The sequence below is a fragment of the Erigeron canadensis genome, unplaced genomic scaffold, assembly GCF_010389155.1.
Source record: "Erigeron canadensis isolate Cc75 unplaced genomic scaffold, C_canadensis_v1 Conyza_canadensis_unscaffolded:224, whole genome shotgun sequence".
NCBI lineage: Eukaryota > Viridiplantae > Streptophyta > Magnoliopsida > Asterales > Asteraceae > Erigeron > Erigeron canadensis.
The window spans coordinates 1-67,270 of NW_025215630.1; the positions used below are offsets into that span (position 1 = coordinate 1).

Below are 67,270 nucleotides of genomic sequence, written 5' to 3' on the forward strand. Positions count from 1 at the left end.
TACGTACCGGTACGGTAATTTAATTTTGTATTTTATTTATATAGAAATCCTATAAACCTTGTTAAATTTAACGAAAATAGTCAATACATACAATTCACTCAAAAATAATATCAAATAACAAATATAAGTTTTAAAGTTTACAAATAAAAAACATAACATCAAAGTATCAAAAAAAAAATTTTAGTTCAAAAAAAGAAATTCAAAATGTCGGTATTCCATTTTCTGGTAATACCGGTCGGTATTGAATAGTAAAAAATATCGGACAAAATACCGGGATTTGTACCGGAATACCACCTGGTATCCGGTATTCAAGTAATACCGGCCGCTACATACCAGTATTTAAAACACTGGTTGAAACAAGAGAGAGGGAAATAAGAGAGAGAGAATGTGTTGTACAACGAGAGAATATTTTTGATAAATATGATTTAAGAGGGTTAAAACTGTAATAAATCCAATAAAACATGATAAAACGATTACTTAAGAGTTTTTTGAAAAGTTGAAATGAGTTAAATGATTTTTATATTTTATTATTGATAAGTTGAAACATGGATAAAATCTAATTTACCACTCTAGTCCCTGATCGATGTCGTTGGACCGATCAAAATATAAACTAAATACCACTAATAGTTAGGGTAAGTCGAATATCGTTCCACAGGGAATCACGGGAAAGTGTTAAACAAGTTTACAAAATTAATTAATCTAGACATAAACTTAAAATCGATTGATTGATTGATTTAGTTAAAACTAAAAATGATTATTGACTTAACACAATAATTCAATTAAACAAAATAGACCATTCTCATGCTCCCAATTATGTTTTCAAATATGTAATCTAACTTATACTCATTGGAAATCACATAGACATGATTTGTTATAACGTTTGGATTGAATGAATTCAAGAACTAGATTAGTTGGTTATGATGATTCACGATAGGAAACCGGGGAATTGACACAACTAGACTTCTAATTCATTGAAGTAAAACTACAAGTTCATGAGAGATTCTTTCAATAATCCATGATAAACAATAATTTGAAATCAAAAGATAGATGAATTTCATTCAAAGTCATAACAAGTAATCATTCAAACAATCCAAAGAACATTAGATGTAAAAGACTAATAAGAATTAACATCTAATCCAATATGAATATGAGAAAGATTGAACATAAATGGCTTACATAATTGTTCACATGATGATCAAAGAAAACCTAGCCTATCATCTTCATCATTGAATCTTCAATTTGAATTGTCATCTTCATGAATTGGTGATTTGATGATGATTTTGGGGTCTTCTCTATGTTAGGAACTGATATTGTGAGTGAATATTATGAATGGTAACTTCCCAAGTCGTCAATTGAATTGTATATAACTGAAAGTTAATTAAAACCATAAAAATCGGGTTTCTGATCTGCAACTGGCGTAACCTACTACCCCCTGGGCGTAAGTTACGCCCCTGGATTTTCAACTGGCGTAACCTACTGCCAAGTCTGGCGTAAGTTACGCCCTTTGTAATTTCAGAATTCCAGATTTTTGCTTCTTGGTTCCTTGACTCGTTTCTTGATTCAATTAGCTCCATTTCATCACCTAGTGCCTGAAACACTTAACAAACATAAGAGTACCCCTAATCGTCTATTAAGCTTCACAAAACAACTTGATTTTACATCTTAAATTATGCATTCTAGGCGTTTATCACATTCCCCAACTTAACTCTTTTCGTCCCGAAAAGACATTCATCATGTGTCAAAGCTAATTTACAATCCTATAATACTTCCTATCATCAAAGAAACACCATATAAGAATTATATCAACTATACATACTTGTAAAACTCAATTTTCAAGCAACCTTCAAAGTACACTTGGCAAAACTAAGCAATGCAAACCAAACTACATAACACAACCAACTCATGAGACTTACAACTATCAAAAGATTTACAACTAGTAAATAAAATATATAAATGTACAATTAAACCTAATAAACCTCAAATTCGTCACAATACATGCATCACACTCTCACAATGTGCACTCCCCTCGGTTCATATTTGAGTGAATTAGCAAAAGATGTGCCAATATATATATGAATATGAAGCTCTCAACTCATTATTGCACACTAAATCATAGGCTAGTACACAGATCGAATCAAGACCTCATAACTCAAACTATTACTTCGGTATTCATACAAGATTGATGGAATGAAACACAGTAATGATTCTCAATTGGCGATTTACTAGAATGATTTTGGAACAATTCACTTTTGGTTCTTTGGATCAACTTACATGGATAATTGACTTGAATTTGACTTTTAACCATATACTTTGATTTTTCAACCGATATTTCAATTTGACTTCAATTTGTTCTTTCTTCGATTCATTATCATAAACAACACAACTTTGAACTATTAACAGATTTTATGACGAGGTGAAGTGAACTATGGAGTGATTTGTATGATTGTTTTATGATTTTAAGCACATAATTCAAGCTAGAGGTCTCGACACGGTAAGTATACTAGTTCTAACCTAATGTACAATAATGATTCACACAATATGATGATCACGAAAAATAATGCTACGCTAACAATCTAAATCAATCGTCGACAAGGCGTTTTTCTCTCATGAAATTGAAGGATATAACGGATAAATAAGTATGATGCATGCATTATACTCACAATTGGCATATTACCTTCAATTGTACATTTCTATGTTTTTACTTGCTAGCAACTCTATCAAGCGGCTTATAAATCAATCATGTCATGCAATCTAGCCTATACTACCTAGCTCCACTTACATATACTCATCTAATTACAAGAAAATCTCATTTTACAAATATGTATAACTAATATAACTCGAACATTTTGTCTCTTTGATTCAATTCCATAATACAAGAAAGTAAATTAACAATAAATTAACAAGAAATTTGAAATCTACCTATGAATTGAAAATGCAAAAACACAAAAACAATAAATAAATAATCACATAATCACACAAGAAATAACAAAAGTAAAAATGAAAAGAAGGTACCGATCACTGTCGTGGACCTCGTGATCCAAAAATCGATTCCATCAAACCCCGATAGAGAGATTGGGCTTCAAATGGATCCGAAGCTGCTGGTGATGCATCCGAAGTATCCTCGACCCGACCGACACAAGAATGTCGGGAAACCATTCAGAATCATAACTTTGAGGATATGCTGGATGAGCTGCAGGATTAAACGGCTGTGTATAATCGTATGGTGGGGGAGTTTCTACATAATCAAGACCTGCAATGTGGTCCTGATGATGGCGGACCTGCTCATAATAATCGAACTGTTGTCTTCTATGTTGTTCATGAGCATACGCCATAGCTAATTCATAACTCCGCCTCTGTACACCACTCTGAGCAGTAATATCCCACATACTCCTCTCATAGGAGGTCCACTGATCATACTCCTGAGGCCTATCATAACCAAAACTCGGCCCTGTACCTCCTACCCCAGCTCCCAGCAAACCATCTCTTCTTCCTTGAACACCTTCTTGAGGCCTACTTGATTCACCCCTTTGACTAGCACCCATTGATTCCACCAGTGCTATTGCCTCTTCCCGAGTAACCCCCTGCTTAGGGGCTACCAAGTACCCACCCACCTTCAAATCCTTAAGGAGTCTAAACTGTGGATGATCTTGAAACTCCCATTCATTCCCTTTCAACAATCTCTTCCTTGTATAAGGAGTACCATCCAAAAACTGTAAATTAGTATCCTTTGGGACTACCTTATTGATTTGAAGTAGGCGAGAAATAAGTTTTGGGTGAGGGATGACAAGCTTGTTCCTCTTGTTCCTTGCCTCCCAAATATTAAACATCATAATCTGTCTAAGTGATAAGGCTAGTTCCCCGTTACACCAACAACATATAAACAATAACATCCTGATGCCTAACCATACTTTTATCACTGGTTCTGGGGCAAACATTCCAAAGTAACATTGACATTATCAACCGGGGCAGTGGTTTCAACAAAGAACGCTCCAACCTAAATGTTGTGCTCAAACTGTCTCTTCTAACATCAAAAATCTCAGAAAGCATATCAATCCATTAGGTGGTGTTTCCGCCCCTGCCAAATATTTCTCATCTACATAATCACAAGCCCTTCCCGACGTAGCACCCGTGTCAAATTTTGCTATTTTATCTAAAGTAGCAAAAGACATTATCACCTTCTTTCCATTTACCGTGCCTACTAACTTAGAAGACACAGGGTTACTACCATGAATTAATTCTAAGGTACTTAACCATCCATAATACCATTTAAGTACACCTCAGAATTATCATTATTAGTCCAAACCAAGGCTTGTTTCCACCCCATTTGCTCAAAGGCCTCAATCATCCCAAATCCCCGAAATTCTGACAAATCAAGTGGCCTTTCCCCCAACAATTGATCCTCAAGATGTCTAGCCTCCCCCATTTTTTCTTAAACAAAATTGGTTGCCATTCAAGAGGTAATGTAAATAAGGGGATACCTTGACGCCATTCCGGTTTATCCACTTCAACTTCCATTTCATCACTTCTCTGCTGTGAGTTTTCTTCTTCTGATGATGATGATGATGATTCTTGAATAACCACTTGCCTTCTCTTCTTCTTTGTTGACTAGAAGAAGTGTCACCTTTCTTGCTTAAATTCTTGACCATCTTTCCTGCCTTTTTTAGAGCATCCATGTCAACAACTAACACAAAGTAACAACTTTAGCAAAGGTTAGTGAATTAAACAAAAATTAAGAAGAAATTTCAAAAAATTCGAAATTAAACTCACATGAATCTTGAAAATTAGGCTGAAATTAAACAAATAAAGATAGGGTTTTGTAGCCCTCGAAAAGTTATGCAATTTAGCCTAAAGAATTGTTAGAATTGATGAAGAATTGAAGAAGTAATTAGAGATTGAAGGTTAGGGTTTTGTGGAAAATAATTGGGAAGAAAGAATTGAGAGATAAAGATATGTTCAGATATATGTGTGTGAAAAGAAAAAGAATTCTGGTTGTGATTGTAATTAAAAGTTTTAAAATTTTCTGGATTTAAAAAAAAAAAATTCGACCTTCTGTTACCGTAATTTACGCCAGGCAGGGCGTAACCTACGCCGGTTGTCTTTCTGTTGCCGTAACCTACGCTGGGAAGGGCCGTAATTACGCCAGTAGTATTCAGACATAAGTCTCAGTTATACTTACCGTACCCTACGCCCTATGTAGGCGTAACCTACGCCTGATCAAAACACTTACCGTAACTTACGCCAGAAAGGGGCGTAACTTACGCCTATCTGGAAATAGTCATTTTGGCGTCTTCGGAGGCGTAAACAGAGGATTTTTGGCGTAAACTAAAATAGCCACTTCCAGGCACCGTAACCTACGCCAAGTCTGGCGTAGCTACGCTAAATTGAAATTTTGCAAATCCTTTGTACCGTAAGTTACGCCAGTTAGGCCGTAGCTTACGCCCTTATGAATATCTTTTTTTTTTTTTTTTTTTTTTTTTTTTTAACTACAGCCACATTGATTGCAATTGGTTATAAAAATAGAATCCCTTCCTTAACTTAAAGGCACATTGTCCTCAATGCACGCCCGAAATTAAAGATGAGTTACTCAACTACGTAACTTGCAAAACGTTTTCCTTTTTCACCCAAACTGACCTTCCCCAACTTAATTCTCAAACATAAGTGCTGGGAATTAAGTTTTCATGTGTGATTATGCTACAAAACACTCAAACAAATAAATAAAATGCAAACAAGCTAACTTACCGAAAATGAGGCTAGAAAACAAACAAACAACGGGTTGCCTCCCGTTTAGCGCTAAGTTTATTGTCCTCAGCCCGACATTACCTCAATTTGATTCATGCAAGATCATAAGATGGTGGACTTGAGATGAAGTTCACCATTTCCTTTGTAGAGCCATTAATGTCACTTGCATCCAAATAAGGCTTCAAACGGTGCCCATTGACTATTTGCTTCACTCCATCCTTTGGATCCTCAATTTCAATTTCACCAAACTTTCCGACTCTTGTAATAACATATGGACCCATCCACTTGCTCTTGAGTTTTCCCGGAAAGAATTTGAGCCTTGAATTGTAAAGCCACACCTTTTGGCCAACTTCGAACACTTTTTCTTTAATTTGGCATCATGAACCGCTTTCATCTTGTCTTTGTATGTTGATGCGCATTCATATGCTTCATTTCTCAGTTCTTCCAATTCGCACAATTGCAACTTTCTTTCCTTACCTGCACTCTCAAAATCCATGTTAACGGCCTTAACGGCCCAAAAAGCCCTATGTGCAAGCTCAAGTGGAAGATGACAACCCTTCCCATAAACCAACCGATATGGTGTAGTGCCAATAGGTGTTTTAAAAGCGGTTCGATAAGCCCATAAAGCATCATTCAATTTTGTTGACCAATCCTTTCTATCGGGCCTAACCGTCTTTTGCAAAATTTCTTTAATTTGCCTATTGGAAACCTCAACTTGACCACTCGTTTGTGGGTGGTAAGGAGTAGCAATTCGGTGGTTCACGCCATACCGTTTGAGAAGTTTGCCAAACTGAAAATTTTTAAAATGAGATCCCCCATCACTTATGATCACACGAGGAATTCCAAATCTTGAGAAAATGTTACTTTGAACAAACTTGCAAACAACGGTATGGTCATTGGTTTTAGTGGCAATGGCTTCCACCCATTTTGAAACATAATCTACGGCTACTAAAATGTAGTAATTACCAAAGGAATTAGGGAATGGACCCATGAAATCAATGCCCCAAACATCAAAAATATTAACAACTAAAATAGGTTGCATGGGCATTTCGTTTCTTTTGGTAATACTACCTAGTTGTTGACACCTAACACACTTTTTAACAAATTCAGCGGCATCTTTAAAGATACTAGGCCAAAACAAACCACACATAAGAACCTTATGACCTGTCTTTTGGCCGCTGAAGTGACCTCCACATGCAAATGAGTGTGCATGAGTCAAAACCTCTTGAATTTCTTCTTCCGGAACACATCTTCTCACCAATTGATCCGGGCCCACTTTAAACAAATCCGGCTCATCCCAAATGTATTGCTTTGCTTGTGCCAAGAATTGTTGTTTCTTTCTCTTAGGCCAATGTTCTGGTATCTTACCTGCAGACAAGAAATTCACAAAATTTGCATACCAAGGAACAATAGAAATGGTTAGTAAATGTTCATCCGGAAACGTTTCATTGATCTCCTTGGTTGATCCATCATCCATTGATTGAATCCTTGACAAGTGGTCCGCTACCACGTTCTCACTTCCTTTCTTGTCTCGAATCTCCAAATCAAACTCTTGTAGTAGCAACACCCACCGAATTAGCCTTGGTTTTGCATCCTTTTTCTCCATCAAATGCTTCACCGCGCTATGATCTGTGTACACTATCACTTTGCTACCACAAATGTAAGAACGAAACTTGTCAAGTGCATAAACAACAGCAAGCAATTCTTTTTCGGTGGTTGTATAATTCAATTGGGCATCCGATAAAGTTTTGCTTGCATAATAAATCACAACGGGTTTCTTGTCTACCCGTTGCCCCAAAACAGCCCCGATTGCAAAATCACTTGCATCACACATAATTTCAAATGGCATGGACCAATTTGGTGATTGCAAAATGGGGGCTTCAACCAATTTCTCTTTCAAGGTTTCGAAAGCTTTTAAACACTCTTCATCAAAAACAAAAGGTACATCTTTTAGTAACAAATTACACAAAGGTTTTGTTATGACACTAAATCCTTTGATGAACCTTCTATAAAACCCGGCGTGTCCAAGAAAAGAACGGACACCCTTAACATTGGTTGGAGGGGGTAAAGTAGAAATCACTTTGATTTTGGCCCGGTCAACTTCCATGCCTTTATTTGAAATTACATGACCCAAAACCGTCCCCTCTTGAACCATGAAGTGGCTCTTTTCCCAACTTAAAACCAAATTTGTCTCAACACATCTTTTCAAAACTTTGGTAAGCTCATCAAGACAATTATCAAAGGTTTGACCAAAAATTGAAAAATCATCCATAAAGATTTCTAGTGATTCACCGACCATATCTGAAAAGATACTCATCATACACCTTTGAAAGGTGGCTGGAGCATTACACAAACCGAATGGCATTCGCCTAAAGGCAAAAGTCCCATAGGGGCATGTGAATGTGGTCTTGTGTTGGTCATCGGGATGGATAGCAATTTGATTATAACCTGAATAACCATCTAGAAAACAATAAAACTTCTGACCTGCAAGTTTTTCAATGATTTGATCAATGAATGGTAATGGGAAATGATCTTTTGAAGTAGCGGTATTCAATTTCCTGTAATCAATGCACACCCTCCACCCGGTGATGGGTCGGGTAGCAATTTGCTCACCACTATCTCCTTTCACCACTTGAATTCCGGCTTTCTTAGGTACCGTTTGTGTTGGACTCACCCATGTACTATCCGAAATTGGGTAAACAATTCCAGCATCCAACCATTTTAGCACCTCCTTCTTCACAACTTCACGCATATGAGGATTCAACCTTCTTTGAGCATCACGTGAAGGTTTTGCTTCAGAATCGGTGATTATCTTATGCATCACAATTGATGGACTAATACCTTTTAAGTCGGCAATTGTCCACCCAATGGCCGCCTTGTTTTCCTTGAGCACTTTTAGCAATGCCTTTTCTTGCACTTCTTCCAAATTGATGCAATAATCACCGGTAAAGTTTGTTCTTCTCCCAAAAATGCATACTTCAAATGAGATGGGAGCTCTTTCAACTCAACTTGTGGTGGACTTTCAATGGAAGGCTTGAGATGAGTATCAATATGATCCGGTAGACTTTCCACCAAGTGAGTCCATGGTGGTCTACCTTCTTGAATTGCCATGATCTCCCAATCTTTCTCTTCCTTCTTCAATGTTTCACTATGCTCCACAATTAACCTGTCAACTAAAGCACAAGACTCCCGTGTGTCCTCCTCATTTTCATGAGAAATACACTCATCAATGACGTCCGCCATAAAGCATTCGTCACTAACTACGGGGTTAGGAACACTAGCAAAAACATTCAATCTAATCTTACGGTTGCCAAAGGTCATTTCAACCGTACCCCTTCTACAATCAATTAATGCATTAGCGGTGGCCAAAAAGGGTCTACCCAAAATAACGGTGGGTTGCCTAACATTACCGCTTGGTGCAAAATCAAGTACCAAAAAGTCTACGGGTAGTAAAAATCCTCCACTTTAACTATGACATCTTGGACAATTCCCCTAGGGAGTTTGAGTGACAAATCAGCCATCACCAAGGTGGTGTCGACTTTTTCCAATGGTCCAAAGTCATATTGGTCATACAAAATACCCGGTAGGATACTCACACCCGCCCCAATATCCAAAGTGACCTTTTCATCTTAAAATCACCAACTTGAATTGTAATCAAAGGTGCTCCTGGATCTTGGAGTTTGGGTGGGAGTATGCCCATCACAACGGCACTAACTTCCTCATTTAAAACAATTTTCTTTGGAAGCTTATGCTGCCGTTTTTGGGTACACAAGTCCTTGAGGTATTTAGCATAAGCCGGAACTTGTTTGATTATGTCAATAAGAGGTATATTGATTTTCACTTGTTTAAAAATTTCCCACATTTCTTCCTCATGGGGACCTCTTTTCTTAAGTGTAGGCCTAAGTTTTGGATCAATCAAAGCCAAAGGGAAAGGAATGGTATTACCCTCCATATCCTTACCTTGTTTTTCAGAAAATTTTTCACTAGACCTATTGTTTTTTACCTCTTTAAAAGACACTTTTTACTTGGTTTAGGCAAAACAAATTCCGGTTCATGCTCACTATCTTGGTCATCATCAACTTCCTCCACCACACCATCTACCAGTGATGATGAAGGTTCAACTTTATTATCATAAATCCTACCACTACGAAGAGTACTTACATTATTTATCTCCACATTCTTGATATTCTTTGAGCCGCTACTTTGGTGTTGTGGATTGATCTTTGTGTCACTTGGTAGCTTCCCCGGATCCTTTCTCAACGCAGCCACATCTTCCGCCAATTGACCAACTTGCTTTTGCAAACTTTCAACCGTTTTGTCCCGAATCTCATTTTTTCGATCCATTTCCTTCAAGTACTCCATAATCTCCCCGGTTGATACCTCATTACCTCCCGAATTCCCACCTTGGTTATTACCTTGTTGATAGTTCCTTGGATAGCCTCTATTGAACCCTTGATTTTGGCCACCTTGATAATTTCCTTGGTTGTAATTTCGGTTTTGGAACGGTTGAGATGGTGCTCCACTGGTTTGGTTGTTTCCTTGAAAGTTCGGGTTGAGTTGGTTTGATGAATTCCCATATCTAAGATTGGGATGGTTTCTCATTCCCGGATGATAAATGTTGGAGTTCATGTCAAATGGCCTCTTTTCTCCAAACACTTGATTCACCTCTTCAACTTCTTCCGGGAGTAATGGACATTGCAAAGCCGTATGCCCAAGCTCATCACAACTCTCACAAATCGGGTATTCTTGAGAAACTTGAGCAACACCCCTATTTTCAGCTTTCCCCAACTTAGCAAACTTTCGCTCCAATGCCTCAATTCGATCTTTTGTTGCTTGATCACTTGTTGATGATAATGAAGCAATTGGATGCCTTGCCCTCCTATTTGATTGAGCTTGTCTCTTTGAATTCACACTCATCTTCTCCAAGAATTCCCAATCAACATCTTCGGGATTTGTCAAGAAAGTACCATTGCTAATAGAATTCACATCTCTTTTCTCTTCCGGTAACAAACCATCATAGAAAGCCGTGATCAACTCCCATTTAGCAATCCCATGGTGTGGACAAGTTCTCAACAACTCATTAAACCTCTTAAATGACTCATGAAATGTTTCACCCGATTGTTGTTGAAAGGTTCTAATGGAGGTTCTTGCGTCACTAGTCTTTTGCATTGTATAATACTCATCCAAGAATTGTTGTTGCATTTCAGCCCATGTAAAGATACTACCCGACGGCAAAGCTAAGAACCATTGCTTCGCTTTATCCTTCAAAGTGAACTGAAACAAAACTAGTTTAATCTCATCCGGTGAGAATCCTTGACCTCCAATGGTACCACAAATAGCCTCAAACTCTGACAAATGCAAATAAGGCTCCTCCGTTGCTTTTCCATAGAAACTCGGTAATATACTCAAACATTGAGGTCTTACCTCAAACGCTCTACCCCTCAACACCGGTGGTACTATAGGTGAAGCATTAACGGTGATGGTGGGTCGAAAATGACTATCAACTCCTTGTGGTGGAGGTTGATAGTTCATGTTTGGAGCAGCTCGATTACGTGGTGGGTAAATTGGGTAGTTTCCATGACGGTTGTGGTTTGGTGGTCCTTGAGGAAATCTTTGGTTAATTGGAGGTTGGTTAAATTGCGGGTATTGGCGGTTTGGTGGTTGAACATAATCCTCCCCATCATTCCATTCATACCCATCCGAATGATCATCAAACCTCCTATCATCCCAATTAGCAACTCGATCATACACATCCTCCGTATACCGTGATCTATCTCCAACATAGGTTGGTGTTCCAAATCGGTGAGGAGTTGTAAAACCACTCCTCTCGGATCGGGGTGGTTGTTGATATTGGTCTTGATGTTGGTAGTTTGGTTCAAAGTTGGGTTCATGTTGAATTCCGGCGGGTTGGGTCTTTGGTGGAATGTTTCTTTGTGAATTACCGGGGTCACTCATAGTTGCACGGTGAAGTATTCGGTTTCTCCTAGCTGTTTTCTCAATTTCCGGATCAAACAACAATGGTGACTTCTTCTTTGAATACCTCGTATGCATATACAAAAAAACCTGTAGCCTACATACAATGAACACACCTAGCGTAAAACTGAAATACAAGAATAAAAAGGAAATAAACAAACTAACAACTAAAACTAGACTACTTCTTTTTGGATTTTTTTTTTTTTTTTTTTTTTTTTTTTTTTAACAAATTACAAACAAACTTTAACACTTTGCACACCGATTCCCCGGCAGCGGCGCCAAAATTTGATCGATGTCGTTGGACCGATCAAAAATATAAACTAAATACCACTAATTAGTTAGGGTAAGTCGAATATCGTTCCACAGGGAATCACGGGAAAGTGTTAAACAAGTTTACAAAATTAATTAATCTAGACATAAACTTAAAATCGATTGATTGACTGATTTAGTTAAAACTAAAAATGATTATTGACTTAACACAATAATTCAATTAAACAAAATAGACCATTCTCATGCTCCCAATTATGTTTTCAAATATGTAATCTAACTTATACTCATTGGAAATCACATAGACATGATTTGTTATAACGTTTGGATTGAATGAATTCAAGAACTAGATTAGTTGGTTATGATGATTCACGATAATGGAAACCGGGAATTGACACAACTAGACTTCTAATTCATTGAAGTAAAACTACAAGTTCATGAGAGATTCTTTCAATAATCCATGATAAACAATAATTTGAAATCAAAAGATAGATGAATTTCATTCAAAGTCATAAACAAGTAATCATTCAAACAATCCAAAGAACATTAGATGTAAAAGACTAATAAGAATTAAACATCTAATCCAATATGAATATGAGAAAGATTGAACATAAATGGCTTACATAATTGTTCACATGAGAATGATCAAAAGAAAACCTAGCCTATCATCTTCATCATTGAATCTTCAATTTGAATTGTCATCTTCATGAATTGGTGATTTGATGATGATTTTGGGGTCTTCTCTATGTTAGGAACTGATATTGTGAGTGAATATTATGAATGGTAACTTCCCAAGTCGTCAATTGAATTGTATATAACTGAAAGTTAATTAAAACCATAAAAATCGGGTTTCTGATCTGCAACTGGCGTAACCTACTACCCCCTGGGCGTAAGTTACGCCCCTTGGATTTTCAACTGGCGTAACCTACTGCCAAGTCTGGCGTAAGTTACGCCCTTTGTAATTTCAGAATTCCAGATTTTTGCTTCTTGGTTCCTTGACTCGTTTCTTGATTTAATTAGCTCAATTTCATCACCTAGTGCCTGAAACACTTAACAAACATAAGAGTACCCCTAATCGTCTATTAAGCTTCACAAAACAACTTGATTTTACATCTTAAAATTATGCATTCTAGGCGTTTATCAGTCCCCTTACTTTTATAAAAAAAATATATATATATATATATATATATGGAAAGTAATTAATCATGTTAAAGATTATTTTAAAAATTCTCCTAAAATCTTTTCCATTAATTTTTTTTTTGGATAAGTATCCTGGAATGTAACAAACTTTAGACGAATGTATATAGTAGAAAATAACTAAAGTTTTGTGTATTGTATGTAAACAACTTTAAAAAATGTTTATTGTATGTAAGAAAACATACGTGTCAACCATATAGAGGTGCCACTTGTCTGATTTTAATTGGTTGAATACATTTTCTTACATACAATAAACATTATTTTTGAGTTATTTACATACAATACACATAACTTTAGTTATTTCCTACTATAGACATCTGTTCAAAGTTTGTTATATTACAAGATACTTAACCTTTTTTTTAATATCTTAAATTTTTTAAAAAGTTTAATTAGGAAGATTTCATTTTTCAAAAATTAAATTATAGTCCGCTTATTCTGCACCCAAATAGTACAACAGAAAAAGCTTAACAATGACTACGCGCTCTGGAAATCATTTCAAGTCACGCTCTACAAATGTCTAATACTCGTAGAAACCTCTAACAAAAAGAATTACTTAACCAACCACGTGCATCCACGCGCAATGTAACTAGCCTTAACAGAATCTCCGAAAATCACGTCCCCACAGGCCACAACTATATATACGTACAATTTGCACCTGGATGGATATATCACGCTTTCTCTCACTCTCACACTCATAGAAATCTCTCTCTTCGTTCTTTCTCTATATCTATATCCAATCTCTATAATTCAACTCCGGCGAAGATGTACAGAGTAGCAAGAGCATCGGAATATCTGGTGATCACCGGATTCGGAATCGAGGATATCAAAATCGCTAAGAAGGCATGGATATTCCCCGGCCAAACGTACTCTGTTTTCGATATCTCTCCGGTGAACTACACCTTCGAAGTACAAGCAATGAGCGCTGAGAAGCTTCCGTTCGTTCTTCCGGCGGTTTTCACAATCGGACCTCGTGCTGAAGACGACGAGAGTCTCCAGAAGTACGCGAAGCTGATATCGCCTCACGATAAACTGTCGGATCATGTGAATGAGTTAGTGAAGGGAATCATTGAAGGAGAGACTCGTGTACTTGCTGCTTCCATGACTATGGAAGATATTTTCAAAGGAACAAAGGATTTTAAGCAGGAAGTGTTTGAGAAGGTTCAATTGGAGCTGAATCAGTTTGGATTGTGGATCTACAATGCGAATGTTAAGCAGTTGGTTGATGTTCCTGGACATGAGTACTTTTCGTATCTAGGTCAGAAAACGCAGATGGAAGCGGCTAATCAGGCGAAAATCGATGTTGCTGAAGCTAAGATGAAGGTATAAATTTAATCATCATTCTGTTTTTTATTTAATTTTTGGATTATATTTTGATTTAATAATTTAGTCTGTGTTTAGTTTTGAGCTGTTGCTTTAGAAATAATATGATAAATGTTATTGTGATTTACTGAATAAACCTCAAGTTATATTGATGTGTGATATTGTAATTTATTGATTTAGTATAGGTTTTATCTTTACCAGTTGCTTAAGTTTTGAATTGTGGCTATATAAACAGTTAGGGATGAAGGATTTTGTGATTTTACTGATATAGTCCGAGTTTAGTTCCATGTTGTTGCTACAAATATAATGTGACAAACGATATTGTGATTTACGGATATAACCTAGGTTATACTTGAGATGTTGCTTAAATTGAATTGTAGCTGCATCAAACAGAGTTAAAAATGACTTTGTGATCTATTTTAACTGAATTTAGGTTAGACTTTGAGATGTAGATTTTGTGATCAATTGAATTAATATTGAAGGATTATGTGTATTGTTATGCTGCTGCTCAGGTTTTAAACAATGTGATAGATTATATCGTGATTCATTACCGCCAAGTTCCATTTTGAGTTGCTGTTTACCTTATGAATAGTGGCTACATAAACAATGTATTGAAATATATAGTGATTTATTGCTTCGAGAATATGAGTTAAATTTTGTGATTAATGATATCATGATTTATTGCTTCGGTATGGGTTTTACTTTGTGATGAATGGTATTGTAATTTACTAAATCGATATGAATTTAGTTGTGTATTGTTGCTTAGCTTATAACTTGTAGCTACATAAGAAATGCAAATATTCGATGAATGATTTTGTAGTTTGAGGATTAAATAGGAGTTTACCTTTAAGTTTCTGTTTTAGTTTATTGTGGCTACATAACTGATGTGATGAATGATTATGTGGCTATATATTTGGAACTAAGTTCTTTTGGAGTTGTTTAAGCTTTAAGTTGAAGGTAGATAAACTGTGTGCGTGGTGAATGATTTATTGATATAACATGTGATTACTTTTGAGATTGCTGTTAGATATTGAATTGCATTTACTTGATAAATATGAAGAATGCTTATGTGACTATAGATAAACTGTCCAACGATTAATGATTCTTTAAGGGTGAAATAGGATTAAATCTTCAATTACTACATAATCATCACTAGATTTGTTATCAGCTTGCTTGAAACTGTAGTTAATAGTTAGGATAATCTGGAGATCAATGATGCATTTGTTGAATTTGAATGCATGATTTAGTGTGAAATAAGATAAAATCTTTGATCAACGCCTTTTCATCATACTTTGAGTTAGTCTGAGTTTAGCTTTAAGTTCTTAAAGTATTAAATCGTAGCTACATAATGTGATTGTTAATTTGGTGATGTAGGGTGAGATAGGAGCAAAGCTTCGAACCGGACAGACACTGCAGAATGCAGCAAAGATTGATGCTGAGACAAAGATCATATCGACCCAGAGGCAAGGACAGGGGAAAAAGGAAGAGATAAGAGTGATGACTGAGGTAAAGGTGTTTGAGAATGAGAGGGAGGCTGAAGTGGCTGAAGCAAATGCTGAGCTGGCAATGAAGAAGGCGAAGTGGGCGAAGAATTCACAGGTTGCAGAGGTGGAAGCCAGGAAGGCGGTGGCACTCAGGGAGGCAGAACTGCAAAAGGAGGTTGAAATCATGAATGCTTTGACTCAGACAGAGAAGCTCAAGGCTGACTTCCTGAGCAAAGCTAGTGTTGAGTATGAAACCAAGGTACATTACTCTATGCAATTTATACGAGTACTATATAAAGCGTAAACATTCTGAAACATATATTGAAATATTGGTTACAAAATTCATGGATGAACAGGAATGCATATATTTAGTAAGCAAATAACCAGTAATTTTTTAATGAATTAAAAAGCAAAATGCAGGAATATTGAACATTTTTATAACCGTTATTGATTACTTCTATTATATAACGAAGGAAAAGGCAAAATGTGGAGATTTTGATAATTAATTTTAACTATAAATGACGCATTTTATTATACAGCTACTTGAAAAAGATGCAAGGAATTTAGTTATCAGAGTCCAAGTATGTGATGAACGAATAAACTTTTTGTTTGGTCATATTTGAAACAGATGTATAGGTAATTTGAACTGTTTTTTAATTTTGCTTAACTAAGTTATCATGTTCGTGATGTTAATAAAGGTACAAGAGGCAAACTGGGAGCTATACAAGAAGCAAAAAGCTGCAGAAGCGGCACTCTATGAGAAAGAAAAAGAAGCAGAGGCTCAAAAGGCGATGGCTGAGGCCTCATATTATGCTCGCCAACAAGTAGCCGATGGTGAATTATATGCAAAACAAAAGGAGGCAGAGGGTCTCATTGCGCTTGCCCAAGCCCATGGTGCCTACATGCGCACACTTCTTGAGACATTAGGAGGAAACTATGCATATGTAAGGGATTATCTGATGGTCAATAGCCGAATGTATCAAGAAATCGCCCAGATTAATGGTGACGCTGTTAAGGGGTTGCAGCCAAAGATAAGCATTTGGACTGGTGCAGGTGGTAGTGGCGAAGGCAGGGATGGTGGTAAGGGCATGGTTGGTGGTGCTATGAATGAAGTTGCAGAGGTCTATAAGATGTTGCCGCCATTGTTGAGCACAGTTCATGAGCAGACTGGAATGTCACCTCCAAATTGGATGGGCAGGATTACTGGATCCTAGTTTCCAGTATTTCTGTAGGTACTTCCAAGGTTAACCATGTGATTAGAATCTTCTAGTATTTTCAAGGTTTTTTACTTTTGAACCATGTGATTAGAATGCCTCGTACTTCAAAGGTCTTTTAGTTTAATCATGTTATTAGGAGGCGTCAGTACATTGAAGGTCTTTCTTTTAGCCATGTGATTAGAATGCTTTGGTACTTCAAAGGTCTTTTAGCTTAAATCGGTAATCAAAATGCGTTTAAGATAACTCATAGAGTCATAGCTGAGTTTAAGTTGCACCGTTTGATACTTACAGATCTATCAATTGGACCGCATTCCACCATCATAACGCATAGCAATTATAGCAAATTATTTGTTTAGTAGCAGAAGTTACTTCAAATCACTTATATGAACAATAAACAAATCTTCAGAAGAAAATAGAATTTCATTATAACTTGAACTGTATTTAGTCCACATTTTATACCGTAACATCCTGAAGGTCAAGTAATGAGATGAAAATAGAATAAGACTTCTCTATAAAATGCACTTAAACGTTAGACCCGTAAATAGCTTCAATGTCAAACTCTGTTATGATGTGTACCCAGCTGATGGCAAGCCTATGTTGTATCGAGGGCAGAGGAAATATACATATAGTTTTGTAACACGCACTGCATATAATCTATCTGCAAGGCTTAAGGTCCCCAGTTTGGAATGTTTTGTGAGGCTTCGTTCACCATTTTCACAAGAGTTACCTGCCATTTTTATAAACTCGTAAGAGGGATAAAGTAGACTCGATTACAAACCACCTATCAGGTGAAAGAGTTTGACTTTTAAGATCATACAAAGACTATTGAAGAAAACCTTAACTTCAAAAGTGATATGAACTAGTTAGGTTTTCATAGAACTTTGAAAACTACACGAGAAGTAAACATGGACAAGAACATGGTAAGGAGTTGTAATCCTTATCAATTGTGGATACGAAAAGTAATAAGTTTGAACTTGAAGTGAAATAGTACAAGTTATAAAACAAAAGCTTACCACACTTTCGGGGACGCCAGGTGGGGGTAGCGGAAGGTTTCTTGGAGGGTAGATGTTATCAAATGATCTTTTGTCAAATCTCCACTCCCCAATCTTTCCATACGTCAACTTCCCCTGTAAAATAGCTCAATACAATTACAAAATATTACTATAGAAAGGCATTTATTTTAAACTATCAGGTCATAAGTTGTAATTATTAATTCTGGGAACTAAACATCACAAGATCAAGTCATGAAAACACCTTGTATGGGAACTAAGACGAGTTCATTGGTGTCTCTTAGAGCAGACAAATTAGTCGTTTGTTTATTTTATCATGGGTCACCAGGTAAGTAAATTATAAAAAATATGGCTAATATGGAAACAGGTCACATGAGCTGAACGGGTCAAAAGTCGCCTAAAGAGTACCTAAAAATGATGTGTTTGGAGTCAGCCGTTACACAACCCACATAGTTTTCCACCTCTAAAGTTGCCATTTGTTCAGATTATTCTGACTATTCAACGGCAAGAAAACTTGGTTAGCAGAAACAACATACCTGCATATCATAATCGCATCCGTATGTGTAGTGTATTATAAACTTGTTGCCAATTTCTGTGTCCCATGGGGGCTATTGAATATACGGAAAAAACAAGAAAAGATCAAAATTAGTGAAGTTATTATTCAAAGTAGACTAAAGAAAGGGAAATAATCATATAATTACTTTAACCCATGAATCCATTTTTAATTCAGATCTTACGGACCGAACTCCACAAAAGCGAAGTTCTTACACTCCTAGACAACACAACAGTGTAGACTGTAGATATGCCAACCTCAAAGTTTTAATAAATCGAAAGAGTAACTTTGGCTTGAATTTGCCAAATCAAACAACGTTACATATATCATTGTAAATTGTAGATGTGCCAACCTCAACCCATATACTTATACTAATTAATTTATGTTTTCTTTTATCAAAAAAATGGGTCAACTGTAGAACAAATATAGCTGAAAGGGGAACTGGTCAAACAGACGGAAAGAAAGTCATCCAATCTCTGTTTTTAGTGCATACATGATACAACCTAATTCGTTTTATTCAATGATTTAGATTCTTGTTGTAATAATTTCGTTATTGTAATCTTACAAAACTCTACATTAATAGAAATTGAAAAATAGAAAAAAGGGTGGTCACCCTAACCTAGCCCAACTCAACCCAACCCAACCCGTATTAAGTATTAACCCATTGCAGAACCTGCCTATCATGCCCCTTTAGGATATTCTGAGCTGATCCCGTTACAAATTTCAGGAGACGAAAAGAGTATATACGATAGTATTAAAATAATAAGACAAAACGAATCAAACCTGGAGCATGAAGTCCTTGTGTAAAATGTTGCCAACATCATGCAAAGCAGACGAAACAGCATAAGCATACCTGAAGAGACCACCAATATATAAAGTGATGAAATTCAAAAATCAGAAAGCATTAATTCATTAAAGTCTAGATTCTTACATCTCGAGGACCCAACCAAAAGCCTTGTCAGCTTCAGGGTCTTTTTTCATCGCCAACGACACATTCATCCATGTGGGGGCTATTTTTTTAAGAGATTCCTAAACCAGAAACAAAAACATGAGATTTATATTATATATCAAACAAAACCAAATTTTAAGTGTATGTATAAGTTAGCATAACTATATATACCTTTCCAACAATAACAGGAGAATTTCCAATAGGATCAATATTGGTTATCGGCCCCTTCTCTTCAGGGAAGAACTTTCTTAGAACGGGCTCATATTTTTTAGGTTCAATGTAGAAGAATGGGAACGCTGCTCCAAGACCATCTCGAGACAAATTTGGTATTGGCTTTACAATAATATGATCAGGTTCTGACATCAATATATAGCTGTGAACAAGATAAGAACAAAGGGAATGAAGATTTATCTATTAATAAACTTATTCAATAATGATGGTAGTATTAGTGAATACGAAAAACAATGAAAAATGATAATGGTTTTCCGTACTCTTCCTCAATGTCTGTTTGTTGAAGCCATTGCACAAATGCCCAGGGTCTATTTAGAACAATATAACCCTGAGATATACCAGAAGTAGACAAATAGTTAATAATGAAACTAAACTTTTTCCACTGTTGACAAAACTATCAACGTTAATTGACTTGCTAACAAAGATTTATCGACCATCAATTCATAATAGAACTAGTTTGATATATCATTTCTAATGTCAAGAAGCCACAATATTGCAAGTGGAAAATGCCAATTAGGTCAGTCGAACTTTTTTTTTTTTTCTTTGGGGGGGGGGGGGGGGGGGGTAGACACATAATTACATCTATTCCACACACAATAGAACATGACTTGGTTCAATACATAAGTAGCATTAGCTACAGTAACTCAGTAGTCTTATACACATTTACTGAGTATCCTCAATAGCTCCATAACTTGGTTCAATACATAAGTCATTAGTTCCAATATCACCTCTGAAGTTAAAATTCACAGCAAGACATTGAATTATCACACTAATAAGTTTCTTTTTTATAACATATCTTTCTTTTGTCTTCAATGTACACGTCACATTTTCCCCTAAATCAAAAGATCATGTCAATTTAAAAGTCAAAACTGGACTTACAACAACCCAATCCCACCATGGGTGTGCATGGGGGAGGTGAATTGTAGACGGTCATTCCTCTACCCGATACTGCTTCTAGAAAGTCTTTTAGGCAAAGTGTGTAAGTATTACAACAATTATTTACTGAAATTTAATATATCCAACCTAGTGTGGTTTCTCCCTGTCTCAACATACACAATTTCTAACCTATCACTTTCCGAATCAAAATTCACAACAAAAAACCAAGTTTCAACACCAAAAACTTTCCTTAACGCAACACAAATTTCCCCAACTCCACAACTCCCATTTCAAAGTTTAAACAACCAGACATTCATGCCTAATTTCAAAAGTCAAAACTCACCTAATTGACCTCAAAAGTCAAAATTAGACTAACCTAAAAGAGCAAGAATCATTACCAGTTTCTCAAATATAACAAATACCCAGATGAAAAAAATACCTGATCTGTACCAGCAGGCAATGGCTGAGCCACAAAAGTAGGGATCTCATCCATAAATTTATCACCTTTACCAGAATGCAAGATCCTTGTAAACCCACCCATTTCACAATCACTCCCACCATTTTTCTTCATTTTTTTAAACCAATAATACATAACCCTTGTTTGCCAAGTATTATAAACAGAGTCGGAAGCAGTAACAGCAGTGTGAAACAATCTTTTCTTGTTGGTCAACGCTGACTTTCTGTTTCTTGGCATCTTAATTATCGGGTCAACGGAAAGAAAATCAACCCCTTGTGATGATGATGATGAGGATGATCCTGGTAGCTCTTGCTTTAGTGGGGCATTAGCTGAAATTATGATGTTGTATGTGATTAATGCTACTGAGAATGTTATGATTAGTGTGAAGAAGATATTGCCACACCCCATGTTTCAAGATTTGATTTTTTTTTGTGATGTTTTGCTTATTTTGTTTTACTTACATTTGTAGAATTGGGGATTTTGGGGTTTGGAAATTTGAAAGTTTTTCTTTTTTTTATGTATGTGTATGTATGTGTTATGGCTGTAATCCATGGTTGTACCGGATGTATGTATCTTTAGAGTAGTTGAAGAATAGAAAATGGCTGGCCCGACCAACTCCTTGGTTGGTAGAGGATAAAACGTTAGTTTTTTAAACTTTGACTATTTTGCACAAAGATAATGATAAATCAACCTAATTGGTATGTTTAAAGTTATGTCTAATTGTAAAATGATGACATGTGGAAAAATCAGGAGGCAAGATTAGGAAAGAAAATTAGTGCATTCCACATGTCAAATTCCTAAGGTTTTAGGCATATCTTTAAACATGCCAATTAGGTTGATTAATCATTTTCCTTTGCACAATTATCTTAAAAGTTAAAATTATGAAGATATTTACGTAAGTTGTATAATAGTGGCCAATGATCATCCCAGCTGGTCAAAGTCTCAGAATTACTTTCGCTGTTACTGTAAATTTTAAATTTGATTTTTAGGAATGACAAATTTTAAAGTTTTTCCTTTTAAATATTTGTAACGATTCATGGTCAACATCTAATTATTTAGGGTACGCGTAAAATTTTACAATTACACGGTGATTATTTCTAATGTTGTATCCCGACTAAATGTTCAAAAAAATAAAACCATAACAGTAGTTTTTGAAGGTTTTTTTAGCTTTTATACTTTATTATTTTTAATTATTGTCGACAACTTTTATTAGTCAATACTATTATCGTTTTATTTTGAATTATTGTCGTTGTTCGTTATTGAAGAAGTGGAGATTATATAGTTTAAAGAAGAGAAGAAAAAATGGTGTGTTAATACTCGTATTATTATTGAGCAAGGAAGAACAATAATGCACTTAACGTGAAAGGGATAGAAAAAATTAGACATCTAATGTTAATATGTTTTGATACAATTAACACATTTAATTATGTTTGTCAACATGTAACGTTCAACGCATTAAAAAAGGCACTAAAGTATAAAGATAGAGCTTGTTCTTGATGGGTTTTTTTCCTTTCTCTCAATGAAACTTAACCATCATCTATCAAATCTAAATAGCCAGCATTCATCTATCAAAAATAAAAATAGCCAGCATTCGTCCTTCAACGTTAACTTAAGTATAAAGGTTAGCGAGTCCTATCGATCATGTTATTGTAAGAAGTCTGGCTAATGCTAAAGGAAGAAAGCATAACCAAAATAGGTGCAAAAAAAGATAAACTTAAAGCATTGGTTTATTTATAGCTTTATCTCCATTATCATAAGCTTGCTTTTTAGTTCGGGTGATGTAAACTATAATTCAATCCGAAAAAAGAAACAAAGTTAACATGATCCTTTATTCCGGAGAAAATAATTTATCTTATGATGATCATGCTAACTATCTTTAATTTGTATGGTTTATCTTCCTTATCACGCTTCACTTATTCAATTGCGATATTGATTCCATTATACTATTCTATTTCGTGTTCTTTTCTTCAAGCCTACCAAACGTTTTGTTAAAAGGAATGGAATGGAAAGATAACACAGGGATCTTGTGGAATGAATCATAAAGAGAATGACACTTCACAAGTAAATTTTTTCCATTCTTTAATCCTAAACAAATATCAATTCTCAAAACATGTAGATTTACAAGGACACAAACAAACAATTTATTAAATGGAAAAAAACTGTTACATTTCGCCCATCCATTTCACCATTTGCCTTACCAAAAGTATGCCTTAACTTTAGCATAGTCGTATATTAAAATGTAAAGAATTTAATTATCGATAATGCATGCATCATTCTATAAATAAAGTTTTAGGTTTTAAAACGATGGAAACGTCCATGTCTGATGTATAAGATTGCTTTCGTATATGAAGGAGAAGACAAGTTACCTTTCTTACAAAGAAACAAATACAACAAAACATATATATTTATAAATGCCAAAATAGTTTTGATGATAACATCATTTTAATTTTTTGGAGTAAACAGGTTTTGCACACGCTATGAAATGTTTTCAATTGTACGATAGATGTGATTCTAATAGATATGACATTGGCTTATTTCGTAAAATGAAAGGTACTTATAAGACAACAATAATTTATAATTAGTAAAGAATTCAGTGGATATGTCAACTACCATCCATCAAACATTTGATAGATATATGTAAGCTCATAAAAACATTTGATAAGTATAACACATGAAAATCCAAATATGCATTAAAAAAAACAAATTAGTGGAAACCTCATAGTCTCATATACAATTTTGTTACCCAGAGCACACACCGTATAGAATGCATGCCCGGTGAAACACCATCTTCATACATGTAGCACAAGATATATTTCTCCACCTGTTTGTGATAAGATTTTAATTGGTCTTGCAATCTTTATCTTGTGATCTGATGCGATCATATGGTAACAATACCAGATTATCTGATCAATTGGTAACTAATATGCATGTTTTCAACCTTGAATGTACGATAAGGTGAGAACTTAACTGAAACATTTAAACCTATGCTTGCAAGTTGCAACACATTCTAATCAATAGTAGTTTAGTTTCTTGTATGGGATATGCTCGATGCTGAACGGTTTTAAACATATTTAAAGATTTCGTATATGCAAAGCTTGGTTGACTTGGTTTTTTGACCAATCTAATTCCCGAGAGGTTTAGATTTCGATATTTTGAGTCATGCAACTTTTTTTTATTAAAACATACACACACACACACCAATATGTCCCTGTGTGGTGTGCGCTGACTGTTATCTAGGCCCTTACGCAATATTTCAAAAAAGGCGAGCCCAAACCCAATCATCAGCAACATTCCAATAAGGTTTTTCTTTAGCCCATCAGGCCTAATATCCACAAAAAAGTATACACACACATCATACAACCCTACATTACATTACAGTACATCTTTTACTAAAAACGAGAGCAAGTACCCGCATGTTGCGACGGTGATTAGGTGAGGGTGATAGGTCATAAAGTGTGATAGCCAAATGTCTTAACCATACGGACTCCGCCCTCGGATTTAAAAATTCGTCGGAAGCATATTGAATGAAATCTCTAATGAAAAAGCATAAAATTTTAAGAACATCTATATAATTTTTGTAATTCATTTTTGAGATAAAAGATTTTGAATGAATTGGAGAAATAAATGATTTATGGATGAGAGAGGAAAAAAATGATTGGTGAAGATTTGAGAAGAGAGAAGGGGTAATATAGTTATTTTAGGTAAATATTGGATACATATGGGGACATTTTAAGAAAGTAAATATTGAAACTTAAAATTTAGACAAGAAAAATTTGTTTTATAATATAGTATAGATATAGATTATGTTCAAAGTAAAATTTGGAACATAATCATACACTTCCAGTACCGTTAGACCTTTGCCTGTAGCATCCATAACTTTACTACTAAAATTTCATATTGAAGCATGTATTATCATTACAAAATATTTTTAAAAAAAATGTATGACATTAATATATCTTGATTGTCATAATCTATACTATATTAATAAACAAGCTACCCTCCTCTCTTTTCAACTCTCTAGCTTTAAAACACTCAAAATATCTTTAATTTTCAACACATTCCTAAATCAAACACAAAATCTACCCAATATATCCATAAAATATCTTACACCCATATTTATCTAAACTATATATCTCCTTTATTAATTAATTTAAATATTTCCACCTAATTTCTCTATAATATTCTTAATAAAGTTATTTACAAAAGATACATCCATTAACCATAAAATAACTACACTATCATTTACGTCAATTACTTTTAGATTAATAACCACATCGTTACCACCACCGCCACTAACACCACCCGTTGCCACCACCTGTCACTGCATTGCGCAGGTACCCCTCTCGCATCCTATAGATAGATCAACACCGTATATATTATAAGGTACAATCCATTGTAAATGTGTGCAAAAAGACACTCAAGGAAGTTTTCTTCAGTGTATATGAAATTGTAGAAGGCCTGATTCGACTAATTGAAAACATTCAAAGAATCAAAGGAAACAACTCACTTGCCTAATGCATGTTCATCCGTAAAGCAACATCAAAATAATGAACCCGCCACATGGTATGATGTGTTTGAGCCTTGCAATTGATATGGATCAATTGGACGGCTATAATATGCTACCTCGGTCATAACTTCTAAGCCCTTTCAATGAAAACGCTCATCTTTTGACGCCTCTCGTTAAAAAAAATTACAATGACATTGAAAGAAAATAGCTACGGTATCCATCTAAACATAGTACAAAAAACTTGGAAATCACTTACATTACTAATCATTAAATGCTTTCTTATTCTATACTTTCCCAACAAACCATAAACCCCCTATACTAATACTATTCAGAGAAGTATCACAAAACTGATAGATACACCATGAGTACACAAGGGTATCTTAAACTTCAGATTGGGTCATATATATGACTTACAAAAGTGAAATTTTTAAGTATATCGCCCCGAGCCCCATGATTTCATCTTGTCCATTGACGGCAGCTTGTTTCCCCTTTGTCACAATGGCATACAACATCACTTTTCCATTGCTAATTCCTGGATTTACATGTTATGATGATCACTGTTTTTGTCACCTGCATTGCTTCTTTTTGTGAATAGAGTTGGTGAGTAATTCATGACACTTAGATAAAGATTTCATAATAAAGATTTTAATTGGAAATCATTTGAAATGTTATACCTTTTGCGTTTACTTTTCAAGACAGTTGAAGAAGAGGGATTGCTGTGCCAGTTTCGTTTCCTCTGATTAATAAACCAATTGTTGATCTGTTTTAACTGCAGGCCAGTTTCTTGTACCAATCTTGCCTTGTCTTCTTCCTGTGCATCGAGTGATTCCAGACCATTAGCTTGGGATAGTTAATCGATAACTAATTCTTACGAGTATTATTTAAAAGATTTAGATGAAGTGAACTTACTGTGGGGTATGGCCATTTGGCATGTGATTGCCACCACGATTTTAAAACAGAGGTAGTGTCGCCTGGTAGCTTCCCTGCCCTTCTTTTACGAAGAATCTCCTCCCTAATGTCCACAATCTTCTCCTTGTAACCCTATTAACACAACAAAAGCAAAAGGTTGATTAGATCAATGTTTCAATACTGACCATCAACCATTTGCAACTAATTCAAAAACTGTATTTTGGCTTCTTGCTACAACAAACTATCATTCTACAAAAACTGACAAGAAAAAAGAGACCAGAATTTCTCAGAATGATTGACCTTGAATATACTTTGAAAGTAAATGCTAAAATTTGGGCACGGTGTCTTTGGCCTTTTTGTACCAAGTTGGTGATTCTTGCACATTGTATTTTTTGTCAAATTATATGGTGTTTTCTTAGAACAAAAGGGTTAGTATGATAATTCGAAAAGCTTAGCACTCATGTCACACATAAATTAGACACTCAATGCTATCGTTATAAACATAAATGCTTCATCCATCCTAGATGAGTGAAATATAGTTTGTTAAAAGAGTCAAATTATCAATCAAACATATGTAAAGTCCCTTGGAAAAGAAATAAAAGAGAACTTTGAAAACTAAAAATCTAAAATCCACCTCACTGATATCTAGCAATCAATAGAGTGTGATATAGTGATACTGAAATATAATGTTGTCAAAGAAACGTTTCATTTAATTTGAAACAAGCTTTCGCATGTATGGAAAGTTGGATAAAGGTTCAAACAGGTAGTTTAACACAGGTCGGGTCAGGTTGACCCATCAATACTTTTTTCTACAACTGTTACAGAATTTACAACATAACATTTTTAAATATGATTACAGAAAACATTCAATTAAATGATAGCTAAGCTGTTTGACTTTTCAAATAATCACTTTGGTAAACCATAAACCCAATTAATACTTGAGTAAGTTTGAAAATCAGACTCATTTGACCCATTGAAGTCAGAATATAACTCAAAGTTCCTCATTTTGAAGTAAACGAGTAAAAATAATAATCTAACTGATCACTAAATGGGTTTTATTCTTGCTAGCAACTTAATAAACACGAGTTAGGCCTGTTAAGTCTCACCTGCTTCAACTCGTGCTTTAGCTCTTGCCTCACACGCTCCATCAATGACCTCTCACTCTCAGTTGGAAGGCCGAATCCCATGCTATCATTTCCATCAAGACCCCCATCATACAAATTGGCATCAATTTCAACTTGATCTTCATCATCATCTGACATTGTCGCACCTGTCCCTTCTCCAGGTGACACTCCTGTTACAAAAAACAATTAAACAAACTTGATCTTTCCTACAAAAGTGTAAACCAACAAAATTGAAACTCGGATTAACAGAACCTTGATACATCACCTGTTAAACTTTGTAACGACTGCTCAATCTCCCAACACGCCATAACAGCTTCCATTGCATGAACCCGAACATGTTGTTGTAATTGTTCTTTGAAAGAACAAAGCAATAGTACATAATGAGTCTGCATTGCAACAGGGGAAACCCAAATTATGTTTTAAGGCACTAAAATTTATTTATCCAAACATCAAAGCTACGACATGATACATTTAATGGAAATGTAACATAAAACAAGCATTACCATGAACTGATCAAGCTCCTTATCATCACCAATATTACCATGTCCAGCAAGACTCGAATACTTTGATACCACATTCTGCGATTGCGCAAGCTGTGCATCAATCCTCGGCAACTGATCCACAGGCGTTGCAATTCTCAAACAAGACACATGAGCCGACAACAACTGCTCATACAACGGATGTGATAACACCTCCGCCTTGTACCTAGCATTTTGCCAGTTCATCGCCGACACATCACCGCCGCCATCAACGCTACCACCACCACCACCGCCCATATCACTCTCCCCTATCTCAACCCCTCCTCCATGATTGTTATCCACCTGTAAAGATAGTCAACACACAAGGATGATATAGCCTGTGTACCTATGTCACCTAAAGGACTATAGACTCCCTAAATTAGTACACATTGTACAAACTTTTATACAAATACTAAAATCAAGACACCCCTATATTAAAGAAAGAGAGGAGAAATAGGTCAAAAGTCAAAGCTAAAACCTAGTGGTAGGCTTAACAGAATCCCACCAATTGTTTTACAATCTTTTTTTTTTTTACAATCCCTAGAAGCCTATACAGAGTCAATTTACTTCAATATAGTACTGCCTAGTAGCTTTTGTGTATTATCATTATTAAAACTTTTGTCATATATACAACTTCTGTACATATAACTGTTGTATGTATGTATATTTTGTTGTGTATATACATCACTTGCCCATATTACAAATATAAGTAGAATATGTAAAATAATATACTTCACACACAGCATGAACAAGTAATAGACTAAGTTGTAAACACAACATCATACAAGTCTATGTAGTACGTAATGTTATCTGTTATATGCATATCACTTTATTACTATAATAACTTTGGGGAAAGGTTTGGTAAATATTTTAGGTAAAGCGGAGGGATTATGTAAAATTCAGGGGGAAATTATGTAAAATTCAGGAGCTATGTATGTTTATCACATTCAAAAGTTTAATTTTTAACTTTTTTTTTAAAGTAGCAGTACCTAAGCTTAGGTAAAATATGCATGATTTTTCCCAATAACTTTATTTATAGGGTCGGAATTTGTGGCACAAAAAAAATTAATAATAAAAAAAAATCATGTATCTAATTTAATGTATAATACTCCTACCTATAATACAAACTCTGTCATAAGAGAAGATTCTACGCATTAGTATTTTGTTCTGAATCTGTAGAACTAAAGGACTAAAAGTAAATTGAAGGTAGCCTAACAAAAAAAAAAGTTTTTTAGTAGTAGTAGTAATTGAGTGGCCTTGCCTCCAAATAAACAAAGAAATAAATGATGCCCAACAATATTTTGACAAAATCCTAAAAACAAAATAATTTAAATTTTATTTCAAAATTGCCATGTACAACCTAGACTTGAAGTATGGTTAACAAAAATAATTGAAATAAAAATAAATATTGAAGAGCAAAGTGAGTGAGTGGGGGGTACCTGGTGGGGGGCAAGGATGTTGTTTCTAGAGTGAGTAGTGAAATGATCAGTTGTAGGAGGAAGAATTGAAGAAGTAGGAGAATCGAGGTCGTTTTCTCTGTTGTCACTCACGTTGTTGTTCCTTTGCAACATCATGGATCTAGATAGCCACTGATTATTATTATTATGTTGTTGTTGTTGAGTTGAAGTTGAAGTAGTATTGTTTGATTTTGGAGAGTCAACGTTGGTTTGCAAGCTTACCAGATGAGGATGATGGTTGTTATTGGTTTGTTGGCGGAGAATTGCGGTGTTAAGCCAATGGTCTTTTCCTTGGTGGTCGGGAAGATGAATTGTACGGAGGACCGAATTGTTGTCGGTGTCATCATCCTCCGAGAAATGTTGTTGTTGCAACACTATTTCTTGTGACAGATTATGGTGGTTGTTGTTTGGATGAAAGGCCATAGTTTAGTAGAGAAGGTTATCTTTTGGATTGGGTTTTTTTTTTTAAGAAGAATTGAGAGCAAAGTGATTTTAATTTTGTTTTTTAGTATTTACATAGGAACAAAGGATTTGCAGCTTTTTTTTATAGCCTTGGAGAGAAAAAAAAAAAAGAACACAGATAGATATAGATAGATATAGGTGTGTGATATAACAATAGTAGAGTAGTAGACAGTTGTATAGGAAGGAAAGAAGTACTCCGTAATAGATAGGGAAGACAAGGGAAAACTAGGAAATCACTTTGTGGGTAAAAAAAAACACCTGACCACATATAACTGTTTAAAAATAAAAATAAAAACCACATATAACTGTTTACATTTACTTTACTTTTTAGTTTCTGCTTCTTTTATTATTATCATTATTATTTTAAATATATATTACTATTATATATATTTATAACATCTTATAAAACATATTAACTTTTTATATTTTAGGAAATTCAACATTTTTTATACTAAAATACCCTTATTTCTTAATCTTAATTTTTCTATATACCTAATCTATTGTAACACCCCATTATTTTTAAGGTAATAGAAAATTTACCCTTTTTATAGTTTTAACATTAAATTAATTTCCTATTATTTTGTTTTGAGATAAGGGGTTAATTTAGTTGGAACTTTAGTGGCTAGCGGGTATAATACCCTTTTATTTTAAAAGAAAACCTGGCCAACAGGAGGGAGAACCCAGCCACTTTAGTTGATGAACCCTTATCTTCATTATTCTCTAAAAACTTCTCCATCTTTTTTTTAATTCTTCTAACCTCTTTTGATTAATCAAGGAGTAAGACATAAAATAATTCTTCTAAATTTAATTAGTTAATTCAAATAATAAATAAGCAATTGAGGGTTCATATTATGGTTGTGGTGGCTGAATTTAAGGAGAAGAAGAAGAGAAATTGAAGATTTTATCTTGTTTAATTGTTCTTGGAGGCTAGTAATTCTTCCTAATTATCGAATTATAATCTAGGGTTTTTATTTATGAAATTAGGGTTCTTGAACATTATAATTTGGGGTTTTCTATTGCTTGAGGTTTTAAGTAAAACCCTAATAAATTTGATTGAGAATTTGATAAATTGATTGAGGTGAGTATGTTGGTAATAAGAAAACCCCATAGTTAGAACCTCATAATTTTGGTGTTTGACTAGTAGATGAAATATGAAGTTACCTTATGAGAATTTGATCTTTAAAGATTTTGGAATAGCCAAACACCATGATACTAGAGCATGGTAAAACTAGTTAGATGATTATGAAAGGATTGAGTTATTGAACTTATAAGATAAATGTGTTGAATTATGTATAGGTGGTGAAGAACATTTTATGGGATCAAATAACCATTTAGTGTCATCTAGCAATACTCAAGGTGAGTGCATATGTATGTGTTTATAGTTATGATATGAAGGGCATAGGTGAATGAATTCCTATTTCCTAATTGTATGTTGTATTGTGTAAGACTAGTAGATGATGATCTACTAGCAACTATTTGAATTCGTGTGTGCAAGACTAGTAGATGATGTACCTACTAGCAAACATTTGTGGTTGAGTAAGACTAGTAGATAATGAAATACCTACTAGCAAATATTTGATATTGTGCAAGACTAGTAGACGGAATGATACCTACTAGCATGTATACTTGGCCAAGTAGAGAATCTTGATTTTGTACTGTGGTTGTAACTTGATGGTTATATGAATGTCTTAGTTTATTGTATGCATTTAGTTTTGCATAGCTTGATATTGATTATGTCCATATGCATTCACTAAGCTTTATTGTTTATGTTTTAGTTGTTTAATATTTTTAGGAGTTGGTAGTAGTAGCAAGAGCAAGGAACCGGTCGGGTAAAGCTAGAGCGGAAGGTTTTGAAGAATTGGAAGGTTGACATATTGGGTAATTCTTGTAAACAATCTCTTGGTACATTTTGGCTCTTGATACTTGTTGTTTTTGGTAAACAAGTATATGGTTAAGGTTTTGGACCTATTAATTATGTTGTAATATATGATTTTACTCATTTTGGTGTTTTCATTTAAATAATTTTAAGCATTGAAAGTGAAATATGGATTTTTGGTTAAAATGGAAATGTGCAGGTTGGACCATATATTTACGGTCCCTGACCATAAATTTACGGCCCATTGATTTACATGGGACCGTAAATTTACGGCCCTTGAAATTTTGAGTTGTTTTCAAACAGGGGCGAAAAAAATCCAAGAGCAAATTACGGTGCAAATTTTACGGCTAGTTGTAATTTAAGCCGTAAATTTACGGCCATGGACCATAAATTTACGGCCAGAACAAAAAAAAAATCGTATTTTTCTTAAATTGAGTCGAGTCGTTTCATCTATACTTTATACTATTTAATAAATAAAATAACACCCCTTTTAAAAGTTATGAAAGAATTATCTAAAATTCATTAATGATTAAATTATAATATCAGTCATTTATCCAAAATATCTCCGTTAACCTTTTACATCAACAATCTACACCACTCGACGCCGTCTCCACCACCAACAATTGCCCCCACCATAACACCATTACCGCCACAACCACCGTCGCATTGTGCGAGTTATTATAAAAATAAATATTGTACGGAGTAAATCTTTATTTCAAACCATGTATGGTTTTCTCCAACATCTTATTCATAGATTATATGACATGTATTGTCATAAGTTACACGTTTACCCATTTTATACTGTCTTAACTTAAAATCATTTGCTAAGTTTTCAAATTATAATTATCAGAAGAAACCAAAAAATAACCCGGGTAATTTGTGTATATATATATATATATATATATATAAATTTATATTAGGTTTTTTACCCACACGATGTGTGGCCGTTAGAATTAACATTAATAATCAATAAAATTTGGTTTAATTATTGTTGTTTACCAATCAACAATAGATGAATTGAATATAGTGCAGTTTGAGACTAAGAGGACTTGAGTTAAAATCCTGGTCTGACCAAAATGTTCCTGGAAATGGAGACAGGGGTTTTCTCATAAAAGGTTTCCCCTATAATTGGAGTTGGGTATATTAATAAGCATGTCGCTGAGCCTAAATTTTCCTTTAAAAAAAATTATTATTGTTTGAATGTATTGTTTATTTTTTTTTAGCTACAACAGAAATTTAAAAAATAGAAACAATTTACAAAGTAAAAATGAAAAATAGTCAATTGAATAAAAAAAACATAAAAAAAAAGAAGAAAAAGTCCAATGTCAGATTTATCATTGATCTAAGGGGTTTTTTATAAATAATACTACCCGTACAATGTACGGTAGCTATATAGATTGTATCATAAAGAAATTCGAATATGCCACATACATGATTCATGAGTATGAAATATATTGTAGTTAAAGTAAACCAATGATCGAAGCTAAATTATAATAAAACTCAAATTTTTAGAGTCTTCATGTTAATAACTTATTATATGTAATATAAGTAATATAAGTTGAAGAATTGAAAAGGAAAAATAGACAATTTTATTAGTGAAAAAACGATCGATCAAATAAGGTTATAATGTGTTTTGTATTTACTCGTATAAGCCAAAAGTTAGAGTTTAATTATAAGTCTAATAAAGAAATTGAATCCATATACAATTAAAAGTGGTAACTTAATAAAATAAATAAATTAAAAGGACACGTGTCGCTCAAGGATTGCGCCACGTGTCGTTTAAAAAACATCTTAATCCTGTTTTAATTTATTGGTAGATATAAGGAGTTTTTTCTTTATAACATACGACATTTTTTTAAATATTAGTTTTGTCATATAATGCATCTAAGATTTTGCAAATTCATTATATATACGGGTTTTTTTTTTAGTTTTGTAGTAGACGTATCTATAATACGAGTATGTATCTAATATTTGATTTAATATAAAAATTGCTAAATATTCTTAAAAATTTCATGAAGACGCCACATCAGATAAAATCCTATGTGGCAATATTTAAAGTTAGTTTTAGGTTGAAAGAAGGCTTTAAAAGGCTATGATTCTTACTGTTTTAATATATATATATATATATATATATATATATAAATAGATGATATTTAATGAGTTTACAAAATATATATGATATTTGCCCTTCAAATACCTCTATATAACTAAAAGATATATAAATTATTCTATGCGGTAACTTTATTAATGTGACAATTAGGACTTTTACTTATTTATCAATTTGTTAAATAAATAGGATTTATCTAAATATATCATTGATCTTACATAGCATATATAGTTAGCAAAAATAATTATTTTTTTGACATACATTATTTATTTTTATTTATATATATATATACACCTAGGTAAGGCAATATAGTTAAAAGATTGTATTTAATTTAAATATATATTTCAAGTTATCTTTATTTAATTTATAAAATAAAATTTATACAATAAGAAGATAAGAAGAACTATCATATATACGTGACTTTTGTTTAGATTATCTATCTCTTATATAAATAAAAGAAAATTATGATAATGTCATCTTTATTAAAGGAAAACCTACTTGTCATTGTGAGATATTTTCTTACTAATTATTTGTTTTTATTTAATTAATTTATGAAATAATATCTAATTAAATTTTAATTTTTATTCTTTTATTAAATATTTTCACTTTTAAATATTTTAATTTGCTACATGTGAATGGGTTACATGCTTTCTTTTAAGTCTTATATATATATATTTTTTTACAAACATTTTTTGGTAAATTAAGGTAAAAAAAATTTTATCTGCCCGCGTAATACGTGGGTTACTATAGTTAAATATCATCTATTATCTTTGTTATATATATTTTTTAATAAAATAAACCTTTATAAAGATTTAAATCTTTCAAACATTATTATATATATCTTTCTATAGTAAATAAACTATCAGTATTTTATTTATTTTTTCAAATGAATTTGTTTGATTTTCTTTCCTTTTTTTCTCTTATATAGTAATTTCTTTTTAATTTTGAGCTAATTTGTGATTTTCTTTTGGATTATAAAGAGATGAATGATGTTTTATAGTCTTCAAATATATTCGTGTTTTGTTCTTTTAATTTAATTTCTTCAATTTTTTTTTGGTTTTTAAAAATTATATTAGTTATTACTTATTATTATATTACCGGTCAACGGACGGGTTTAATCTAGTGATGTATATTTACATAATTTAACTTCTAAATAACATTCCTTCCATATGCTAAAAAAATGTTATTCTCACAACATTATTTAACTACCTATAATAATCAATGTTTACAACTCATGATATATTGTTGTATATTATCAAAATACATTGTAAATATATTACTATCCTTCATATTATTCACTATCACAACTTAACCTAACTCCAGTTTCTTTATAAAGTTTACTTATTTTTCCTTTATTTACAAAAAATATATATATATAAATTGATGGAAACTCCTTTGATCCTATGTACCGAATTGGTACTCACATAATTCTTAACAATGATAGTATCAAAGTAATACAACCAATTCAATTTAATTCAATTATGTCGTTGATAGGAATCGAACCTGAGTAGTTTCCAAAAAATGACGGCTAGTGACCAATAAAAGAATTAGTTTTTTCTATTATCTATACAACCCAACAATCTTTCACTCACATTCAAAAAAAAAAAAACAACCAAAATCGATAATTAAATAAATGTGATATACAATTAAAATACGATTTACACAAAAAAACAGAAAAAAAAATAATAAAATAATAAACGGTTTACCAACAATTAAATATGATATGTTTAGGTTGCAACCAGCGGCGGAGGGTCATAGAGATCAGGGAGGGTCTTGGCCCTCCTAGGAATGCTAGTAGTTACTATATATATATTGTTGTGTAAAATAATAAACAAAGTTTCTTTAGTCCAGTTGGTTTATGTGTGTTTAGGAATTTTTCGTTTAGCCAATGCCGTGAGTTCGTAACCCGCTAAGCCTTCCCCATTTTCTTATTTTCTCTACTCTTTTTTTTACTCTTGAATGTTTTCTCATCAGTTTATTTGCATAGTATTATTTTTTGGCAACTAATAATTTATACTTTAATATTGAATAACACATTGTATATTGTTATATACTTTAATATTGAATAACACATAGTATATTGTTAGCTTTATTTATTTATGTACTTATATGATTTTATTGAACAAACAAAATAAATGCTCATTTTTAGTGTCTAAATTAGTACTCGAAAACTTTTGTCAATAATTAAAAAATATGCAAGTTAAACAATCTTAACCATATACTAAATGAGCGGACAATATACACAACAAATAATTTGGCCCTCGCAAATATTACGTTCATGTTCCACCACTGGTTGCAACCATAACCTGCTTGTGAATTATTTATATTATCTAAAAAATGTTTTTAGGTTTCTTTAATTATGATGTTATATTCTTACAAATTTTCAATTTATTGTTATCTATACAAACATTTATATTTATATATATATAAAATCTCGGAATGCATCAACATGTACTAAAACAGAAACTATCCACAAATACTACAACTTTGTATGTTCCAATTCTTAAGAAAACTAGGGACAACTTTAGATATTATTATTATTATTATTATTATTATTATTATTATTATTATTATTATTATTATTATTATTATTATTATTTATCCTTTTTTTAATATTAAAAGTTTATAGAAATTACAAGGGAATCCGAGATATTATCTTGGCCCATACTTCCCAAATTATAGCAAAACTAATTCTACCAAATATATAAGCAACCCCATTTGCCCCAACATAATATCCAATATTCGCACACTTTTGTCAAGGTGGCAAACAACTGTTTCATTTGGTCATTATACTAGTTAAGGAAATACGGAGTAATATATTTTTTTAACTAATTATCTTAAAATCATCTCAACTATAAAATCATTACATATGTCAAAATAAATAAATGAGATTAGGTAGAAAAAAAACTAGATAATGATAAATCAACTTAATTTATATATCTAATTATCAATTTAACTATATAATGATGACATTTAGGCGAATTAAAAGATAAGATTAAGAAAGGGACAAAAATAAAATTTCTAACTCATGATATCCATCTGTTTTTATGTTGCACTTCAAAATTCAAATTACAGTTGGGTACCTACTAAACACTAATGTAATGAAGCAAAATTAGTTTTAATTGGTTTTACTACAGAGTGAACAAGAGTTTTCGATCTTTTCTATTTCATCAGTTTCAATTTTACAAATATTATTTGTCTTGTTGCGGTCCCCGTACTATAAACGTTGTTGGCAGTCTTGTTATTGTCTCTCAAGAATGGAGGAACGTGCATATTTCCAAGGTTTTCCTAAACAAAAATACATATATAAAATAAATGGTTATATATGTAGATTTCAAATGTTACTAACGTACTATGCACCGTTACATCATATAAACCGATCGAAACTTAGCAACTAATTAGCTTATGGCAATAACGTACACAAACTACATGTGACCAAAAAAAAAAATGATAATGTGATAAGTCTAGTCGTTAACTAATTAACTTTGTCGGCTTACACTAGTACCGTAGAGCGTCGTGTCTCAAGAATATCAAACTCATAGAAGTAGTAACATAGATTGACATTACGTGTATATGGCAAAATTTGATAATTGTGCATTCCTTCTCATTAACATTAGTTTGGTACAGTTTTTGAGACCCATATGTCATGTGCTCAGTTTGTTATAAATAGATATATATGAATTTTAAGAAACATGGCACAAGAGGGTCCTTTTCATTTATACGTCGTGTTCAAGCTAGCAGAAGGCAAACGGTCTATCAAAAGTTATATGGTGTAGTGGCATTCGATCGAGGAGATATTCGTAATTGATTCAAATTTCATTATTGAAGATTAATTTGTGGATATTACATACTCTCATGTTTTACTACATTAAAAGTTCATATCACTTGTATTTACGTTTTATAAAATGAATTTTGATTTTTAAACAAGATCTACGGCCTTGATATTTATCTATCTGGACCAGAAAGTTGAGGAAATTATAAAAGCAAAAATTGAAACCTTATAAAGACATAAATGTCATATTACTCAATTTGACATATGGACATACTTCCGTAATAAACAAGTTACATAAAAATCCCATCCAAGTGAGACTCATCAACCGTTCAGTTTAGTACTTCCGAGTTAGCTCAAGTGGTTGAGCACTTGCCTTACAAGCAGAAGGTCTAGAGTTCAAGACTTGGGAAATACATAGGAAGTCTTTCTATGAAGGTTTGACTTGGGTATATCCAGGTTCAAGTCTGAGAGGGCAGGGTTTACCCCTATCGATCGTCGTGGCTTCGGGCGGATTACTAGAGGGTTTTCCCCCATTGGGTATTTGAAATAGGCATTTCTACTTCGAGAGAGCTCTCTAACGCGGACCCGATTAAGACAACGTATGTTAAACCTCCCGCTGTCAAATCACGACACGAAATTCTTAAGCAAAATTCACCTTTAAAAAAAGAAAATCAACCGTTCAGTTTAGAGTTGTAGTTTATATATATCAAACCTTGATAATTATAAAGATGAAAATGATGTCGTATGTAATCAACTTTGGCATTAAAAAGTTCTTTAATGAAAAGATGTTTTGGTCACCAAACACAGATAATTTTGTCAAGTTTAGGATTTATAATAAAACATTGATAATTAGAGGCTACTTGTACAGTTGTACGTCCTTTTCCATTATTTTATATCATATTTTTCATTTCAAAATAGTTAATATATTTTATGGTTCATAATAACTAATAATTTGTAGACAACTAGTTAGACTTCTAAAATCAAGCTCGCCGAACGTTTATTTTAAAGCTCGAGCTCAAATAAATAAATATATATTTTTAAGCTTAACTTTGCTCGACTTAATAATCAATATTAAAATAGACATAAATATTGATGCATCAACTCGATGGTCACATGTTTGCTAATTGTTATCAACAAGAAATGTTGCATTCATTAAGTTATTGGCGCAAATAATTAAACCGAGGGCATGTTTTCCTGATCATCACATCGGGAATATAAGGCTTGATAATGCAGCGGAATTTACAACCAATCTTTTAATGATTATTGTATATCGATTGGGATAAATGTGGAGCATTCGGTTGACCATGTGCGCAAGATGGTCTTGCTGAATCATTTATTAAAAGATTGCAGTTAATTGCAAGACCACTGATTATGAAATCTAATCTCCCATCATGTGCATGGGGACATGCTATTTTACATGCTGCAATGTTGGTTAGATTAAGACCAACTGCATATCACAAATATTCTCCACTACAATTGGTCTCTAGAAGAAAACCAAGTTTGCCCCATCTAAAAGTCTTTGATCGTGCTGATAACGTATTATAAAATTGAGAGAGAATAGTAGGGAGAGAATAGTAGGGAGAGAATGAAATTCTATTAATGAGGATCCACAGGGTTACAATATAGCCTTGTATATATAGGCTTCAAAAGAACATTTTAGAATACAATTACATAAATATGGATCTGAATATCCATATATAATAAATATTATAATAAAAATTATATTAATGGACTCAATTATTTTGAGCTTGTCTCAAAATTTTCAAGCTTATCTGGACTCAATATTATTCGATAATACAACACTTATGTTATATATATATATATATATATATATATATATATATACTGTATTATAATAATTATCACTTTCTCTCTCATAAAAATGTTAAATGTATATTATCATTTTACCCTTTATAAATTAATTTACATCACTAATCTGATGTGCAAAATCAAACCTTAAATTTATAAAACTAGAATCGCCTAAAAACTCAAAACTACGCACTCACGGGCAGTGGACCCGATCGTTTGCAATATAGTTAAGAGGTAAGACCGTGTTCGTTCGCAGGGATTGGTTCGAATCAATTGTTTAGTAAAATGGTTTGGAAAACCAGATGTTGCTTAAAATCTCCTTTTGACAGAAAATTAAATTCGATTTGGGAACAGAACATAAAATGGAAAGAAACTTCAGATAATATGATCAAAGGTCATCCACCTTGACTTTCCTCGACTTCAAATGTGATTGCATTTGATTAAGACCAAATTCTTTAGAGTTTAAAGATATTCGTGACAAGATTAAGATGCTCACGTGGTACCACCAACCGAGAACAAATTACCTAATCACCTAATTGCTAGTTGAATTACCCAAGCTGGTACCACCAAAGCAAAGACAACTTTTTCCAACAATTAGTTTTATTGACTATCGAATTATCAATTGCACCTATGTGACAATAACGTGATACCACCAACCACTAATAATCACGTTGACAAGATTAATCTTTTCTTAAAATGATATCCACTATCATACCATGAACTAGTGATAATTACTCAGAGACAAGTCACATATACATTCAACTGGTACCACCAACGAAGAATCATATGCAACCAATATCATATTTAATTATTAAAAAGAATTAAAATAATCAAGATCACAGAATAACGATAATTAAATAAACTCTTTTGAATTAAAAAAAAAAAGATTGCAATCACATTATTTGTCTCGTTTCATCAAGATGGATGAGAAACAGTTTAGCCACTCATGATTAAGTAACAATAATAATCAAATAAAGAGAAGAACATATTGTACCAATCGTTTGAGTAAAGGAGAAAATTGCAAGACAGTAAATTAATACGATCTAGATGGGTGTCCGTGAATCTTCGATGAGTCCGCTTAAGTGAAAACCTGCTTGGAGATCGAAGAACCCTTGTAGAACAGCTCCTAGAAAGACTTTGGATAAATTAGAAATTAGGGTTTTGTTTGTATATATACCCTCTCAAAAATCTGATGCAAAAACGACCTAAACTTTCAGACCCCGTGCTCTCACTGCGGCGCAGTGAGATGTGCCTTCCCTCACTGCGTCGCAGTGAGAGGTTTTTGACTTTGACCTTCAAGGGACTGCGACGCAGTGGCTAAGCCAACCACCACTGCGGCGCAATCTGTTTCCACTGCGGCGCAGTGGGCATAACATCCCTCCACTGCGGCGCAGTCATTGCCTGTGTAAATCAAACTTCTTTCAATCTCGAATACTTGTCGAGCTCTGCCGTCTTTTTTACCTAAATCAACTCTCGATTATCAAATCAACTTCTGGGCCAATAAACCTTCCGAAAATGTGCAAGATGAGCGTGTAACCTGTTTAGAGCCTGAAACCACTAACAAACACCATAAACGCGCCAAATGCACATAAAATCGACTTAAATTACATAAATATATGGCCAATAATGATGTGGGTAATGGGTATAAATTAGTCAAATCAAATCCCTTATCTTTAAAAATATCCCCACTACCTTTTTACATCAATTACATTAAATCAATTACTTACAACGACCACCAACAACAGTTCGTCACCATCACGACTGCCGTCACCACCAGCAGTTGTCGTCGTTACCACCAAACTGCCGCCGCATCGCGCGGGTAAAATGTGAGTATATATATTATATAATATATATGAAGGTTAGTGAGCTTGACAAACTTGGTGTTTAAATATCTGAGCTCAACACGATCGTCTATTCGGTAGGTTTAGCTCGAGCTCAAATCTAATTACGCTGAGTCATTTGAGAATTATACATGTGGATCTTTATAAACTTGCGAATTGTTTCGTCAAGTTTACCTCTTATCTAGACATAAATTTATAAAGAAAATGAGAAAAAGAAAAAAAAACACACAACAAAGTATAAAAGTTGTGTTTGATAAATTGTACAGGGGAAAAGGTGTAGATTACTCGTAAAATTTAGAGACGTGGCTCGCCAGTATTTGCAACTAGCATGATCATACGTTTCGACACGTGGAAGCCTATGCTGATTTGGACCACAGCTGGGACCAACACAAGCACGCGACATTAATTCTATATGGATTTGTCAATCGGCAAAATTAGTCCCTCAACAGTAAACATAGCTAAAAATATCGTTGTGATGACTATTCTGTAACTATGAATAGTTCGTATCGTACCTAACGCATCAAGCTTAGTTTATATGTTATTATCTTTTATCCTATACTAAATTTTCATTTTAATGAATGAATGTAAGATAACTAATACTCTAATAGTATGCTTCAAGCAGTTCTAGCTCAAACTTTTCATAATTAAAAAACAAATTAAACAAATAGAATGTTTCTCCGTGCTCGTACATTTAAGTTTATCAAAACGTTAGTGTTTGTTCTTCTAAGAAAGTAAGTTATTTCAAAGTTTTTTATTTTCAGAAGGTACAAGACTAGAAAAAGAAGAACATACAAAAGCATTTTAATAAGGTTCAAATAAAACAAAATTTTAAGTAAGATAAACAAAACATTTATTTAATAGAAAATCGTAAAACATTTTCGTGTATTAATTATATTATAATCGAATAATCCAAATATTATCCTATTTTATTTTATTTTAATACATGTTTTATAATATTCAGTTACCCTATAATGTATATATAGTGTAAATTTATTTTCACTTATTTTTGGGTTTATTGGCTTATAGCATCACAATATAATATCTATATATGTATATATATACTAGGTATTTTACCTCGTACGATGCGCGGCTAGCTAAAAAAATTATTTTATACATTAGTAAATAGCTATTCTATAGGTTTATTATGTAAAAATTGATTATGTTATAGTTCATGGTTAATTCATGTATCACTCTGGTCACCCTTTGTTTTTTCGGACATGTCGATAGCACAGTCACTTAACTTACTATAACAATTACACATCCCTTCTAAGAACATTTAACCTAAGATATTTTGATATCATCAACAACACCATTTGTGTAGCCATAAATCGCGTAAAAATGTATTCACCTTATAGATTAACATTACAACAAATCAAACATAAATCGCGTAATAATGTAGCATGTTATATATTCATCAAACGTAATAATATGTACAAAGTAAAAAACCAAACATGACAAAAATTTAGTCATATAAAATACACATAAATTTAGTCATATGAAATACACATAAATACAATACGAATAAGTAAAAAAAAACTCAATAAGATAAATAAGAGAAAATCATTATAGTTTTTGTTTTTTATTATATGATAGACTTTGTTTTATGATTAGAATAACAACCAACTTTAGTTAAAATTTCGGCAAAAAGAAAAAAAAAAAAAGAGAAACAACAAAATTGATTGGTCATACATATAATCTAATAATATATTCAAATAATTTCTAAAATTTGATATAGTCTTTAAAGTTGTATATATTTTAATAAATAATATTATTTTTGTCAAATATGTGTGCCAATTTAGTAGATGCATGGACGTTATTTTATTTTTTTAATATGAGTTTTGATATTATTTTTTTATCTTGTGTATATAATTATGATTAATATATTATATTATATTTAATAAAATAAAATAGATTATTTTGAGAATAAATAAAGGTTATAAAATAAATATATTGTAAAAAATGTATGAAGATGTCACGTAGAATAAAATCGTATGTGGCAATCTTTAAAATTAGCTTTAGATTGAAAGAAAGTTTTAGAAGGCTATGATTCTTATTGTTTTAATATATATAATATATAAACATATATTATGAAAAAAGCAAGCAAATTAACATTACCAAGTGTTTATGAAAAAAAAAAAGGACAAAACCGATGATGAATTGTAATTGTTGATTTTGGATCTTTAGTAAATATCAAACTCAAACTTTCTTGTGAAATAAATAAAATTGTATTTCAAACAACTCAACAAAATTAATCTTAATCAGAAAAAATTATATAAAAATCCTTATATGATATAACAATTGAGTTTTGAAACAACTCTAATCCTTAAATAATCTCTCTTCATAATTACTGATATAAGTCTAAAAACATACTTTACAATTATATGAAGCATGAATATTTAATTGTTGATTAGTTATTATTTATTATAATAGGTATATGTGCAAAGAAGAGTAGTAATGAGCATTAGGAAGATGAAAAATAGATAATTTATCATATTAATGACATTGGGAAGTTTAAGTAAGCTGTCCAGATTCAGAATTTATGGTTAGTTTGTATCATAAGTAACACATTTATTTTATGCAATTATCATGGTGGTTTATTTAACCTATATATATATATATATATATATATATATATATATATATATATATATATATATATATTATACGACAATTCTCAAAGGACGAAAATATTATTATACATATCATAATATGTGCAATCACCCATTTAACCACTCACCATACATATATCAGTATACTACAATTGCATAAATCTGACCATACGACAAAGAATTTGGAAAACACATTCTCAACAAAACTTCAATAAACTTAAATTATACGAGAGAATGAAAAGCCCAAAAGATTATGGAAAGTTTTTGTTATAAATATGTAGGTGGTTAATGAGAGTTTATTGGGTTGGAGTTATAGAATTTCATTGGTTTCTAATGAGGGTCTATATATATATATATATATATATATATATATATGAGGAATTCATTCTTCAATCCAACTTTGCATTCTTCTCTCATAAAAAGTTAGTATTCATAAGTATATCTAAAGTTAAAAACTATTTCTTCGAATGGGGAAGGGTAATATTATTGTTGTAAAACAACCTAAGGAAAGAGATTTTATTTTTTAGAATCAAGTTAACAAAGAATCTACGGACCCGATTGTTGTCATGACTTGTAGGCGGCGGGATGTGATAAGTGTGAAGAATAAGGACATGAGTACCGACTACATCATCTCTGATGCAAAGGTGTATAATATAAAAGTTAGGTTTTGAAACAACTCTAAATCTTAAATAATCTCTCTTCATAATTATTGGTATAAGTCTAATAGCATAGTTTACAATTGTATGTAGCATGAGTATTTAATTATTGATTAGTTATGTGGGTTATTAATAGGTTTATGTGCAATTATGTGGGTTATTACTAGGTTTATGTGCAATTGTATATTATTAGAAGGGTAGTAATGATCATTAGGAAGTTGAAGCATAGGTAATTTATCATATTAATGATTATTAAGAAGTTGAAGTATCATTAAGAAGTTGAACCATAGAATACTAAATGATACACCTCGACATGCACATGTCCAGATTCAGAATTAGAAGACAATTAAAATATTCTGGTTTCTTTATATGATAAGTAACACATGTTTATTTTATGTAATTACATTACGAAAGAATCCCAAAACATGAAACTGTTATACACATAGTGGTTTATTTAAACACTTTTTTTCATCTCCATATCTTTATCTATAACTATGTATAATATAAAAGTTAAGTTTTTGAACCAACTCTAAATCTTAAACTTCTTTCTTCTTAATGATCATTATAAATGTTAAAACTTGATTATGGAGATGGTTTGATAAATGTTAAACTTTGATTATTATGACCATCCATTAATAAAGTTCTTTCATATTCCTTTTCCTCATTGAAACAAATAAATGATAATGAGTGGTAATATTGAATCACCACTTTTAATTCATAGTTTCAATTGAAACAAATAAATGATGTGAAATCTGTAAAGTTGTATGGAATTAGAAGTAGCATATAATTTTTTACTAACAAATGCCGATTTCAATATTGGTTCATTTTCAAGATTTTTTTTATTTGTTATTATGCTTTTGTTTTCGCAGTTACTTCGTCAAGGCAAGGAAATGTATAATCTAAACTCACTTTCTATTCTTACAAGTTTTAAGTATTCTAATTGTCATGATATTATTACAGATGGTTGTTGAAACTTTTCTTTAATTCTATACTACAAGTTTATGGTACATATATGAAGAACTATGTAGCACCGAAACGGATAAGGCAAAGGGAACGATACGGGAACGGGAAACGACAAAACTAAAAAATTTAGGATATGAGTACGGCAAAGATACGACAATAAAAAAATAAAAATATATTGATTTTATATAGAGAAAGACTTGAGAGATTATATATAATTATATATGTATAATTTTATAACATATGCTTGATGGTGACCGGTGATCACGAATTAAATTTTTAATTATCAATTTTGGAATAGAAAAAGCCTGATGGTGATATTAATTGTATAATGTAGTTGGTTTGCATTTGGGGTATGCATATATAGTCGCAAAATGGAAGTCGTTTTTGGAATAGTAAAAGCTCTTTGAAATCCTAATATTAATTAGATACGGTATGGAAGTTTCAAATAAACGTTTCGGTATATATGGAAACTTCAAGAAAACGTTTTGTATGAGTTTCCGTTCCCATGAAGTTTTCGAAACGGGTACACCTACCTGTTTGGAGTTTCGGTGCATCATAGATGAAGAAATGTGAGCTGCTCCAATCAACACGCTAAATTCACACCGATATGCCATGATCATTAAACATTTCGTAAAGGTTGGTAAAACAAGTTTTTATCTTTTTTTCGTCATCCACAATCTCATTTAAGTCATTTTGTATATTTCGTGGTAAGAACCTGTGCTCTTTCTTACATTTTATTATATCTATGTATTATGCGTTGAGTTTTCCAAACGAATTTTAAAAGTGAAATATTTTATACATGTAATCTATTAAAATTTAATCATGTCGTGCAACGCACGGGTTTTAAACCCTCGTATCTTCAATGGTTAAGTAATTTGCTAAAAGCTTTTCATAAAAAGTTTTTTTTTTATCAAGTATTTGATGCAATGATAAAAGTAAAAAGAAAGTCTTTTTAATAGTTTTTAATAGCAAAAGATAGAAAAGAGGGAGTGTTAGATACTTTCAATGACTTGAAATTTTGTGTATGGCATTGTTTTTTTAAAAATTTTTTTGTTGTTGTTGTAAGGAAAATTGTTAGATTGAGGAAAAATATGTTTGATGAGTTATAATTTAGTAGAAAGATCACATGACAAAATTAATAAACCATTTTCGGACAATACAACCTAGGGTCATTTTGCTTTAAATTCACAAATGAAGTGATTACGATATATGTTTTTTTGCATTGTGGATTACCGACAACTATGTTAGATTATATTGTCTATATAATTATTACTGTGGAATAAAATGATATACTTTTTATATTTCTATCATTTTTAAGTTTTCTTAATAATTGAATATTGGTTTAGTCATTTCAAAATAATTTGATAATAAAAAGGAATTTAAATATGTTTTCTTGTCATGCATGTTAACTTTACATGAAAAATTCTTTGCATCATAACTTTTAAGATAAATGTTTATTTGAAAACTAAGTTTTTTTTGAAAACTAGAAAACTGTTAAAACATATTGTGATCTGAATTTAACACAATGTATTTTAATTGTGTTTTTATAAAACACAATGTGTTTTTATTGTATAATCTAAAATACGTTGTGTTAAGTTTTAAATCATGGTGTGTTTTTGATAGCGTTGTAAATCAGAAAATTGTTCAAACACACTGTGATATGAACTTAACAATGTATTTTCGAAAAACATATTAAAAACACATCGTGTTAAATTCAGAACACAATGTGTTTTGACAGTTTTCACAAAAAAATTAGTTTTCAAATGATCAAAACCCTTTCTATCTTTTAAAAACTTTTGAACCAAACATGCCATGATAGTTAAAGAAACGTTCTTTTTTACGAGTAATAAAGCCAAACGATAGAATGTAGAACTAAACATAAGAGCAATCACAGTGGGAGATACTTATCCTCCAAGAATTAGTCTATGTCAGCACCACATCAGCTTCATATTAGCCCAATGACTAACCAATGACTAATCTCCCAAAACATCCATAATGTCAGAACTAGTATAGGACTCACTATTTACTTAATTTACACATTTAACCCGATAATAATACTACTACTAATAATAATAGTTTTAAAATAAATAATAATAATAAAATAATGCTCCCTCCGTCCCATATTAAATGTCCAATTTTGACTTGTTAAGTATCCTGCTTTACACTTTGACCGATAAAAATATTTGTTTATATTATATAACACTTCATACAAAATATATAGACGAATTGAGTTTTTAATGTATCTTTCATTAATATAACTTTCATCAACTATTATATAACAAAAACAAAGATATTTATGGTCAAAATTACAAACAGAAGACTTGACAAGTTAAAATTGGACATTTAATACGAGACGAAGAGAGTAATAATTAAAAATAATGATAATAAAAATAATATAGAAAATTAATAATAATAATAATATAAATATAGTAAATACACCAACCCCCATATTGACTTCTTCGTTTTCTTATTCATAGCCGCCCACCACCTACAATTAAGTCACCGGAAAAAATGGCTATGCCTTTTTTTTTTCAGAGCCACCACTACACACCCATATAGATACATACATAACATATATATATTATATATATATATATAATATAATATAATATAAAAATACCTAAAAATGAAAAAAAGAAAATTAAAAATGTATATCGAGCTTCGTCTCTGTGGGAATGGACAAGCCGGAACGAGCTGAAGAACGAGTCACACCTAGCGATGTATACTCGTCGTCGATGCTGGAACGATTGTCACTACTCTAAGCATATTAAAATGTACACGGGTACATAAAACTAATAAAAATAAAAATAAATTAAATACAGGGACTATTTATGCAGTATAGTCGGAACATAAATAAAATCCCAAATCGAGGGGGACCAATGCCACGTGGCGAATCTGCAGGACAGTAGTTTACATACTGGGTGGTCCGCCGCCAGTACCTGTGTTAAAGGGACATGTTGGGTTACACATAGGTCCTACCTACCCATAATAAATTACTTTTTGTAGGTCCCACCCTAGGCGTATGGAGAAAAAAAGTACTATGTTTATGTCGTACCCAGTGAAAACAAAAACAATTTATGATACCTTTGAAACGAAGTTTAACCATGCTCGAAAATTTTACTTGCTTACAATTATTCGAAATACAATAGGCTTAAATACACAATGTGTGAAAGTAAAAGTTACAAATTCAAATCTTATTTCGTGTTAACAGTAAATGTGTGCTCATGACTGCTGTTAATTACAGTATAAAAAAGTTGGATCATCATTATCATTATCATAAACTATAAATGGTCAAATGCATAAAATATATGATTGTTTACTATATAATATAATTAGCCTGATATGTAAAACATCTTATTACCGTAAAAGAAAAAATTAATCTGAATGGAATTCAAGTACTTTTGTGATAAAAGGTCGATAATTGATAATTTAAATTTGTATAATTACCATATGTTGTTTGTGTATTTATAATATAGGATGGAAAATGATTAATCAACCTAACATATATGCCTAAAAATCAATATAAAACTTTAAGAATTTGACATGTGGATTCTACTAATTCTCTTTTCTAATTTTGTCCCCTGATTTTTCCACATGTTTTCATCTTACTACTATTAGACATATATTTAGGCACACCAATTAGGTTGATTTATTATTATCCAAAAAAAATATATATATATATATATATATCTGATTCACCTAATGAGAATGTTTAAACTTGAATTTGTCCTGAATAACCTAAATCATCAACACCAAATTATATTGTCGTACGTAAATAATATTTTTAAGTTATAAGACCATCAATGACTAAGAAGAGTAGCCCGTTCCTACCATGTTTTTTCGTGCGAAACGCCCCATGAACGCCTTTTTCGTGCGAAATGCCCAGGAACGCCCCCTGAACGCCCAATTTCGGTCCCCGGGGGTGTTCCCTTTCCTTAATTCACGAGCCCCGTTGGTTTTGTAACGCGTCTGAAGGTTTGGACTTTTGTGGGAATATTGCCTCATAGCAGGTAAAAAATAGACTTTTAAATATTTTTTTTTAAAACCAACTATATATATATATATAATAAAAGGAATGTCTTAGAGGCATTACTCCACCCTAAGAAAATGAGCGAAATACCTCACATGATTGGTGAGTACCACGTGTCAACATATTAACGGAGGAGGGGCATTTCAAGGGCTCTTCTCTTAGTCTATACTTACAATTTACTTCAATTTATTTGTCAAACAAAAGGTTGACTTTTTTCCTCCTTCAATATCAACAACCCAACGTTATTCAACTTTCACACCCATTACTAGCAATTCAATCTAACTTATTTTTGTTTTAATTTATAAGATATTATTTATAGTTTTAATTAAGAGAGTATAGTTTTTTACAATTTATTTAAAAAACTGATAACAATTTACAACACGGTATTCAATTTTAAGTTCATATGTTTCATATATATCGAAAGCTAAGCAATCCGAAAGTTATTGATAATTCACTTTGTACTCTATAATTAACGAAGTTTATGTTTTTTATGGTAGATGCATGGTTTAGCAACAACGATTTCATCACAATTAAGTCATTTTAACTTTTGTTATGCTAATTCAAAAATAAAAGAAAAATATTTTTTACTGACAGATATAGTTTTCCCCAAAAGCTAATTTGACTTTTAAAGTCAAAAAATAATTTATTTTTGTTGTTCATTAATCAACCATTTAACGATGACATGATATGTTTCAAAATATAATCGGCTCTTCTTAAAATTGTTTTTCTTGTAGTGAGGTTAATTATATGTTTAAATTCATTTCCTATTTCATACGATAATACCAAATTAGCACAAATGCTCATTTTCTAAGACTAATATTTGTAATAAGATTAGTGGATTTTAGAATACTGCGAGATAAGGTTAATTTCTCCAAAACGTTTTACTAAAAGTTTGTACAAATCATCTCGTTGCACATAGCTAAATTAGTGACATCACGGTTTTTAGAACGATAAATGATCAACTCTCGTGGTTGTCCTTGTACAGTTGTACACATACCAGTTCACCAATTTTTTTGATGAATAGGTGGACCCAGGATTTGACAAGTGGAAACTGTTGAAGAAACAGTGGGTTTGGACGGCATTATTGGATGACGGAAATTTGTAAGTTTCTGTACTGCAATATCTTTTGGAAAATCATACATTCATACTCCGTATTGTGGTAAATTTAAAATGCACTTTACATATTTAAAAAACTAGGTAGTTCAACCCCGCATTGCGGCCCGCATTTATCGTTTTTTCGGTTTTTTTTCTTAAATGCAATACCACAAACACAACATTTTAAATATATTTACTTTCACATTAATAATTTCTTGAAACATAATGTTTAAAAAAACTCTTAATATTAATAATACATACGCAAATATAATTATTTTAAGGGCAATGACACAATACATTCAGTTGTTACTCCATTTAAGACCATATGTTTGTTTAATGTAGTATGCTTGCGGCCTTTTTACATTGTATGGCAAGTGGCAATGTACCGATACTCCATCATGTTTATGTCACTAAAAAAATAAGGAGGAAAAACTATTGATAAAATAAACTCAAAAGTTAATAAAAAACAAAAAGAATCAAAATAATATATGTAAACAAATTGATATCAAAATTTTACAAAAAAAATATAAGATATTATTTCTACACACTTTTTAGTATGAAGAAATTTCTACACACTTTTACATTTACATATTTTTACACAAATAAAAGCATGGCAAAATTTTTAATTTGTTCACAACAAATGCAACATTGTTTGTAGTGATTGCCAATGGTCGAATAGTTACGCACCAAATGCAACATTGATGTATTAAGTATAAATATCTAAATTAGTAAATAAATTTATTAAAGTTAACTTCATAACTTCATAAGTAAAGTTGACATCTGGATCATTGGATTAAAATCAAATGTCAAGATTCAAAAACCATATTTGAATCTTGTCCTTTGATTTTAATCCAAAGGTTAAGATATTTTCAACTTCACCTATATATAAAGTTGTTTAACTTTAGAGGATCTCTATTTGGAGAAATTAGACCTTGTAAAGATTGAGTTAGATCGAGTTATGCACCGAGGCCATAAAATGTTATCGAAAGTGTGAACAATAAATATGTATGTTAGTATGTATATATGGCCGTACGTGCAGTGCATGCATTCACACTTTTGTACTAGACAAGTTTGTAATCAAATACGAGTATCTAAAGTTAATTAATGTTCGACTGCCGAACTTACAATTCGAATTACAAGTCCAATTATTAATAGTACTTCGTATTCCATATACAGTTACGTGACGTTTCTTGTTCACCACTAATATATCAAACAATAATAGAGTTGCATGTCTAGCCAAAAATGTACCATGATATAGAATTCACAAATAAAAAACTTGGAACTTTAAATTACTTAGGCTATCTCTAATGTTAAGGACATTTTTAGGCGTCATTGAGCTGTCACATCATATCCTTACAAATCCTTATACATCCTTACAAATCCTATAATTTTATCTCCAACCATACAAACATCCTTACATATCCTTTTATCTCCACTAAAAACATAACTATATTAGGTAAAGACAAATAAGAACATGAACATCCCCTTAGGTAAGGGCATCCTTAAAAAAATACTTAGTTTTAAGGCACCTAAAGACACCTCCATTAGATAGCTTTATTCAGTTCCAACTATTTTTCATATTTTGACTTTAATCTTTTGATTACGAAAATATGTGTTCCAAACGTAGTTTAAACTTAGAGTCATATATATATTTCATTTGAATACGTTCCATGGTTTTCGTAAATATATAAAGATAAAAATTTGAAAAGGAAAGTTATAACAGTTGAAATTCGAAAAGAAAATAGGTGACTATGTACTTAATTACTGCATCATAATTACATAACCCATCAAAACGTTTCACAACCGGAGATTAATCGTTCTGTTCTAAAAATATATATATCTATCTTTGAATAAAGTCCAAATATGTACCGCTTTGATTTCCATATCACTATTATATGCATAAATCAGTGTTACTGTTAGTTTTCTTCTTCTTCTTTCGAACAGTATTACATGAATCATATTTTTTCTTTCGAACATGCATTACATGAATCATATAATTAAGTTAATTAATATATATCTTAGAAAAAACAAAAAGAGGCCGGTATAAATGCAATATTAAAGGTTGTTTGAATTGATGACCTTGTAAGAACAAATAAATTTGATGTAAAGTGGCCGGTAGAAAGTTTGAGATTGCACCAAATCACATTGAACTGCGCACAATGGCATATATACAAAATGACGAATCATATTTTGTAACATGCCAACAAACAAACTATTTCAGTATATCAAATAAATACATAACTCATTTTGTTCTAACCTAAAATACTAAAACTTAATTAATGTATCTATATATGACACATTACACCCTATATAAAGTTATATTTCGCGTGAAACAGTAAAAATTTTTTTGTCTTCACCTTCAATTTTAGTTTAAATATAAATAGAATGTTTGTCAAATAAATAAGATAAGTAATATTTCGCGTGAACAGTAATTTTTTTTTGTCTTCATCTTCAATTTTATTGTAAATTTAAATAGAATGTTTGTCAAATAAATAAGATAAGTAAGGTTTGGTGGAGTGGTTTGTGTCACGGTTTGTGAGGTTGGAGGTCGTGGATTCAAGCCCTCCCCTCTACCCTTTTTCTCTTATTGGTTTTGTTTTTTTTTTTTTTTTTTTTTTGGCACTTTGCCCCCCTTTTTTCTTCCTTTTTGTATTCTATCCCCTACGTTTTTCCTTTTTTCTTTTCAGACCCTCCTATTTCCTTTTATTATTTTTACATCCAATCTTATATAATTTGTCAATTTTTTTTTCATTTATCTTTTTAAACATTTGTTTTTTAAAATCTTTTTCTATATCTTACATTTTGTTCTTTTATAAATTTTTAAAATGTTATATATTTTATTCAAATTCTATATATTTTTATTTTTATCATATTTTTTTTTGTTGCATTATATATTCGTTTTTAATAACCTTATATAATTTTATTTTATTTTTAATCTTTTTTAACAAATTTTTTTTATAACTTTTTTTATACTTTACATTTTGTTCATTTACAAATTTTTAGAATGTTATATATTTTATTCAAATGCTTTTTTTTAGTTTATTTCTTTTTTCTCTTTTATTTTGTTCATTTTTATTTTTTAATCATTTGATATTTTTTTACCTTTTTCACATGTAATATTTGGTTTGTTTTTTTTTTTATAACATTTCATTTAGTTTCGTGAGCTTTTTTTTTTATAGTTTTTTTCTTTTAACATTTGGTTATACTAGTTAGCATTTATATAAAATAAAAGTATTATATTCAACAAACATATACGCTACAAATTATTAAGCTAATGCCCGAAATTGGTATGCTCTAAATGGTCAGTGTCCAACCAAACAATTCCATCATGTCACGAATAAGATTCGAGTTATATGAGTTATTTTTTAAGCTATATGAGTTCGGGTTGTTTTGAGTTGGATCATTATTGTTTAGTGATGATTTCATATATATACAATTTGTTTGATACACATAATACTTTCAATCATTATGAAGATCCAATTTTAAAAAAAAAATGGAGTTTACAATTTTTCTTTTTTTTTGCATCCAAACCATCGTGAACAAATTAAATCTCATTCTCATGATGATGATGATGATGATGCAAACATTATCATTCCATATTTGATGTCATGATCGAGCGTGTCTTTCAATGGCAATGTATCATGTATGCTGCACACTAAGTTAAAAATGGTGTTTTTAACTCTTTTTTTTATTCTTATGAACACGGTGCGATGCTCATGACATGATAAATAGGCAATCGAATGTTCCTGTTGTTAAGTCATTTAAATGTGATATACTAACCTAAAGTACAAAATATATGATGGTTGTAAGAGTGTTGGTAATGGATGGAAGATAGGCGGGTGGTGGGCGTGACACCGCCACCTACCTTCCATCACGAGTTGTGGCGTCAAATTGAGTGATGAGACCACGCATTGCCATCTTGCAAGTTAGAGTCTCAATACACATTACAACGGCTATTTTTGTTTGTTTTAGTTTAATTAAATTGTAGTTTTTAAATAAAATGAAAAATATAGTGAGCGGTCGGATGTCAAAATTTTTTGAATAAGTGGTGAATGAGTGATGGAGCTGAGGTGACATAAGATGATTGGTTGGAAGTGAGTGGTGAAAAAAAGAGATAGGAAGGTGTGTTGACAACCCTATAACTACTCATCATTTATTGTCCTAACTTGATTTGTGATTTATTTCAAAGTCATTTTTTAAAAAAAAATCAGAACTCTGGTGATTGTAATAAAAGTAAAAAATTGCCATTTTTGTGAAAATACAGTTCAATCTCATGATGCTTTTGATGTCTTGTATAGTGATGTTGGAAGTTTGGAACTCCCCAACTATTTCTTATAATAGATATAATAGATACAAACTTGCAATATCTCATACTTCTTGATCACTTTCCCAAATATGTGACATTCATACTTTTAAACATACAACTAATGTTACCTCTATCTTTAACAAAGTTCAAGTTATTCATAGAAGATCGAATTCCTAATCACTCCATTATATATATCATCTTTTTATAATAGCGGTGAATATATTTATACTTTGATCTACGTCCTAATTAATCAAGTCCCATGGCATGACTCAGACTCACGTTTCAAATATTGTTATCATCTTTTTTCAGAAAGAACCGCAATAGATATAAATGACAATTTAAATCCTTTTGATACAATGGATTTGATTATGTAACATGTGAAACGCACATTTTGTTCTACTTTTGCACTTAGACAAAACCTAAATCACGTACACTTGAAAGTTAAAACTATTGAAACTAAAAGATAGCAAGATTTTTTTGTGTTTTAAACTATAAAAAGATGCTCAAGTTTTTTAAAGATGCAAACCTTTTTTGAAGTCGTAATTATGTGATACAAAAAGTAGAATTGAAGAATGGAAAGCAAAACAAGTTAAAAATGGAGCTTTCCACACCTTTTAGCTATAGTGTTTGAAATGGACAAACATTTGCAATCACCAACTTTTGTTCATGGCTAATGAACCTAACTTGAGAATATAATGAGGACCCGTATTTGTCAATTGCTTTGAATGCAATATAAAAACTACATAATTCAATACGCGTGACAATTGCATTGTCCCACATCAATGCGAAGTGTCAACATTTCTTATCCATCTATATATGTTTCTGTTTTATTCTTTGAATTCTAGGAGAGAATAATTCAATATTTCATATAACACTGCATCCATACTGACGATGTATTCGATCACTTATCGTCGGAATAACCTTTACTAACAAAATTTGTAGTATTTTCAGGACCATAAAAAACAAATTCATCTCAAAAGAAAAATGGGCATGGAGATATAGATCGAGTTGCTAGTTTCTTTAACATTGACCCAATATTTTTCCAACTTTAACCAAATTAATGTAAATGGTGTTCCAAGCTTTTTTAACCAACGTTTTGCTTTATTAACGATCTACTTCAAATTAAGAAAATAAAACTTTTCTAAAAAAAAAAAAATCCTGAATGAGTGAATGGAATGCTATTGTTAAAACTTGTCATGAGAATTCCTTCCTTAGATTTTTTTTTTTTTTTATAAATTGACTTGATCCTTTGTTCTCGGTTGATGACTTGATGAAAGGATAAGATAATGGTAGGACATAATTAGCATTAATAGCATACAACTCTCAACTATTATCTAATGTTCCTTTACCCACAAAAGTAGGCTTTGTTTTCATGGACCACACTCCCACTTCTATGGACCACAAAAACACTTCTGTGAAGTTGGTTTGGATTTTGAGAGTGAGTTTTAGGCTATCTGTAATGTTTAGAACATTTTTGGCCGATAACTGTCAGTTATAAATTCTTAAAATCTTTATATATATTTAAAATTTTTATACAAACATCCTTACATATCTTTATATTTATATACAAACAAAAAAAATAGTATTGAAAATAGCTTAAAGGCATACCCTTAGGTAAGGACATATATCAAAAAATCTTTAGTTTTGGTTAAACTTCAATGACAAAGGAAATCCATGAACAACTAAGAGCATATACAGATATCCTCATGGGAGATAGTGTTAGGCTTTTATTAGACTATCTCTAATGGAGGTGTTCATGGTTGCCCTTAGTTGCCTATAGATTTCTTTTGTCATTAAAGTTATTCTAAAACAATAATTTTTTTGATACATTCCCTTACCTAAGGGCATGCCCTTAGGCTATCTCCAATAATATTTTTTTTGTTTGTATATAAATGTAGGATGTTTGTATGGTTGTAGGTAAAACTAGGACTTCAAAGATTTATAAGGATATGATGTGGCAGCTCAAGGGCGTCCTTAACATTGAGTTGTCACATCATATCCTTACAAATTCTTAAAATCCTTACATATCTTTAAAGTTTTTTAGTTTTATCTCTAACCATACAAACATATTTACATATTCTTACATCTATATAAAAAAAAAATAGTATTGGAGATACCCTTAAATAAAGACATGCATCAAAAAATATTCATAAACAACTAAAGGTATTTATATCTAAGAGCACACTAAAAACACCACGTTGAAAGATAGTCTTAGCTTTGTAGCCTTTTCATTAATGCTTTACTAAGTTACTAAAATACATACAATATAAAGTAGAATGTTTGACAAACTCCATTTATATTGACAAAATGATAATAAAGAACATATTGATATTTATTATTAAATCATATGTAATTAACATGGAACAGTTTGATTTTTATTTACTTATTATAGTATATTTACATATAGTTATGAGATCTTCATTTCGATTGTCTCCACATCCTACTTGTGAATTTATAATCGTGGCAAGAAGCAAAATTTGTCTTTGGACGTTTGGAACAGGAATCCTTTGTTTGGCTGATTGTGGTTGTTATGTCCCAAAGATGTAACAAGATACTAAGGTATAATGTACACAAGTAATTGTAGAGGGAGGGGAGTGAATATAACTGTTTCGTTTTTCCTATACTTTCTTTTAAAAAAGGGTTTTAATTGATCCAATAAGTATATTAAACAATTTGAGTTATAAGAATCAATAAAACAGTAAAGCAGAAAATAAACATTCTTAGGCACAAATTGCGTTTTTCAAATATAATCCTTTATTAAGAAATAATCTATATAAAGAATTACAGGGTTGTTGCGGAAACAAGATAACCTACAATATCTAAACAACCCTATGAATTGACAAACAACAATCAAACAAGTTCTTTCTCAAGAGAAGCAACCCAAGCTGACTTCTCACAGACAAGGCTGTGTATAAGAGCAAAGAGAACTTTTTGTGAAGAATGATTCAAAGGAATGCCTACATATGCCTTCAAGGATTGTAGCTTTTATAGGCGAAAGCTTCAATTTCTCTTGGTGTCCAAATAAGCCACGTATTGTTCTTCTGTTGGATGATCAGGGAATATTGGAACGTGCCTTCATCGTATTTGTGGTCCCCAAAACCTGCAGCACATCATTTTGATCGTCCAATGAGAGTATGGACATGCATATGTACATAAACCACCAACCCAGATTCTAGGAACCTTCCTAGTCACGTCATACGTCCTTATCAATAAATCCAGGCTGTAATCTTCACTGATTGTTTAGACACAGATTGCTCGTTTGTCAAGAGCAAATCTGTCTAAGTGTTTACAAGCTGACTACTAATCCCAAGTTGTCTTCCACCAACAACTTGATCTTCTATCTTCAATCCTCCTCTTTGATTTGGATTGAATGCTATAACCATTTGATGCAGCTTGAACAACACTTGCTTCCATAAGATAAACAATTACAATATATGAAGCATGGTCTGAGTCAGTTACAGATCGCAAGCTGTGTCATCTTAGTCTGACCCAGATCAGATTACAAGAACCAAAAGATTACTAAGTGTTTATATATCAGATTTGTCATCACCAAATTTACAAATAGCATTGGGACTCAACAATCTCCCCCTATTTGATGATGACAAAACCCTACACCCTTATCTAACTATCAGCTTACAAGGAATCAAAGTAAAATATTACTAACAGATTTGACCCTTTGAATATTTTGGGTTCTTTTTTATTAGACTAGAAGTTGTAACAAGAAAAACTGATTGAATATATATAATGAGCATTTCAAAGGAGAATATCTTACAAACACTTCACTTAATTTCCTAAGATATCTACAGTTTCTTGTTTAACTTCAAATGAAGGGGCAACTGTGACATCAACTTTTCTATCCAATCCTTCCTCAATGAGAAACTGCTCGTACCCATTTCCTTGTTCACAAAAATTGACACAAAATCTGTACAAGGTAAATAGGTGCATTGTTGGTACTTGTTTCAGCTCAGCAGTTCTTTGAAATACAAGTTGCCCTCTAGCTTTTGCAAAATACATCCCATGCTCAAGCTCAGTAATGTGCAATCCACACTTTGCATCTTGAGTGCTAGCAGGCAGAGACAGATTCAGATGACCAAGAAGTTTATCTAGAGCTTCAGGTGCCAATTGCTCAAGTAGCTCTGAAGGGTTTAATTGCCTGATGAAATCTGTGTGATCCCCTTCAGGACCATTAAGCTTGACATGTTTTGTTCTTCTTCTTTTCAAAGGCTCTTCAGTTTCATCTTCTTCCATGTCATAGTATCTTGGTTTTGGAAGACTTGAGACATCAATCTTGTTTTTCATAATAATAGCCAACTTCTTCTCAAGTACTTCCAAGACAGTCTCTCTATGAATACTGGGTTGTTTATAGATGATGTCATATAGCTCAACCCACTCAGTGTAACCTAGATCAAACCGCTTGTCAAGATCATAGGTTTCCCAAGTATTTTCATAACCTTCTCTAGTACATCTGATGCTTGGAGTGGATTGATTCCTTCTTTTTAATACAACCTGAAGGATGGTCTGTGGATACTTTCTGTAATTCAATCTTTCCTTTGTTTTCTTGATATCCACAGCTTCCCATCCAGCATGAGCTTTGGAACTCTCCCTAACATCCTTGACATTCTGTGATGGTTTGGAGTGAACCACCACCTTTTTCTTCCCTTCTCTTTCTACAGCCTTTCTCTTTGATCCCACAATTGGTAATACTTCCTCATCTTCCTTATTAAATTGTTCTTGAAGTGCTTTGGCCAGTTCAGGATCAGACTCAAGAGCTGTCAGCTTCAATCTTTCCATCCTGTCTTCCATAATCATCTTGTATACATCCTTGATGGATACCTTAATCTCTTGAGCTCTTTCTGCAGCAAACTCCCAGTCTTTTTCTTCTTGAGTCAAGACCTTCACACCACTTGAGCCTTCACCAGATACTCTTTTCTTCATCATAAATTGACTCAAAGTGGTGGTGACATCACTAGAAGTTGAATCAGCAACTGCAACTTCTTTGGAAGCTGGGACAGCTTGTGCAGGGACAGATTGCAAAGACTTTCCTTTCTCAGCATCTCCTTCATCAAATTCCTTCCTTATCTCTACAACAACATTCATCACAATATCGGTTTCCTCCCCCTCAACATTATCACATTTCCTAACAGCTTCCTCATTCTTTCCTTCAGATCTTTCACCACCAGACTCAGACTCTGGCATTTTTATCTTCTCCTCAGCTTCCTCATTTGGATTAGAGCCATAGACAACCATTCTTCTATCATTGGCCTCCCTTTCTCTTCTGGCCTTGGCATATCTTGCATCCAACTTCTTCAGATACTCAGCAGCCTCTTTCTCTACTGCAATCCTTTCTTGCTCAATTCCAGCCTCACTCCTTTCACTTCTTTTCTTCTCCCCCTTTTTGTCATCATTAGGAGGGAAGGAGCTTACCGGAGTAGCAAATATTCCACTGAGTCTTGTATTTAACATGTCAATTCTGAAGTTGTTTGCAGACTAGGATCTGTGTAGATCAATAAAATCATTATGAAGGTTGACCATGTTAGATTGTACACCTTTAAAGATATCCACTAACTCTTTCTTGAATTCAGTTTGTGACTTGTTAGAATTTTTTAGTTCAATGGATACATCTCTAGTGAACTTGATTGCATTCTTCTCAATCTGACCCAGAGTACTCTTGTTTAATTCATTTTGTTCAATCATTGCTTTAGTCAACCCATCAAGAGACTCTGTTAGCTTACTCTGGCTCTTCTCCATATTCTCAAGTGCCTTTATCACCCTTTTTTCAGTTTCTTTGTGATCTTGACACAGCTTCTCTACCTTCTTATCCGTCAATTCCTGATCCTTTTGGATCTTGACCAAGCCTTCAACCAACTTTAAGTTCTCAACCTTAGAGGTTGATATGAACTCAGTGAGCTGATTTACCATATCTAAGGATGAGATAGTGGCAGCTTGGTAAGGACTTACAGTTGGCCTAAAGGCCACTGACTCTGGAAAGAGCAGCCTGCAATCCTTAAAATCAGGGTCATTGGGCTCATATAGAAAGGGGTGGAGGCTAAGGGAGTTTTGGTGCATTTTCTCATGAGAATGAGTCTCATGAGCAGATCTTTCAGAAATGATGATGTGGTGAACAATCTAAGAAGGATTGACATGTAATTCAGATTGAGGGCCAGTGGGAATTTGTTGATCTTGATTTTGATCAACACCTCCACTGGCATCTTCCATCAGAGCATCCCTTGAGGATGGATGGGCAAGCACATCATCGAATGAAGAATCACTTCCGGAGATAGTGATCTGATTCTCATTGACATCGTGAGGACCATCAATGGTTCCCTTTGTTGCACAAGGGGCTAACATGACCTCCCTAAAGAGAGCCATGTAACCTACAGGATCCCTCTGTCCAAGGACAGATGTAGACACAGACCCTGCAGGTGTAATATTAAGGGTAGATGATTGCCCTTCAACAGAGGTGTGTTATGTCACCATAGTATCACGAGGGAGAATTGAGGCCTGTACCCCTCCTTGTGATCTAGAAGGGGCATTGACAGCCAGTGTAGACTCAGAGTGTAAGAAAGTAGGAGTCTGACCAGCTTGGGGAAGGAGAGCAGTGTCACTTAGGCGTTCGATGCTAACATCCTTTGGTTGATCATCCTCAGTCAACATGTGCACAGACTCTGACTCTTTTTGGATCTGGGCAGGATCCTCTGGTGTCCCTTTAGTGATATCATCAACCTTTTGGGAGGCTGATGATGGCGAATTAGGCTTAGACATAGTATGACCTTGGGAGGTGGTCTTTGTTTCAATGTCTTCACCCTGTTTGGAGGGTAAGACAGAAGTAGTTGTTCCCTTTGACTCGTCTACACTCTTTTGGGAGAGGGCAGATGGGCGTGGTGAATTCGGTTTATCAGCTTGGGTGACAGAGTCAACTTTGGAACGTTCCTCAGCTTCCAATGCACCTTGGGGGACTTTAATTCTTATGGTTGTTTTGTCAACCCCTAAAGCTGATATATTTCTCTTGGATCTTTTCTTTTTGTATACATTGAGAGGTACTAAGTCCTCAACAATGGGTCTTTTGGAGGCGGATTTGGAAATGGTGGTTGAGGGTGTGGCTAGAGTGGCTGATGTTGTGGCCAACTCTTCACCCTCAGAAGAAGAAGAAGAAGGAGTAGATTTGGAAGAGTTTAAGGGTTCAAGAGATTGAGTACCTTGACTCTCCTGATTGGCAGATTGAGTGTTGGACTCAGATCTCGTCGAAGGAGAGGCAACTTCCTCTAATGCTTGTTCCCTTTGTCTTCTCCTGCAAAAATCAAGGTAAACCTGCATTGCTTGGGTTAATCCCTGCGCAGTTACCTTGGGACTGTTAGAAATATTAGTATTAATGGCCTTGCACTCCACAGTCTGGCCAGTTGCCAAACTGAAGTCGCCATCAACGATTGATTCGATGATGAGACCAAGAATTCTACCATAAGGTATGGTAAAAGTCTTATTGTTGACTCGGCCAACTAAGTCTTTAAATATAAGTCCTGCCTAATCTACTCTGGTCATAGTGACCAAGGAATGAAAAAGTTGTAATTCAAGAACATTAGGCTGATCAAAACTGCCTGCCTTCATTTGTAAAGATTTACCTAAGGTACTTAGAAGATAATTCCAAATGCCAGTTAAATATTTCATTTTAACCACTGAAACCAATGGACCTGAATATCCACAAATAGGTAAAATGTTTTTGGCTTTAGTATGAGAGACAACATTTTCATAATCATCTTCAGGCATGTAAGACAGTTCAAAAGCAGACCTAAGTCTTCTTAAAGTAATGAATACCTGTTTCTTACCATTAAGGATGGTGCCTCGAATTACGGCATGTCCTTTCTTCGTCTGACCCACCACACAGCTTGCCCAAAACTCGTAGAGCATGTCCTGGTACACCACATCCGGCTTCTCAATCAATATCTTGCCAAAGGGATGATGCCATAAAAAGGCGACAATTTCATCATAACCTTCTGCCCAAGAAGGTGGATGAATATTGACGGAGACAAGATTGACAATCTTGATTTTACCAGTATCTAAATCAGTCGGGCATACAACTACATCAGAACCCATAACATAGGGTGAAAGCTTGACCGCGCTTACCGAAGCTGGGTGTAGAAACCCAGATTCAGATGAGGAATCGTTATTGTTAGAGTTATTAGCAGATTAAGATGATGATGACGAAGCCATTTATAATTAGATAATTAAAGAACAAAAGAAAAAGATTAAAAAATTTGATGGAACATAACACAGATTAGGTTAAAATGAGATGAGAGAAAAATAAGAGTATGAAAAATACAATTTGTTTGGTACATGGGTTAAACAGAGTGTATATACATATTTTAAAATAACCGTTTGGAGGGGAGAGAGAGAAATGATTTGATTGGATGAGAACAACTAGTGGGGGGTACTTTTGCAGTAAAATTTCGTTGCCTCCACACGTGTTACTCACTCATTGATCAGGAAAAGATATATAAGTTAAACTAAATAAGATATGAAAAATAATAAAACGCACTGAGATATTTAATAATAAAAACAGCTCCCAAGCTGGATCAGACTCAGCTTACCCATTTTAACTTGATTTTTACCAAGTAAAAACAGGTAGTCTGTGTCAAACACAGCTTGCCCTTAAAACTTTAAAAAAATTCAAAGGGGTTGAATTTATCATTACTTATCACACTGCCTTTTACATATTTAGCATTCCCAGCTTACTTATTAGAAAATTGAACCTGTTTTCATCCAATGGCTTGGTGAACAAATCAGCAAGTTGATTCTCAGTTGGAATGAAGTGCAGTTCAACATCTTCTTTCATCACATGATCTCTGATGAAGTGATATCTGATATCGATATGCTTGGTCCTAGAATGAAGTACTGGATTGTTGGAGATTGCTATGGCACTTGTATTGTCACAAAAGATAGGAGTCTTTGAGGCAGTGACATCATAATCTTGTAGCTGAAATTGCATCCACAAAATTTGTGAACAACAGCTCCCAGCAGCAACATACTCAGCTTCCGTTATAGAGATGGAAACTGAATGTTGCTTCTTGCTAGACCAACTTACAAGTCTATTGCCAAGCAATTGACAAGCTCCAGAAGTACTTTTTCTATCAATCTTGCAGCCTGCAAAGTCAGAATCTGAATAGCCAATTAGATCAAATCCAGAGTCTTTGGGATACCAAAGACCCAGATTGGGACTACCTTTAAGGTATCTAAAGATTCTCTTCACTGCCTTAAGATGTGATTCTTTAGGATTAGCCTGATATCTTGCACATAGACATGTAGCAAACATAATATTTGGTCTACTAGCAATCAAGTAAAGTAGAGAGCCTATCATACCCCTGTAAGCAGTGACATCAGTGGGTTTTCCACTTTTATCTTCACTAAGCTTATCACCAGTTCCCATAGGAGTTTTCATAGGTGAGCAATCACTAAAACCAAATTTGTTGAGTAAATCTTTAACATATTTTCCTTGATTTATGAAAATACCATTTTTGGTTTGTTTAACTTGTAAACCAAGAAAATAGTTAAGTTCTCCCATCATGCTCATCTCATACTTTTTAGACATTAATTTAGAAAACTTTTTGCAAAGTTTTTCACTGCTAGAACCAAAAATTATGTCATCCACATATATTTGTACAAGTAAAATATCATCATTGTATTTTCTCACAAATAAAGTCTTGTCAACATTACCTCTTTTGAACTTGTTTTCTAATAAGAATTTAGATAAAGTATCATACCATGCTCTTGGAGCTTGTTTGAGGCCATAGAGAGCCTTGTCAAGCTTATACACATGATTAGGAAACTTTGAACTTTCAAAACCCGGAGGTTGTTCAACATAGACTTCTTCTTCCAATTTCCCATTCAGAAAAGCACTTTTCACATCCATTTGATAAACCTTGAAGCCTTTGTGAGCAGAGTAAGCCAAAAACATTCTGATGGCTTCCAGTCTTGCCACTGAAGCAAAGGTTTCATCATAGTCAATCCCATCTTCTTGTTTGTATCCAAGAGCTACTAAGCTTGCCTTGTTTCTGATCACAACTCCTCTTTCATCCATCTTGTTTCTGTAGACCCATTTGGTTCCAATCACAGTTTTAGAATGATGAGGTCTTGGAACAAGTTCCCAAACCTTGTTTCTTTTAAACTGTGTTAATTCATCTTGCATCGCATTTACCCAAGATGGATCTGACAGAGCTTCAGCAACCTAGTTGGTTCCATTTTACTCACAAAATGACAAACATGCAGAAATTGCCTGTTGCTTCCTTCTTGTTTTTACACCAGATAAAGGATCACCAATGATTTGGTTGATTTGATGACTCCTTGTCCATTTAGTTACATGATGGGTAGTATTTGATTCTTGGACAATGGGCTGACTCACATTAGATGTTCCAGCTTGATCATTTTGAGGAATCAAATGATCAGCTTGGATTGGAGTTGATGGAACAGAGTCAGCTTGGGAGTCATTCACTGGAATAATTTCTTGAGAAGGATCAGCTTGCACATTTTCAAAAATAGGTAACTCTTCTTCTTCAAATACTTGCTCCCCCTGAGTTTGAGCATTCTTATTTTCAATTGGTGGATTAGAGGGAGGCTCATTTTCGAAAACAACCAGTTCTTCAAAATCAATATTGTCATCTTCAAGTAGAGAGCAGTCTGGCTTGGAGCAGCCTTCATCAATTGTCACGTTTATAGAGTTTTCAATAGTTTTGGTTCTTTTATTGTACACTCTGTAGGCCTTCATCATTGTGGCATATCCAAGTAGGATGCCTTCATCTGCTTTTTCTTCAAACTTGCCAAGATGGTCTTTCTGATTCAAAATGTAACAAGGACTGCCAAACATTCTTAGGAAACCAGTTTCTAGTTTTCTCCCCCTGAGAAGTTCATATGCAGTTTTCTGGTGTCTTTTCACAATAAGAGATCTGTTTTGAGTGAAGCAGGCTGTGTGAATAGCTTCAGCCCAAAAATGAGACTTGACATTGTTTTGTGCCATCATGGATCTGGCAGCTTCAATCAGGGTTCTGTTTCTTCTTTCTGCAACTCCATTTTGTTGGGGAGTTCTTGCTGCTGAGTACACTTGTGAAATACTTTCTCACTGCAGAATGAGTTGAGAGTGACATTCTTGAATTCAGTGCCATTGTCACTCTCAACTGCCTAACAGACCTTTTGTATAGTATTTCAGCTTGCTTGATGAAATGAATAATACTATCAGCTGCATCACTCTTATGCTTCAAAAAGAAAACCCATGTATATCTTGAATATTCATCAACAATGACCAAAGTATACCTTATTCCATTAAATGAAGGAGTACTTATGGTCAAACAGATCATGTGCAGCAAATCTAAACAACTGTCAATGGTTGAACATGTTTTGACTTAAAGGAAGCTTTGCGTTGCTTACCCTTTTCACAAGGACCACACAACTTGTCCTTCTCATATTTTATCATTGGCAGACCAGACACCAAATCTTTCTTACACAGCTTGTTGATGTCTTTGAAATTCATATGAGACAACCTCTTATGCCACAACCAATTCAACTCATCTTGATTATTTGACATGAAACATACTTCTCTTGTCACAGTTGCACTTCTCATATCAAAAGAATATAAGGAATCATCTCTCTCAGCAATTAACACCACATTACCTTCCAAATCCAGAACAATGCCCTTATCAGCTCAGAATCTTACTTCATAGCCAGCATCACACAATTGACTCACACTTATCAGATTGTGCTTCAAGCCATTTACAAAAGACACTCTTCTAAAAGTAAGGGGACCATTTGACAAAATGCCAAATCCTTCAGTTCTTCCTTGGGAATCATCTCCAAATGTAACACTAGGACCAGCACTTGTCCTAAAGCTACATAGCAGGGACTTACATCCGGTCATATGCTTGGAACACCCACTGTCCAAGTGCCAGGTATGTGTAACAACGCCTTAGAAATAATT

General features: G+C 32.9%; 4 protein-coding genes across 7 annotated transcripts; 1 reads left to right on the forward strand and 3 right to left on the reverse strand.

Annotated features, from left to right (window-relative positions):
• The first annotated feature begins 13,861 nt into the window (after nt 1–13,861).
• On the forward strand, nt 13,862–17,324 carry LOC122584309 (flotillin-like protein 3). The gene is made up of 3 exons (XM_043756513.1): nt 13,862–14,496; nt 15,871–16,239; nt 16,679–17,324. Exons 1-3 carry the CDS (start codon nt 13,939–13,941, stop codon nt 17,192–17,194), a joined length of 1,443 nt encoding a protein of 480 aa, XP_043612448.1. The 5' UTR covers nt 13,862–13,938; the 3' UTR covers nt 17,195–17,324.
• A 274-nt stretch (nt 17,325–17,598) lies between these two features.
• LOC122584308 (hydroxyproline O-arabinosyltransferase 1) lies at nt 17,599–21,834 on the reverse strand. The gene is made up of 8 exons (XM_043756512.1): nt 21,256–21,834; nt 20,201–20,268; nt 19,881–20,082; nt 19,692–19,789; nt 19,544–19,613; nt 18,744–18,815; nt 18,211–18,324; nt 17,599–17,924 (listed from the first exon to the last, which is right to left on the reverse strand). Exons 1-8 carry the CDS (start codon nt 21,679–21,681, stop codon nt 17,865–17,867), a joined length of 1,110 nt encoding a protein of 369 aa, XP_043612447.1. The 5' UTR covers nt 21,682–21,834; the 3' UTR covers nt 17,599–17,864.
• A 4,119-nt stretch (nt 21,835–25,953) lies between these two features.
• Nucleotides 25,954–30,346, reverse strand: LOC122584306 (homeobox protein knotted-1-like 13). Of its 4 annotated transcripts, none has more exons than XM_043756510.1 (7): nt 29,771–30,338; nt 28,317–28,634; nt 28,079–28,199; nt 27,796–27,983; nt 26,690–26,821; nt 26,455–26,591; nt 25,954–26,350 (listed from the first exon to the last, which is right to left on the reverse strand). In XM_043756510.1, the coding sequence occupies exons 1-7, from the start codon at nt 30,209–30,211 to the stop codon at nt 26,347–26,349; spliced, it is 1,341 nt and encodes a 446-aa protein (XP_043612445.1). In that variant the 5' UTR covers nt 30,212–30,338; the 3' UTR covers nt 25,954–26,346. The 4 variants fall into 4 exon arrangements, with proteins under 4 accessions (XP_043612445.1, XP_043612443.1, XP_043612444.1 ...); XM_043756508.1 differs by having other exon boundaries at nt 25,954–26,361; nt 29,771–30,337; XM_043756509.1 differs by having other exon boundaries at nt 25,954–26,358; nt 29,771–30,336.
• Nucleotides 30,347–61,440: 31,094 nt separating this feature from the next.
• On the reverse strand, nt 61,441–63,402 carry LOC122584310. The gene is made up of 3 exons (XM_043756515.1): nt 63,124–63,402; nt 61,789–62,643; nt 61,441–61,701 (listed from the first exon to the last, which is right to left on the reverse strand). Exons 1-3 carry the CDS (start codon nt 63,400–63,402, stop codon nt 61,441–61,443), a joined length of 1,395 nt encoding a protein of 464 aa, XP_043612450.1.
• Nucleotides 63,403–67,270: the final 3,868 nt, after the last annotated feature.

What these genes read in the sequence shown, in the direction of transcription:
- LOC122584309 (XM_043756513.1), top strand. Translation starts at nt 13,939, where the DNA reads ATGTACAGAGTAGCAAGAGCATCGGAATATCTGGTGATCACCGGATTC. An exon ending in TTGCTGAAGCTAAGATGAAG is followed by an intron (nt 14,497 to 15,870) that starts GTATAAATTTAA and finishes TTGGTGATGTAG; the next exon opens with GGTGAGATAGGAGCAAAGCT. An exon ending in GTGTTGAGTATGAAACCAAG is followed by an intron (nt 16,240 to 16,678) that starts GTACATTACTCT and finishes ATGTTAATAAAG; the next exon opens with GTACAAGAGGCAAACTGGGA.
- LOC122584308 (XM_043756512.1), bottom strand. Translation starts at nt 21,681, where the DNA reads ATGGGGTGTGGCAATATCTTCTTCACACTAATCATAACATTCTCAGTA. An exon ending in TGCCTGCTGGTACAGATCAG is followed by an intron (nt 20,269 to 21,255) that starts GTATTTTTTTCA and finishes GGTATATCTCAG; the next exon opens with GGTTATATTGTTCTAAATAG. An exon ending in CAAACAGACATTGAGGAAGA is followed by an intron (nt 20,083 to 20,200) that starts GTACGGAAAACC and finishes TCTTGTTCACAG; the next exon opens with CTATATATTGATGTCAGAAC.
- LOC122584306 (XM_043756508.1), bottom strand. Translation starts at nt 30,211, where the DNA reads ATGGCCTTTCATCCAAACAACAACCACCATAATCTGTCACAAGAAATA. An exon ending in GTCGTTACAAAGTTTAACAG is followed by an intron (nt 27,984 to 28,078) that starts GTGATGTATCAA and finishes TTTTTGTAACAG; the next exon opens with GAGTGTCACCTGGAGAAGGG. An exon ending in TTGAAAAGTAAACGCAAAAG is followed by an intron (nt 26,362 to 26,454) that starts GTATAACATTTC and finishes ATTCACAAAAAG; the next exon opens with AAGCAATGCAGGTGACAAAA.
- LOC122584310 (XM_043756515.1), bottom strand. Translation starts at nt 63,402, where the DNA reads ATGGGTTCTGATGTAGTTGTATGCCCGACTGATTTAGATACTGGTAAA. An exon ending in TCCTTAATGGTAAGAAACAG is followed by an intron (nt 62,644 to 63,123) that starts GTATTCATTACT and finishes GTAACTGCGCAG; the next exon opens with GGATTAACCCAAGCAATGCA. An exon ending in TTCTCCCTCGTGATACTATG is followed by an intron (nt 61,702 to 61,788) that starts GTGACATAACAC and finishes GTCCTTGGACAG; the next exon opens with AGGGATCCTGTAGGTTACAT.